This window comes from Dermochelys coriacea, chromosome 13 (assembly GCF_009764565.3).
Source record: "Dermochelys coriacea isolate rDerCor1 chromosome 13, rDerCor1.pri.v4, whole genome shotgun sequence".
Classification (NCBI taxonomy): Eukaryota; Metazoa; Chordata; order Testudines; family Dermochelyidae; genus Dermochelys; species Dermochelys coriacea.
In genome coordinates this window covers 10,819,138-10,891,226 of record NC_050080.1, presented here as the reverse complement: position 1 = coordinate 10,891,226, position 72,089 = coordinate 10,819,138, and the positions used below count along the sequence as shown (strand labels likewise).

The window sequence follows — 72,089 nt, the reverse complement described above, 5'->3', positions numbered from 1 at the left end:
CTTATGTCCTTAGAAAATCTAAGCAATTAATGGTAGCTGTAGTCCTGTTAAATTGTTCTAGGAAAAAAGGTTTAAGTTCTTGCTGAACACAAAAGAGAAGGATTTTTCAGGGTTAGTGCTGCCATAGGCTGAATTCATCTACTACGCAAACCAATGCACAACTTACAACCAGTGCTATTTTTCAATGCTAATAGACAAAGTTTAAGTATTAAAGATCGGAATGACTTTAAGTTATAAGAAAAAACATTAAACTCTCAGTCAAACTGGATAGATTTTTCCTTTCAACTCATAAAGTGACTTGATTCTTTTGCAAGAGTTCTCAGCCTAGTGATTTCTGGTATAACATTCATCCCCTGACCATGATAGGATGTCAAAGATCCTTGTTCAAATTTTGGCTACGTAGTGCATAGGATGCACATGCGCACATACAACAACTCAGATGGGGGACACGCAGTCACCACTAACCACATGCTTAACAGATGATGACTGTGTGCAACTTCATAGAATTCCATCCTCCCTCAGAATATCCCATTGGTACGCAGTGGGATGCCTGGCAATGGGTGACCTGTTAATACATCTGACCAGAATAAAAATATGCTACTTTGGAAGCTTTCTGGTTCAAGTTGACCTTCTACAATTAAGACCAAATGTACTGAGCTTGACATGCTCAGTAAGTAATAAAGGATATTTCATGAGCCATTTCCCTTGTACCCAGTTGGTAAAGTTGTGATAGCTTTCTATTTTCATGTCATGTTTCAGTTCTTCCTTCTCCTAAACTATGACTAGATGTGGCTATCACCACAATATTGTATGTTTCAAGAAAAAAAGGTAAAGATCCATTTGCCTATTGTGACAAAGCTCTGTCCTTGCCTCCGTGGGTCCCGCGTATCCTGGCGGATTTCGCTAGCCTCAGAGGCTCACTGTGACCCTCCATGTAACCCTTCTTTCTCTAGAGACAAGGGTCACAGTCTACTGAGCCATTTTCATCATAAGCCAGCAAGGGAGGTGAGGAGAAGTTATCCTTCCTTGCACAGTCTCTGTTGTCTCCCAGTCTCAGTGATAATCAGGGGGCAAAGGTGGGGGGGGAGCCCGGGCCCACCTTCTACTCCGGGCTCCAGCCCAGGGACCCTAATAGTATCAGCTATGGTAGCCGACCTTTTAGAAACATGACATGTACAATTCCCCGGGCTACTTCCCACACAGCAGCCCTCACTTCCGTAAGCTCCATTTCACCCTTACCTCAGGGCCTCCATCCTTGTGCTTCATATGGTGTGTACTACTCAGCCTCTCCAACCGCGCAACTTCTTCCCACAGCTCCTGACATGCACTCCCACCCCACTAACTGGGAGGCTTTTAACTAGTTTCAGCCAGCCCCTGATTGGCTTCAGGTGTCCCAATCAACCTAGCCTTCTCCCTGCCTTCTGGAAAGTTCTTAACTGGCCCCAGGTGTCTTAATTGACCTGGAGCAGCTGCCATTTCACTTATCCTGGTACCAGGGATTTGTTTAGCCTGGAGCTAATATATCTATCTCCCACTACTCTTCCATAGCCATCTGGCCTTGCCCTGTCACACTATTAATATTACTAACCCATTTTGTCGAGCAGTGGAACATACATATTTGCTAAGTTACTGTATCTGGAGACTCAACTCAAACTGGCTATTTACAACTAATATACAGTCAAAGCTGATGGATTCTTATTCATAAATCCTTATGCAATACATGCCAGCTGTGTAACTTCATTCATTATTATATTCCAGCTTGTATGTGTTCTTGCAAACCATTATGACCTCCCCAGATGTGGAAGGAAAGAGGAATCCATTAGAGTTTTGGTTTTGCCCTGCTACACTTTGTTCTGGGGAGGGCTCTCTCTCTCTATTAGCAGTTCAGTCTAATAGCTTAAGAACAGATCTAGAGAAATGCCTGTGTGGCAAAACAAATCTATTCAATGGATAGAGGGGCTCATCTGCAAACATAAAGGGGTGTGGAGCTTTCATCTCAGATTGTGAAGATTCATAGCAATTTTCTAAACATTTCTGTGCTCCATGGCCCTATACTTCAGATGCTGCCAAATGTCCAACTATGTTTCCGTAGTGCAGTAGCTGCAGATTTTTGATCTCCAGTGGTTGTGTTTCTGGTTGTGCCCAGTGTTGGTCTTCTCCTGAATGGCTGGCATGATGTGGATTAATTTACATAAATCATTTTTGTAGGTCTTAGCGTTTACTGAAATATTTTATTACACAGGGGAGGGCCCCTTATGATTAAAGTAAATATAACATATATAGTGATATGTAATTCTAAAACCATACTTGCATACTGATGGGTTATGCTCTTCATAATGTGGAGTGGAATTATTAGCCTTTTTAGAAAGAAATCACGCTAAAAGCTTCAACATGAGTACATAATGCAATCTCCGAATGAGCACACAAAAATGACGGAAGGGCAAGTTGTCTATCAACTGGAAACATCAGCTATACTTAGTGTTGAAATCAGTAGTTTCGATTTAGTGTTGAAATCGGTAATTGATGTCCTTCAAACAAACAGTTTTCAATTATTCAAGCACACAAGCATCATTAAAGAAAACAATGGTGCAAGATGTTTTCTATAAGGTACAGGAAGATTTTACAGAAAACCATCAGGCACAATTGCAAATGCAGCAAGTATGAAGAAATGAAAAGGAAAAAACAACCCACAGCATATCAAATGCCAAAAATGCTAAACCTTTCCTATTGTTGCATAGGATCAGTAAACTTTTACTCCAAATATCAGCATCTCAAACAAAATTAGACCAGCACTCAAAGAGCTTCACTGAAATAATATCCTCAAGTTTTATATGCAAGAAGGATAAATGGTTATAGGGATAGACTTGCTGCTGCATCAGTTGGTCTTTATGTAGGCTACTACTCCTTAGAAAGGGAAGTCATCAGTACAGTATCTTAAAGGGTGAAAATGAAACAAAAAATTGAACTTGTTAGAGTGAGACATTGCCTTTGATTATGTTTATTTTACAGTTGCACTTAGAGACCAGACCAACACTAGGGCTATGTCTACTCTACAGCCGGATCGACGCTCTGGTGATCAATGCACTGGGGGAGTTGATTTAGTGGGTCTAGTGAAGACCCGCCAAATGGACCGCAGATCGCTCTCCAGTTGACCCCGGTACTCCACCCTGAATGAGAAGAGTAAGGTTAGTCGACAGGAGAGTGTTTCCCATCAACCCAGCGCGGTGTAGACACCGCAGTAAGTTGACCGAAGCTCCATTGACTCCAGCTACCTTATTCACGTAGCTGGAGTAGCGTAACTTAGGTCGACTTACTGTGGCAATGTAGATATAGCCTAGGAGGCTAATATGGTAGGCACTGCAGGTACACTTAGCAAGAAATGGTCCCAGCCTCAAAGACCTGGTATCTTAAATAGACAAGACAAAAGGAGCATTTTAGAGATGGGGAAAGACAGAGTGACTAAGTGACTTGTCCTACATTGTATAGGAAGCTGGGTGTGGTCCAACCCTGGAGCCGCAGGCTGGACCATGCCCAGTGTAGATGGAATCCTCAGAGAATTTAGCCACCATACTCTAAGAAGTCTCTACCAAGGATGTGCAAACGGAGATTTTTCAGAGGCTTATAAACTTGGCCAAATTTGGGTGGATAGTCACAGGGATGGCAGGGCCATCTTTGACCCAGGGCAACCCCCTGCCAAATTTAAGTCTCTGATCCAAAAGCATGAAGGCGCTAGAGCTTCTCAATTAGATTTTTTTTAACATGGACAAAACTATGTTTTTTCCCCCTTAATATAGTTCTCACAAAACAGCTGAACCATTCCCAAAAAATTCAGCCCAAGGCAGACACCTGGCATGGAAAATTTCAGCTTGACCAGTTAAAGTTGTAGGTAGCTGAAACCAGGGTTTTACAATGGGACACGTAAAGAAATCTTAGCTATAGGCATTGCTACCAGCTATACCTACAATACTTTCCTTTGCACTCAGTGCCTGATGGAATCATTTCTATTCTCTTATTTTTGTACATTGCAACTACAGCTGACTTTACCCCTGGTGTAAGCGTACTAATGATGTGCAGGGCAGCCCACAATAATTTGAAGCATCTCTGGCTTAGGTTCCTGATTACTCAAGAGATATGGAGGAGGACAAGGAAAAAAATGAGAAAGATGAACAGGACCTTGTAATAGGTGATATGCTTTTGTGTGTGTGAGAGAGAGAGAGAGATGAGCTACAGGTATCATCCTGAGATGAATTGTCTGTAAGGGGTGAAATGCTTCTGTGGATAACTTCATCAGGGAATTCCCAGCTGAAGTAGTAGCTGAGCTAGACATTACACTGAAGTTTAATATGCTATCTATAGTTTGTATGGAGCAGATGCGCCTCTTCAAATAAAATGGAGATCAGTAGTTTTACAGAGAGGAAAGACGCTGAAATAATGGAAGAGAACACTGTATCCTCTTCAAGGACGTAATAGTTCTAATGATGTTTATTTACTTTAAAATGTTAAGATGTTTTTGCACAAATGAGAGGTTCTTTTTTGTCGAAATGTTTCTGCACTGAAGTTATCTTCTCCGATATTCTGTTCATTTGGGCCTCTTGCCTAGATTCTGTGTGCACGCTATAGAGTAGGTATATAATTTTAATGGGCCTCTAGTAAGAGCTTAAGCTGCTACCAGTTTCATTCCCCAGGGAACATAGTGTGAGACAGTCTGAGCCATATCCTGGAGAGACTGAGTTTTCTTGCCAGACCTACCTCAGTAGAGTTTAATTTTGTTTTGGGCTTGTTATGCTCTGGTATGCTGGTGGTATTGATCTTGGAAAGTTTTGCATGTGTTGTATCACAAAACTGCGGAGAGTTATTTATTGTACTCGATGCCAAACTAATGAGCTTTATAGTATATTTTCGTCTCGTCTGCTCTCATTTTTATTTAAGATTTTTTACTAATCTTGCATAAATCATCTCATCTCTGTATTCCAAGTTCCCACCTGTAAAATGGGGATAATACTTCCTTTTCCCCACCCTCTGCTTATTTTGTCTATTTAGAATGCAAGCATTCTGGGGCAGACAGAGATTTTTACTGTGTGTATGTACAGAACCTAGATGTTTACGTTCCGATTTTGGTTTTGGCCTCTAGGCATTACCATAAATACATATGAAAAAAAAGGCGCATATTTTTAGTAGGGCCCTTCAAGTATACCACACATACAACTTTATCCCAACACACTTTGTTTGTATGGAGGACAGTGCCTTTAAGGGCTGAGTAAAGTTTCCCAGACAGAGAGCCTGGGTGGGGTGCTGGGAAGCTCCATATACAACCAGTCAGAACCAGATGCAGAAGAAAGGAGATGTTGCTAACAGCTTAACATGCATCTATGAGCATCACATGGTATTAGGAGTATCAAGGAACTAAAGGCTTGTCTATGTGGGGAAGCCAGTGTGCAGTGAGCTAAGATGTGAATTTACAGCACTCTAGCTACTCTGCACTAACCCGCATGTGGGCACTCTTACTGGATACTAAAAGTGCTTTTTGTGCGCGTTCACTTAATCCACTTCAAACTTAATAAACATTAAAGTATATTAAGTGAACATGCACAAAGGTACTGTGTGTTTAGTAATAGTGTCCACATGGGGAGTTGGTATGAGGTAGCTAGTGTCCTGTAAAGTCACACTCTAGCTTGCTGTATACTAACATCCCTGCATAGACATGCCCTACAAGAATGATGCAGTTAAAAGCCCCATCAGGGTTAAAACTCTCTAAGTGTGGAGAACTGGAGGTTTAAACAGTGCTTCCATATGTATCTTCAAGTAACGGGGCCAACAAAAAGGAAGACAGTCAGAAGGCAGCTTTATGTCTGCCAATAACTGGCTCTGAAGCACTTGATGGGTTTCAAAATTTTCAGTTAACTCAGGCAGAGCAGGCAAACTATGAAACTGTTTTACAGAAATTGGAGATTCTCTGCACTCCACACAAAACTGTAGAAGGATTTGTGAGTGATCTAAGGTTGAAGAGTTGATTCTGGGTGGTTAACTGAGTCCCTGATAAGAAACCCCAGATAGTGACTGGATCTGTAACAAGAACTCAGAGAGACTACTGGAAAACCCAGAATTAACCCTTGACAAAGCAATTAGAATTTGCAAAGGAAAGCACATCACCCAATCCTGAATGAAGCTTACGGAGGGGTGGACAGTGTTCTGACACTGTACGCATGAGAGAGAAAACAAAATACCACAAGAAAGAGACCCAAGGTAAAAAGACCTGTGTAGCCAAAAGTTGAAGTCCAGCAAAAACAGCACACGGAGCTGCACATGCTGTAGCAATCAACATGAGCCAAGACAATGGGAAAAGATGCAAGTAAGTAATGGATTATTTCACTTTGCAACAGATTGCAAGTACCAGCAGAGTGTGCACAGCATGGACAAAGAAGACAATGACAGCACCACTTGCTCAGTTGAATTCCTCATAGGAGCAATGGACAACGCTGTAGCAGAAGATGAATGGCTTATCAGCCTGAAAGCTAGTGGGGACGTTTATTAATTTTCAGTTGTCACTGGTGCATAAGCCAAGGTGTCGCCAGAAACAGCACTGTTAGCACTAAAAGAAAAGCTACAGGTATTGGCAGAGAAACAGGAAACCCTTGGCTCACAGTGGTGAACTTATCCCCACTAAAGGTATATGTGACAAAGATGCATGAGTAAATAAATTAGAAAAAAGATACAAATTGTAATAGCACCAGGGAAACGAGCATCCATTATTGGGTTAAGTGTGTGTCAAGCCCTAGGAAAAGTGCCCTTCGCCCTCAGGTAGAGGCTGAACAAGGAATTAGATAAGCTCATTGCTCTGAGAATCTTACGGCAAGCAGAAAAACCAAATGATTGGGCCTATTGGTCATTATGGGGGGGGCAGGGCAGACCCCTTAGCCTGGTGTTCCGCTCTAAAAGAATTAAATAATGATGTAAGATGGGAACATTTTCCATTACCTTTACAAGGGAAGAAAATCTTTTGGGAGATGGCTAATGCCAGATATTTTTCTATGCTTAATGCATTGGTAGGTGTCCTTAGACAAACAGAGCACATCTGTCTACATTTGGAAGGCATGGTTGTACAGACTGCCATTTGGGTTGTGTTGGGCACCTAAGGTGTTTCACCAGAAAAATACAACAATTCATTGATGGTTTGGAGGGCACTAAGGTATACTTAGATGATGTTTTGTTCTAGGGAAAACAGTAGAAGACCATGAACATAGGCTCTGAACAGTTTTAGAAAGAACCAGAGATGCCAGGCTAAAGCTAAACAACAAAAATATGATTTACCTGAAACAACACACCCGGGACAGAAGTTAACACAGTGAGATCACAGTAAGGTTGAGACCATCATCAATATCCCTGCCCCAAAAGACAAGAAAGGGGGTGCAAAGATTCCTTGGAATAGAATTACGTAGGGAAATTGGCACCTAATCTAGCTGTCTGAACCAGCAACCTGAGAGCACTAGATATGCAAAGATATCCAATGGACATAGGATGCAAATCCTAATTAAGAATTTTAGAAACTGAAGGAATTAAAGAATTCTATTCCTGAAGTACTGTTATAGTAAGCACAAAACTAAGTTGTCCACAGATGTGTCCAAAGGGAGTATGGACACAGACCTCTTACAAAACCATGGCCAAAACTGATTGGTGTCTTATGCATTATCGGTGCTAACAAAAACTGAATGTCAATGTGCTTACATGGAGAAGAAAGCTTTGACCTTTGTTCACATGTATAATAAGTTTCAAGTCTTTTATTTGCAGGAGGCCTAAGTTAGCTGAAGTGGACCATAACCCACTTACAGTCATTGTCAAAGAGGCCTGGCAAACGCCATCCCTAGAATATAGAGGTTATTTTTTTTCAGTTACAAATGTATGATTTTCAAATTGAATACAAACCTGAGAGAGATTTGGTGGTTGCAGACTCTCTCTTGAGTGTTTGACAAAAGTGAAGTGGAACAAAGTCCAAAGCTAGATTTTGTACAAGTCAATATGATAAAAAACCCTGCACAGTTTCAGGTGAAATGTGCCCTTTGATTGCCAGAGCTACTGCTCAGGATAAGACCTTGCAGAACTTAATTAAGGTTATTACAGAGTGACCAGGACAGCATATTCCCAGCCTTTATAATCATTTTAAGGGAGAGCTCTCAGTACCAGGTTGGATTTTGTTTAAAGGCATCAGGATGGTGATTCCTAAGGTGTTAGAGAAAAATGTTAAAGAGGATACATGAAAGTTATTTAAGGATTGAAGAAAAAAAAAATCGAAGAGAAGGGCCAGAGCCATTTTATATTGGCCTCAGATTGAGGACGTGTTAAAGCTTGTTGCATATGACAAAAATGCAGGCCAAATCGAACAAAAGAGCCTATTTTGATGAAAAGGAAAAATTGGCCCTCTGGAGCAAAGTAGTCACAGATTTGTTTACACTGGCTAGAACAAACTATGCACTTGTCCTAGACTGTTAGTCTCACTTCCCTGACATAGCCTTACCATCAGAAACTACGTAGCTCACGAAAGCTTATGCTCTAATAAATTTGTTAGTCTCTAAGGTGCCACAAGTACTGCTTTTCTTTTTACAGCTAAATAGGTGATAATGCATGACAAATCTATTTTTGCTAGACAGGGTATACATGGCATAGCAATGATATATTTGACAATGGGCCAGAGTTTAGGGGGCACATGTGGTAAGCAGTTTGAAGTGAAGTACTAGTTTAGACGCAATTGTTACTCCCCATTATCCCCAATCCAATGGGCTGGTGGAAGCCAGTATCAGAATAAAAAAGCACCTACTGAAAAAAGATGCCGAGTCAGACTCTGATTCACATTTAAACACTGTTAACCTATGCTTCTTTGGTGCTGTTCTGCAAGTGGTTACCTGCTGACATTTCATTCAGCAGAAAACTGACAAAAAGAATGTCTGCACTGTTACAGCTTCATGTCAGAGTCACTGTGGACTTGCAGATATATAAAGAGAGATAAAGCAATAGGATTTGGAATCATGGGAATGGCCACCACTTTAGGAAAATGATACGGTGCATCTTTATGATGGGAAACAGTGGTTGCAAAGAACAGTGCTGTCACAAGAGGATGCCCGTGGTCATATGAGGCTGTCACTGCAGATGGGGACATACTTCAGAGGAATAAGCAAATCCCAGTAGGAGGGGAGATAGGAGGCACTGAGTTGGACATATTGCCTGAGAGTTCTCAGGCAGGCAATAATCACAACAAGCTGAGATAACAGAGCTCTACACCATGGAACAACCAGAACTAGTGGACTTGCCGCCTCTTGACAGCAGTAGTATTGATCGTCCAGGGAAGCTGCACAGATCCAAGAGACAGCACAGAGCACCTCAGAGACCAACTGAACATTGTTACTTTGGTTATATCCAACCTAATAAGTATTTGCAATTGTGTGTTATGTTAATGTGGGGCACGGGGGAGAAAGGATTAAGTGTAACTGTTATTAAATTTTGGCATGGCAGGGAAGATGTAGATATTGGGGACTGTGCCTTTGTGGGCTGAGCTCCCCAGACAAAGAATCTTGGCAGGGCACTGTGAAGCTCTTGGTTTTTATGCATAGCCATTTAGAATGGGACACAGTATAAAGGAAGTCTCTTGCAAGCACTTTAAGCACTGAGCACTAATTTAAGAAGCTGTTGACAATGGAATGGGGGAAAAAAGCCCAATTTTATTCCATTGCATTGCATATAATGGTTATCCGGGAGGAGTAGGGGTGTGGGGGGAGGAAATGCTGTTTTGTTTGTATTATGCTTCTCTACTTTGAAAAGACTGAAAAGTGTCTCTTACGGGGGGGAAAAATGTTTGTCAAGTGGACAAAGAGTTACCAACCTGATCTAAACTTAAATTACAAACAATGGATTTACAGATGTATTACGACATTTTTGCTACACTGGAAACAGCTGAAGACAACATAAATCCTGCTGGATTTCTGCCAAAATGTTCTAACTTAATAGATGCAACAACATATAGTTGAATTGGAGTAAGGAAATAGAGATTTATTTTGCATGCAGTGGCATTTCCCCAGGGTGTTTACTTCTTTGAAGAAGAGTATTGGAAAAATAAGTATGATTTTAAATATGTATTTAGCTTGTGACCCAAAACACTTTATGAATAGCTATCTTGATAGGTTCCCAGACATTCAGATATCACAAGAATTGTTTATGGAAAATCCAGCCAGAATGCCAAGTCAGCATTTGTTAAATGCTGGGAAAATGCACCCAAAATGTAACCTAATGGAGTGATACACTGGTCTGGATATCTGGATGGAGTCAGCTATCACCTAATATGATAAATTGAGGATTAAAAATAAAAACAAAAAATGGTCTTACTTTCTTGACAGCTTTGATTAACAGTCACGGGGATTTGCCCTGGGCTTGATCCTGCAAAACCCTCTCTCACATGAGGAGTCCATTGAATTCAATAGCACTATTCAGATCATTCCAATAAGGACCACAGAATCTTCCCCATGGTTTATTTGCAGTCCCTGTTAGTGTATAGGTATGCGTGTACACAAACGGGCACAGTAGGTGCACAGAAACCACAAATATACTATGTATATTAGTTTTTTTGCCTCTTCTATTGTGACACTCTATGTATTAGGTTACTTGTATTATTGCTTCATAACTTTTCTCCTTCCCTGTCTCCACTTTCTCTTCTGAAAGCAATAAAAAGATTACTCAGAAAAAATAGAAAGCAAAAGAATTGCTGCTGAAAAGAGGGGAAACATACTTGAATCTTCCATAGCATGGCCATGCCTGTCTGATCTGAACAGTTTATAGCAGAAGCTAATAAATCAGAAGTGTTAGCAATATTTTATCTGGGCCAGATTTTCAGACATGATCAGTGCCCAGCAGTTCCCATTGTTTTCAGTGACTGAAGCTTACAAACTTCAGGTGTTGTTTGTGCTCAGTTTAGTGACACTTGTGGACTTTTGGGCATCTTTAGCTCTACAATGTGGGGGGACACACTGATATGAACAGCTGTTCAAATTATAGTGCAGTACAAAGCATGCATCAGTGCTTGTCTGCAGAAGGAAGGGACCCAGGTGAGTAAAGATCAGAATTGTTAATACTTTGCTGGGACCTTCCATTTTAAATCTCTCAACTCACTTCACAAACATGAATGAATTAGGCCTAACATAAGTCCTCTGAGGCCAGTAAATATTTACTCCTGGGGGAATTCTGTGCCACTGCGCATGTGCAGCATTCATATCCTATGCAGATTTCTTTGCTTCTCTGCAGAAAAGTGACTTTCTAACACAGAAGCAAAGAGAAGCTGCAAAAGCAGTCACGCACCCCTCCCTAGCTGTGCAGGTACACCTTTCAGGCACCTGGAGCAGCTGGTGAAAAGGTAAATCACTGCAGGGCTGCGGACACCCCAGCCAATGGCTCCCACCCTGAGCTAGGATCTGCTGCTAGTCCTGGCTGGGCTGGAGCAGGGTAGGATGGGATTTTCCTCTTCCCTTGTAAGGAGTGGCTGGGGCTGTATCAGACCCACCCCCAGAAACCTCCCCCAGCTGCCAGAATCTCAGTATTCTCCCCTGCTTCCTACCCGCATCACTCCTCAGTTGCGGGGAGGGGGAGGGGGAGGGGGAGGGGAGCTGGTTCCCCCAACTGCCCATCCCCCATGCATCTGGAGCTCCCATACCCAGACACCCCCACCAAGTCTCACCCCGTACACCAAGAACCCCCCCTAGCTCTCCATACCCAAACTCCACCCCACTGAACCTCAACCCCTGTATCTGGAGCCCCCTGCACCCACTGAGCTCTCTGCACTCAAACCCCCACCCTGATGAGCCCCCACATCCAGACCCCCATACCACTGACCCCCAACTAGCTGCACTTGGACCCTCACCCCACCAAGCCCCCTCCCCCAGCTCCCAGACCCCACTGCTGTGATCCCCACATCCAGAACCCTCCGCTGAGCCCCAACCACTTTCACCTGCAGAGTCCCATTGCCCCTGCACCTAGAACCCTCTCAACAACCAGATCTCCCCACACCTAGATCCCCCCACTGAGCTGCCTGTACCCAGATTATTCCACACAGAATCCTCTCACCCCACATCTGGATCTCCCCACACTGAGCCCCTCCACACTTGGATTCTGCCTGGTTGAGCCTGCCTGCCCCACACCTGGCACAGAAGGGCAGGACTTCAGGGTGTTTCTGGGATAGGCCCAGGCCTTGTGCCGTGTCAGGGTCGGGTGCAGCCTCACCACTGAGTCTGTGTCTTGGGGTGGGGAAGCTGCAGGGTGATCTCCCACCTTCGTATAACCTGTGGCCTGTGTTCCCCACTGCCAGGCTGGAGCCTTTGCATTTATTTAAATAAAGAAAACCTGCATAATTTTAAAATATTGTGCACAAATTTTTTAATTTTTTGGTGCAGAATACCCTCCGGAGTGAATATGAGAGATGGTTATTTTTATTATTCAGACACTGCGACTACTCATCAATGACCTTACCGAAAAATAAGTGTGTGTGATATTAGAATGGCTCTATTGCAAGCTGAATACTTATCAGATCACTTATTTCAATGAATAATGGCCATACCCATTGAATACTTTTATTCAATGGAATATTTTATTCGGCTCTTTAACCAGCTCCACCAATAATCGCCACTCATTTCACATCTGGGAGAATCTTGCAGGGACTTCTGTGAACTCTTGGTCTAGTCATGTTAAGTTTAGGGCAGAGTTCAGTATAGGGACAAGGATTTTAGAACTGCATGGGCAAAAAGTGAACGATGGAAGAAAGCACCGTGTCCTCCTGTGCTATGTACAGTTACTGAAGGTTAAATGCACTTTTATCTGCAGATACAGTTACTGTGAGGATGCATGTGCACAGGCAGCCATGGTAACTACAGGTTCTTTTTTTGCCTGCAAAATGTTGTACACCAGGTTCTAAAAATCCGACTCCCTGCTCCCCGCTGTAACATTTAGATTATGCTTCCTCCAGACGAAATTTTTTTTTAAAAAAGCCACATACCAAACAAGAGAACACAACAAATTTAGGAGACATGAACAGTAAATCCCAATATGCCCTTTTTCTAATATGTGAAACAAATGATCTCATTTAAAACCCAAGAGGCATAGAAGCAATTAAACTGAACAGAGGGAGCACAATCACAGCTCTTGTTTTTCCTAGAAGAAAGAAAATTTCTTTGGAAACAAATATGCTCATGCACCTGTGATCCAGGGCTGCTTTTGGGACACATTCTCTCTGGTCAGTCACCCTGGATTCAGAGAAACAATCTGCTAGATGGGGTGAGGTGTGACTCGGGGTCATCACCAGGCTTTTGAAAATGAAACAGAACAATGATTCCATCCTGCTGAGATCAGGAAAATCTCTCCTTCCCCACCACTACGCAAGTTAAATTATGTGCAGAAGGGTGCGTTTTAGAAGCAACATGTAGAATGTCTCATTCAAGGCCTTGTTCCACATGGGTTATTTTGTTCAGTGGATACAGAAAGTTTTATTGGTTACAGTACAGGCTGAGGGCCAGCCAGCTGGCACGAATCACAGCAACTTCTTCTTCCCATCTTAGAGTCCCTTGGAGAACAAACAGTTTTCAAAACTTGTCCTTTGTCCCAGGTTGATCTCAATATTCTTTTAATTGCCTGCCATTGTGGTGTGGCAATTTAAAAGAAAAAAAATGTATGGCTAACAGGAACGTTATCCAGCAACAATCTCAGATTCCCCCAACAACATTCTTCAGTCCCATAGCCTGGAAATATTTGTAGCTGAGAGATTTCTGCCAGGGAAATAGTAGAACACCCCAAAAGCCCTAAATAAAAGCTCACCAAGATGGCCTGGTATCTTCTTATTGACTATTTGTATTGTTTGGGCTCCAGCTGGAGCGTGGGCTCTGAGACCTGGGGAGGAGGGAAGGTCTCAGATCCCAGGCTCCAGCCTGAGTGGGAAGTCTACACTGCTGTTTTTAGCCCCATAGTGCAAGCCCAAGTCAACTGACCCAAGCTCTGAGACTTGCTGCCATGTTTTTGATTTTGCGGTGTTGATGACCCACAGACGCTTGACTCGGCCTTGTCTTTGTCTTCCGACAGTAATGTGACTTCATCCAGTTTTCCCAAATATTGGGCTGCAGGGAATTAAGAGAGCTATAATAGCAAGTCAATAGACAATATAATATATTCACAAATACAGAATTCAGGGCAGAAGGCTCCTCTCCTTAACTATCAGCAGATGAACTAGCTCTCAGAGGGCTTAGGTGTGAACGGCACTTGCAGTTTGTCATGTCAACCTGCTTGTGTCATAGAGGTTCATTTGTCATTTTATTTTCCGTTTGACTAGTTCATGCCAGCAGACACTTGTTTATTTCTCTCTGGAAGTCTTTCCTTGGTGGAGAGATAAATTACATGGAGTTAGAAGGAAAGGTCACATATTCAAACACAGTGTCAGATTTGTTGCTAGATTGATGGGACTCGGCTGTGGCTCCCCCAGAAGAGCCATAGCCAGAGGTTTGCACTTGTATTACGAAGTAATTCCCTGCAGAGACCCCCTGGCAAGACACCAACTTTACCAGACAGATAGTGACTTTGTAATCAATTTTTGTGCTTATGTACCAAATTCAGTACAATGCAGGAACATGAACTTCTAACTCTAGCATTTCTGTATTGCTTACTAGGGCTGGATTTGAGCAGCACATCTGCAAAGGAATGTATGGCACAGATTGGAAGAAGGAAGAAGATAGGATCATTTAGTTTGTTTTTCCATGAGTAACTTCCACTTTAGCGCCTATCACATGGACAGTACAGAATGAATAATAACTTTGTTCAGCTGCTAATAGTATAACATATAGGGATGGATTGTATTAAAGTTTCATACACACGATGCCAAGTTCTGTTCCAGAGTAGAATGCGCTCTTCTCATTGCAGAAAGGCTGACTGTTGGAAGATATATATTTCAATATAATTTTTCAGAAATGTGTTTTCTACAGCAGAAGTTTTCCATGCGCAACATTGGTTATAGCCTAATACTGTTTATTCAGTTACTGGCAGAGGCAAGAGATCACATCAGTATTCTTCACAGCTGGACACAGATGAGGATGGGCAGGCTGTGACTACCAGAAAGAGGACCAGGAAGAATTCCACACAGTTAGAAGTTTCCAATAGACACTAGCTCCTCAACATGGAAACTGTGGAAGATGCCTTCCAAGATCCAGCTGGTCTATGGGAATGGAGAGATGTACAGGACACACTTATGGCAGCTCGGCCCAACCTGTAAGAAAAGCAAGCTTGCCCATAAAGAGTTCTCCAGCTGTCCAAGGAGGACAGTCAGTCCTTGTTGGGGATTCAATACTCTGAAAAATCAAAAGAACATTCTGCAAGGGACAAACAGACAATAGGTGTGCTGTCTTCTTGGAGCCAAGACATGAGACATCACTTTAAGATTGGATAGGCCTCTGAAGTCAGCAGGCAAGGATCCACTGGTGATGGTCCATATCAATACTAATGACACCTAATGAAGACAGAAAATTCTGAAAGTGAACCACTGGGTAGGTATGTGGTATAGAATAGACAGTTTGGGTTTTCTGAAATATTGGTCCACCTTCTGTGGGGAAAGGGAGCTATATAGTTTGAATGGCCTCCACTTCAGTAGAAGCAGAACCAGCCTCCTAGGGAACAAGCTGGCTAGAGTAGTCAGGAAGACGTTAAACTAATAACTAAAAGGTAGGGTAAAAAGAAGGAACATATGAGCACTCATTTAGCACAGAATCAAGATGCTGAAAACAAAATTAATCAAGAAACAAAAGGACACAAAAAGAAGTAATTCTTTGAAATTGCCTATACACTAATACTAGGAGCTTGGATAACCAACAACTGGAGTTGAAATTGCTCATTTACAAACATAAATTTGATCTAACTGATATTTACTGAAACCTGATGGAATGATTTGCATGATTAGAATGTTAAAGGGTACCTAGGAAGGATCAAGTGGGCAAAAGGGGAGGAGGAGTGGCACTCTATGTCAAAAATAGAATTATCTGTTTCCAAGTCACTGATAACGTGAAAAAAACTGTCTTGAATGTTCATGGATCAACAAATTAACAGATAACACCCAAGATGGAGTATTAGTTTGTGTCTGCTACAGACTGCCAAATCACACTAGGGAACAGGATGGCTGGCTTCTTAAGCAATTATCTGTAATGTCTAGGCAAAAAAAAAAAAAAGCTGCATTCAGAGTATTCAGTTTGAGTAGCACATCCTGGAGGTTTCATGCTGCCAATACTAAAACATCCTTGGAATTTCTAAATATTATAGATGATAATTCCTAACTCAAAAATGTTGCAACAAACATGGAGGAATTCCATATTAGACTTTGTCTTAATAGATAAGGATGAACTGATCACAGAACTAAAAATTAACAGTAGCTGAGGTATAAGTAATTGTGCCATAATCATATTTATAATGCATAAATAGAATAAAATCCACACCAATAATATATATACTCAATGCTTTAAAAGGGCTAATTTCACAAAGCTGAAAACAATTATGAGCCAAATCAGCTGGGAGGAAGAATTTAATCAGAAAAAAAAAGTGAATTGAGAATTGTTTGTAGCTTTTTGGCCATCTAGTGAAGTATTCTTAAAATCCCACAATTAAGGAAGAAAACCATGATTAAAAACATTTGAACTGGTTTACAGGGCAAGTTATATACATATATTGTATACAATAGATTTGTATATAATTTATTATTTGTGTACACACAGTGTTCAGTTCTGGTGTCCACAATTCAAGAAGGATGTCGAAATATTGGAGAGGGTTCAGAGAAGAGCAACGAGAACGATTAAAGGATTAGAAAACCTGCCTGATAGTGATAAACTCAAGAAGTTCAACCTATTTAGCTTAAAGAGAAGGTTAAGGGGTGACTTGATTATATTCAACAAATACCTACATGCGGAACAAATATTTAATAATGGGCTCTTCAATCTAGCAGAGAATGATATAACACAGTTCAATACCTGGAAGCTGAAGCTAGACAAATTCAGATTGGAAATAAGGTGTAATTGTTTTTTTTAAAGCAGTAAGTAATTAACCATTGGAACAATTTACTAAGGATTGTGGCGGATTCTCCAACACTGATAATTTTTAAATCAAAATTGACTGATTTTCTAAAAGATTTGCTCTAGGAATTATTTTGGAGAAGTTCTATGGCCTGTGTTACATAGGAGGTCAGACCAAATGGTCTTTTCTGGCCTTTAAATCTACTAATCCCTTCACAAGAGCCACATTGTGTCATTTCCACAGCACATGATCTCAGATTTGCCAAATCCTGCTCACCCAGGCAAGCAGGAATCTTCCCCAGGCAACAATGCCACTCATTGCTGCACCATGTAAACTTTTATTAAAAAAATAAAAAGTTTCAAGCTATTATGATTGAGAAGAAAGGCATGACCTTAGTGCCATGGTTTTATAAGTTCTTGAGCTGAGCCCCTCCCTCCTTTGAGTTACAATTTTTTGGTGGCGCCACCCTCCCAATATCTGCCCTCCCCCCTCAGGTTTTCAGGCTGGGGGAAGACGCATGTGGTGGTTTCTGCGGGTGAAGCCAATGCTGGGCAGGGAGGCATTAATAATGACTCACAGACTGGGTGGCCTGCTGAGGTGAGTCAGGGGGGTGGAGGTGACACTCCCTCCCTAAGCAGGCCTGAGCCCCCCGGAATATTCCTCTGTGCCCTCCTAGGGGGACACACCCCACACTTGGTAAACCTCTGCCTTAATGTAACCTTCATGGCAGCACCTGGGCAGCATGAGAGCAGCTGCTGCTGTTAAACTGTCTGACTCTGGACTATAGATGGTGCTCCGCTCACTGACTCAGTTCAGCAGCAGTTAGTACAGGAGCAGAAGTAATGGTCCCTCCTGCTATATGTTCTAGGGTCTCCGCCCTTGGGCTCCAGAGGATGGGAGGCGCACAGTGACTGAGAATTCAGGCTTACCTCTCTAATGTCCCCATGCACAGCTCTGATGAGTTTCCCACTGGAGAGAGTCTTTCCTGAGCTGGGCCATTGATTTAAAGTGTGTTGTTGCTTTGGCCCTCCAGCCAAACCAAAAGTCCTTTTCTTCTAAGGCAAACCAGAAGAGTCTAAGCAGAAAACAAGCAGGCCCTGTATTAGTGCTTTCCAGGGGGGAACGGAGGGGTTTCTGCACCACCTCTGAAGGTAGCACCATAATGGCTGGAGGCATGAACCTCACATGGGGCCCCAGGACAGAAATCTGCCCAATGCTGAAGCCTATTCCCCAGGGCCAGTTGCAACAGTGCCTGTCTTTGCTCAGGCCTCCTCCCCTCACTCCCCCATGCACAAACATTTATACAGGGGCCTTCTGTAACTCACCTCTAGGCCTCCTCCCTGGACCTTTGCTAGCTTCTCCCTGCTTTCTTCACCAGCTTCCTTTCAGCAAGGAGTGACTACCAGCCTTTTCCTCTGTTTCCAGAGCATCTTCTAGGACAGTGCTGCCCCTGCCAGTCCTTTCACCTAATAAGAAGCAGTGGGCCCTGAGATTTCCCAGCAGGCCCTGTACCCCCTCAGCTAGGCAAGGGAAGAAAGGAGAAATCCATCCCCCGGTCAAAGCTGGAAACTGAACCCCTTAAAGGTACAGGTCATCCTTTCACCTACCTTGTCTCCTAGAGACCTGTCCAACTCCAGGGCAGGTTCCATCCATTTCCAGAGCCTCATTTTTTCCATCTGCCCTGGATGATTTGCCTTGCCCTATGCAGTTCCTCCAGCCAGTGTACCTCAAAGAATAAGCAGTCTGTCCCATCAAATAACCCCTTCCTTTCTTCCTTATATATTTCAAGTTCTTCCCACAAGGCAGCCATCTCAGCTCCCACCCTCCAATTTATCTTTTTTTGCTGGTTGCCCTCAATCCCTATTTTATGCAAACAGCATAAAGTATCCACATTAATTGACTACCCATATTTTATCCTGGAATTTTCTTCTGTCAATGCTGCCCCCACACCTGAACGAATTTCAAGTGAATAGATTGTCTCATCTAACAGTGCTTACTATTGTAAATATTATTCTTAATTCCTTTTATTAACTGCTCCAAAGTTTGAGGTTGTTTGGATCCAGGGATTTAGGTCAGGGTTCAGATCTGGGGGAGGGTGGACAGTATTAATAACAGTAGTACTTAGCATTTAGGTAGCACTTTTTATCCAGAGATATGAGCTTTACCTGCAATAAATTATAACAGCAAGGAGTATTATTTTATGCAAAACTTCTTTCTAGATTTCACAACAGCTGAAAGAGGAAGGAATATTTATATTTATGTGCTGTTGCCCTGATGCTAAGAGGGCTGAGAAGGAAGAAAAGAAAGGAAAGAATTCCAGGGCTCTATCCAGACTATAAACTCCTCAGAATATGGATCTTGTCCTCCTATTTGTTTTATTAAACATCTAGCTCACTTTTGATGCTATATAAATAATAATAAAAGAAGGGAAGAAAGAAAGAGACAGGCAGAGGGAAAGATTCCTTTAGACGGGGTGACCAAATTGTGACCTGTATGCTCCTAAAATACGTGGTCATCGTCTTTCTAAATTGGGTTTAAAGGCCCCTGAAGTAAATGTGATTCTTTCCATTCACTTCAAAGGACTTTGAATCAGGCTGTCTGGCAACTAAAGTGGCCGGGGAAACATGATCAGCTTTGGGATTTTATTGCTGTGCAGCTCAAGCAACAAGTAACTTAATAAATAATAATCACAACACTGTGTTTCTGGAGAGCTTATTGATTTCACTGCATTGTACTCACAATCATTATCTATTAATTTCTGTTTATCATTTGAGGAAGGTACGTGTGCCATTAAAAACGCAATGTTTGCAGTTCTACAGCATCTTCTATTCCAAGAATAGAATAATATTGTGATTAATGCTGGAATTGCGGGTGGAGAAGGAGATTTTAATGGTGCCTGCTAAACAAGTACAATAAAAAACAATGGGTGAGTACATTTATTTTTTTAAATATGCGTCCTATGGGAATTAGGTTCTGTTCCTGCGCTGCTAGGTAGTTGTAAGAACAGACATCTGTGGCACATCTGTGTGTACTACTTCTCAAACCTTTATAATCCAGTTCTAATACAATGTTTATTAGTAGGGGAGTATATCCTGGAAGTCTTTTTTTTTTAAATGTTCCCCCTTAGTGGTCTCCCTTGTTTAAACAGCTGTAAAGCTTTTAGTAACTCATAACTATTTTGTGTAGCACTTGTTTGGAGACTAAATGCTATGGGATTATTGGTAGAAAGTATCTGGTTGAGTAATCAATCCCCTCCACAGAAGTATTTATAAGATGGGGAGACAAGGACCAGACAAATATATTAAAAACAAACTGTTTATTAAAGAAACCCAAAGGTGCCTAATTACACTAACAATCTCAAATTTTCAAATATAGAATCTGTTAGCTCACTTTTCTTGGGAATTCCTGCTGTCAGTCTGATTTGGAAACTCTAACGCCATCTCTTCAGCTGCTCCACATTCCAAAACTCCTTAAATCTCAGCCCTGTCTCTGTTCTAGACATATCTCGCCTTTCAGTCAATTATAAGTAAGTTCTTCTCAAATATTTACACTCAAAAATGAGACAGATTCTCTGCTCTTCTTCACTCCCTTTGAGCTGCTCATGTGGCCCAATGGGAAGGGAGATTGGCTGCATTTCCCTAGCTGGGGATTGCCCTGATGTGGGGAAGTACTCTATGGGTGTAGAGCCAGCATAGCTGACTCCTGGCACCACTCCCTCTGCAACCCACCAACACAGAGGGCAGAAAGGTGGGGAGAAGTGGGGAAGAGGATAGAGAGTATTAATGGTAATGATACTTAGCTTCTATGCAGCACATTGATCTGAAGATTTGGAAATTGAGGTATAGCAAGGAAAGTGACTTATCAAAGTCACCCAACAAGTCAAAGGTAAAGCTGTAAAAGAGCGTGTAAATCAGGTCTCTTAGCTTCCCATCTGCTGAACCATGCTGTCTCATATACACTTCCTGCTGGGTATGTCTTAAAAAATTCACCTAAATAAAAATAAAAATTAATTATAATAATAAATAAAAATTCACCTAATAAACCTAAAAGGTTTTTTGACAAAGGACTATGTAATATTGCTAGTGCACTTTTTAGAATGCTTTGCTCTCAAATGGTCTCACAAAGCCACCTTTATTGTATGTCAAAAAATGAGTAAAGTTCAATGTCTAAACGTCATTCAAAATCACCATAGTAAAAGATTAGCACCATCATTCCTTTTTGGGTCTAATTACTAATTAGACATTCTTCCATTACAGTAAATATGAAATTAATAGTTATGCTTATCGATATGCTCTCCTGGAACTTGGAACACTAGATTAGAAATACCTACGTTGGGCCTCGTTTAGAAACAATGACTGAGAAAGCAGACATTTTGGCACCATATTGGATTACAGGTGTTTGCATCTGTACAGCTACAAAATGATCTGTAAAACAATATTTCCCATGCAGGTCTAAAATTAAAGGTTAAATATCTAATTTAGAAATAAATATGGAATATTCATGCAACATTCATTCAACATTTCTGAACCTAGCACCTAACCTAATTGAAATTGCTTACTGAGTAAGAAAAAGCATAATCTTTGTGCTAATTATTGTTGTTACATTCAATGTGTGTTTTCAGACAACTTCTGATTTATGACTTATTAGCCTACATATTTACCTAACATGAAGGCCTAATAATAATGCATGACAAAGATTTGTTTCTGTTCCTAGTTACTTGGGTGGAAATCAGAAATAATTCCTTTGAAGTGAATCTAGCTGAGAGCAAGATCAGGCCACACAGAATCCAGAAATAATAATCTTTTTGCTAAGGGTCTCTCTGTTTTTACGGTGGAAGTTACATCTAATCTTTTATTTCTTTTACAGCTCATTTGGTCAAAACCTTGCCCTTGGGTTCTTAATTTCTAAACCTTCATTAAGAATTCTAGGATATATTTTATTACTTTTTTGTTTACACTGCACTCGAGTTGCTGACACAGCATTCCTTGTCTTTTCAGAGTGAAAACAGCACATATAAGAAAGAGCAGAGCACATTCAAGCTGCTATTTAAAGAAATGGTAGGATTTTAAAAGCAGAATACTGCCTTTCAGTAGCATTTGAGATTGGGACACCACTGTTTCTAACATTGTCTTTGGTGGCTGTTGTATTGCTAATCGGTCCACAAGTATGATAAAATGATGATACTGCTACGTTGTTCCTTTCTTTCACTGTTTCTCTTATTACTGTGAGAATACTTCACTATTAGGGAGAAGGAAAATTCTTATATTGCAACAAAAGAAAACTCAGGTGATAAAACTAGAATTTAGAATCATATCATTTGGAAATTATCACACTCTCGATTTATAAACAGTGATTCCCATTGACTGAGAAATAATGGCACAATATGCCTCTATAATTTTTCTCCTGCAGACAGGTGAAAATGCAATGTCAAGCATTATGTAGTATAGCTGAAGTTGTGTCAGTTCCAGGATATTACAGAGACAAGGTGGGTGAGGTAATATGTTTAACTGGAGCAACTTCTATTGGTGTCAGAGGCAAGGTTTCGAACCATACAGTGCTTCTCTTGACAAGGTACTCCCAGCATTAAGCAAAATGCAAAGTGGAATAGATTGTTTAGCATAAGTAGTTAGCACATATTGCGTGGGACCATTCAACACACTGCATTACAACAAATCCCCTCTTTTAGTCCTATGACTGCAGAGATGTTAACAGGCCACTCTACCTTGAATGGTCCAGGTGCCAAGCAAGTGATCTAACCACTGGGCTAAAAGTTATAAGGTATATGCTTAACTTTAAGCAGGGGAGAGTATTGAAATCTATGGGAATACTCTCATCTTTACAGGTAAGCACATGCTTTGCTGGATCAGGGCCAAACTTCAGTGTAGCGCTAGTGACATGAGTTTATCCCCAAATAAATTTGTTAGTCTTTAAGGTGCTCCTCATTCTATGAGCTTTTTTGAGGCTCACTGTTACTAGAAACTCTGATTTAACTAATGATTCTTAGAATTCGCAGTGATCCTGTCTTTTCAGCCTGGCTTTGGACTTAGTACCTTTCACTCTCCTGCTTCTGATATTTTATAGCTACATGTCATAAAGTGTGGTCACTTTCAGAGACATTATGTCTCTTTGTATTATTAGACAGGAACATAGTATTTACACTCTCTGCCTCAGTTTTTACATCTTTGAAAACAGGCAACAAGACTGAGTTTCTTAATTAATGGAACATGATATTGAAGTGAGCTTTTATATAAAGTGTGGCTACTGAATAACACACACGAGAGGTTGGTATTTTTGGGGGGTGGAGGGAGGTAGGGGAGGAGAATGATGTAGTTTTCCTGGGGAAGAAGAAAAGTGCACTTATGAAATATCAGAAATTGAGCATAATTGTCTGTAGGGTTCCCCCCCCCACCATGAAAGAGGGCTTAGGGAATGCACTGATGGCTGGAATCAGGTGGCTAGGTGTTTCTTACAGGAATGAGTTAGACACCTGCCTTGCTCCATACCAAAAGTGATCGCAGAGGAGGTGTTCACCTTATACCCTTTAGCCCAGTGGTTAGAGCACTCACCAGGGATGTGGGAGACCTTTCCCAGAGCTAAAAGTTATAAGGGAGGCAAGCACCACCTCCTCTTCCTCCAGCTGGATTTTGGCTGGTACCCAGTGAGTCAGAAAGCCCACGCCTACCAGACTGGGGCTGCATGCAGTTTAGACAGATGAATGCCTGTCTTCTTGCATTTCATGAATCATTGTGGCACAAGTTGAGGAGATAGGCTTCTGGATGCCTAGAGTGAGGCAGCAGTTCTTATGCTGAGGCAGAAAAATAGACACCCAGGGAATTTTTACCCTGAAAATTTAGCCACTGAGTGAGTTGAGGTGCCTGCAGAACTCAGTGGGAGTTTTGTGGATCATATTGGACTGGATTTAGCTGTTTAAATCCAAGATTTAGGTGCCTAAGTGCTTGGTGGATCTGGGGCCTAAATGACTTGCCCAAGGTCACACAGGAAGTCAGTGGCAGAAACAAAGAAACTGAGCACAAATCTGAGTCACAATCTAGTGTTCTGACCATAAAAACCAGCCGACCTCTCTGAGCCGATACCAAACCAACAGGGCCAGCTCTTGTGAGAGCGATGGATTAAGAATCACATAGCAAGTTAAGAACATCCGGGAGGGTGTTCAGTCAGCAGCTTGTGCCTCCTCCCTCTCTCTACCTGTGCAAGGCTGCAAGCCATGGGAAACCACGAGGGGGTAAGTGATCGCAACCCTCACCATCCATATACACTGAGCAGTCAGCTGTCAGCTTGTGGGAGGCAACTGCAGTTTTAAAGCAGTTTTAAAGCAGCTCCGCTTTCTAATCGGATTGGGGGGGGGGGAAAGCGCAGCAATGGATCTTTTCTTCTTTTGACAACACTCTCCCCTTCAGGACTAATTCTGCACGGGGGGAAAAGAAAACCCCCCAACAAGCCAGAAGCACCGATCACACCTCCGTGTGGGAACTAATTGCTGGGAGCAGCGTTTGCTGCGAGACCTAGGATTTCCCCTGCCTCCAACCTGAAGCGGTTTCTCCTGGAACAAAGTCACCCCCCCACACACACACACGCCACCTTTGCCGGCCGTTGACACGTTTGGCTATTCGGATTGAATGGAGCTGGGATTCTGGTTACTCGTTGGATTTACAGTGACCTCGAGCGCAGGTAAAAGGGGGTTTCTTGGGGGGGGTCGCCCGCTCTGGCACACAAAGTTGCGGGGGGGGGGGGCTGCAGCGCCTGGTCAGTAAGTAGGAACCCACATCAGTAGTTTTAAGCTGGAGTTTAAAGGAGACAATATAAACGAACAGCTGCATGAACGGGGCCCTCCGCGCCCTAACTCTCGCCTGAAAATCGAACCGAACCCGCAGCAGGCGCTGGGGTCCCCGCTCCCAGCCTGGGCCCCTGGCACGCTGCGCCCTGCTCCCGCAGAGCTCCCTGTGCTCCCGGGGGCACCCCCGAAGCAGGCAGAGAGCCCGGGGGCTGCCTCCGGACCTGCCGCCCGCCAGGATTCAAACTCAGCCCCTCGCCACCCCGCAAAAGAAATCCAGTTGCGGGGGGGGGGGGGCGCTAGTGGACAGGGCAAGCCCCTCGCGGGCGGGAGGGAGGGGGGCTTTCAGAGCCGAGGGAAGCCCCCCTCCCCCCCCCGCGGCTCAGCCTTTCTTCTCTCCCCACCCTGCAGGGTTCTCGCTGCCCGTGCCTCGCCCGCGGCCCCTCTCCGAGAGCGGCCGGGGCCCGCGGTCTCCCGCGCCCCGAGAGCGGGTCAGTGCGGAGAGCCCGGGCCGGGCCGCCGCAGGGGGGCTGCTGGCCGGCGGCGAGGCCGGTACCGGCCGTGGAGGGAAGGCGGATGGCCCGGGAGCGCCACGCCGCAGAGCCAAGCGCTGCACTTGCTACACCTACAAGGACAAGGAGTGCGTGTACTACTGCCACCTGGACATCATCTGGATCAACACCCCCGAGTGAGTGCGGCGGGCGGCACCCCCCCGGGAGACCCCGGGAGAGGGGGGCAGAGCAGCACCCCAGAGAGCTGGAAGGAGAGATCCCAGGGCGGGGAAGATTCCAGGGATGGGGCGGGAGAGACACCCGGGGATAAGGGGGAGCAGCTCCAAGGGAGAGCTGGGGGGAGAGATCCCGGGGACAGGGGGAGCAGCTCCAAGGGAGAGCTGGGGGGAGAGATCCCGGGGACAGGGGGACCAGCACCCCATGGAGAGCTGGGGAGAGAGATCCCGGGGACAGGGGGACCAGCACCCCATGGAGAGCTGGGGGGAGAGATCCCGGGGACAGGGGGACCAGCACCCCATGGAGAGCTGGGGGGAGAGATCCCGGGGACAGGGGGGAGCAGCACCCCAGGGAGAGCTGGGGAGAGAGATCCCGGGGACAGGGGGGAGCAGCACTCCAGGGAGAGCTGGGGAGAGAGATCCCGGGGACAGGGGGGAGCAGCACCCCAGGGAGAGCTGGGGAGAGAGATCCCGGGGACAGGGGGGAGCAGCACCCAGGGAGAGCTGGGGAGAGAGATCCCGGGGACAGGGGGAGCAGCACCCCAGGGACAGCTGGGGTGAGAGACCCCGGGGGGATGGGAGTAGCACCTGGACTTCTGGCAATCCCAGGGGAGCTGGAGCTGGGCTGGAGTAAGCAAATGGGGACTGGCTCTCCAAAGTGAGTGAGCCAGAGACCAGGTGGGTGGGACGGGCCATGGCGGGGGAGCAGCCCCCTGACATGGGTCCCTGCTCTATCCCCAAGCCCTGAAGGATGAGAAAAGGAAGGGGATGAGGAGTGGAGACCCTAGTGGGGATAGGGGGTCAGCCACTGGGAGTGAGCCTGCCTGGAAAGGGGGTATTGGCCTCAGCCCCCTAGAGTAAGCGAGGCCCCTTCAGGGAGGGAAAAGATGCTGTGTCCCGGAGGAGTAAGGAGATTCCTCTCCTGGGGGAGCTGGGAATCAGTACACCGGTGTGAGTAAGGGGCTGAGGGTGCTCTCCCCTTTCCTCCTGGGAATGGTACAGGAGGGCTGGAGGATGATTCTTGCAGACCGCCGCTGAAGGGGTTCCCCTCAGGGATGGGGTGCTGTGGGGGCCGGGGCTCCCTGCCCAGAAGAGGGGAGAGGCTACAGAGAGCCATGCACCAAGCTCTTGCTGCCATCCCTCCCCTGCATGACTTCTCCAGCTGCTAGTTGGCCATCTTACCAGTTACGAGGCCCCTGAATGAGAGAGTGTGAATGTGTGCCAAACTTAGAGCAGCTCTTGTCCAGGGAGCTAATATATCGGTGCAGGGAAGGCACGACAGAAGCAGCCATATTTTTAGATTGCACGCTCTTTCGGATTGCCCTCCGAAAGTGCCTAGTGTTCTGTAGGTACTACCATAGTCAGATTCTACATAATAATAATAATTAATAAATGGAAAGGGTTGTTTGTAGCCAGTGAACTATCCTATCGTGTCCTTTGTACAGAGAGAAAAACTTTTAAAGTTCTGCTCTGAAAAGTGACTCTCTAGAGGTTCCATGTTTCTGGTCTCTCAGTGACCCCAGGGCAAATCTGTTGCATTAACCAGTAAAAAGATGGCTTTTCTCAGTGCCAGCCCTGTCAATTCAATCTGGAGTCTTGGCTCATGCTTCTTCATAAGTTAGTTGGGATCCTTCTTTTGGAACTTGGTGCTGGATTTAATGACCCCCTCCGATGCGGAGAACTTATAGGAGTCATCCCATCAAAGGGACTATCATATGAGGAAGGGCAATCAAGGGTGGAATCAAGTCCTTAGTTAACAATTCTGTCGATGCATGAACTAGAATAGAACCCTCAACTCAACTGCACTAGCTTTGCAAAGCTAACAGAAGTATACGTGTAATAAAATCTCACTTGTCACTAAATAAGCAGAGAAAACTTAAGATACACTCAGGGAGAAGATTTGTTGATATACGAATTTTTTTACTTTCTTTTCCGTCCATAGCTGCACATTATCCATTTCACTGACATACACACATCCTGAAGTTCCGGCATAATTTGAATCTCTACTAATCTTCTCCATACTGTGCCTCAACAGTTTTTCCTCTGACAGTATCTCTCATCACTTTGTTGAGGTGCTGACAAACATATCAACAAAGTGGTGGTGAACATCTTACAACATACATTGTCCATTAGGATTACGCCTGCTGATAAATTAAACAGAGTATCAGACACTTGTCTGAAGTTGCTGTTAACTACACGCAGCACTTAATTCCCTGTTAAGTACAGTGCCTTTTTTGTTTTGGTTCGTGTTTGCAGTGTGAGGTCTCACGTGCTAGAACTCAGGCTGGGTGGAGCTTGCATATTGAACAGCAGGATCCGTATCTAGATGGATTAACAGAAAGACCTAGTCCAGGACAGAGTAACACTGAGCCTACAGCCTCAATTTCTGAGCCTTGGCTCCTGTATCTAGACTGGGGGTGCTCCAATCTCCTGCCTGAAACAATATATCTTAAATATATTCTAAGGCCACGACTACACTATGAACTAGGAGTGTGATTCCCTTGCTCACAAGTACAGACTCGCACTATCTCAGGTATAAACAGCAGTGTAGCCGTGGTAGCATGGGTAGCAGCAGAGATGTGGCTTAGCTGTGCTGGGTACATACCCACGAGTTTCAGGCAGGTTTGAACTCAGCACAGCTAAACCCTGCCTCCATGGCTATTTATATTTGCACTAGCTCAGTGAGAACCAGTGTGAGTATCTGTATGTGAGTAGGGGAATCACAAGCCTAGCTCATAGAGTAGATGTTGCCTAAGGGGAATGTTTCATGGGCTGTCTCCTACTGGTAATCAGATAACATCCCTGGGGTAGTCACAGCAATTGTACCTTGAAAAAGTAATTAGGAAAGAACTTAATGTATTTTTTAGCTTCATTTAACGAACTTTAGAAGCTGGAAACAAGGCAGAGGAGTCAGCCCCATATGACCATCCAGCTTTCCATTGACCATCAGCAATGTGTCCACTTACCACAGTTTGGGAACTTTTGCAATAAGATAAACATGTCCTTTTAATTAACTACAGGGACTTTAATTGGTTCAGAATAACACTGAGAAAAATCAAGTAACAGTAAAAATTAATGAAGCTAGTGGGTCCTGACTTACAGGCTATATCCAGCACCACTTCCTTTGTGACTGCACCAACCAATTCCAGCTGGAAGCACTGTCAATTGACAAGTCTTTTGAACTCCATAAATGTGCAGTAACCAGACAGTCACCCTGGTCCTTGAAGCTCCATACTTCACCACCGCTGGGCTTAGTTAGGAGTAATGTAAGCTAAATATTTATCACTCGTATTTAAACCAAGGCTTGACTGGTGAAACTTTTAATAACCAATAACTTCATTGTAAATGTTTTCCCCATGAGTTTCAAAACTGATTTGAACTGTTTGGGGTTAGATTCTGCACCCCTTTATGTCAGTGACAAAAGTCCCTTTTTACTCCAGTAGGAATAGGATTGAGCCTTTGTCTCTGAATATAGCAGCCTTCTTATGGATGCAGGGTGCTTGCCAAGCCGATTTGTGGCCTTTATCAGTCGCATGCAGAGGCCTCAGCCCACCATCACATCTGGTCAGAGGGCAGTCGTCAGTGATGCATGACGTTGTCTGTCTTTGGCCACAACTGTATGAATCCTGGCTGCATGTTGACCCTGGCCCATTTGAAATCAGTTCAGAAGGACCCATGAGTGGCGTGGCAAGGCAAATCAAAACCAAGTACAGTACATCCATATTTGGGTCAGTTCTAAGAGACAGTCGTGTAACATTGATAGTATGGGAGAGTGAAGTAGAATTCTATTTTTTTTTTTCACTTGAGGTTTTTTTTTCCCTGGGAAGAAAGCAAGAAATGGAGGAAAGGTTTAGGATAGAAGTTTGTATTTTTAAAAATCAAAGGAATTTGATTAATGATTGTAGGAAGTGTATGATTTCAATGTAAACACCCATATTATGCTTCATTTGCATTGATTTACTAGTCCTTCAGGGTAGGTTTTTTTAAATTTACCCTTTTCAGCCTACATTTCTTAAACTTCTTGTCTGGATGATATATTATTTTCAACTGAATAAATTAAAAATATCCACTAATCTGAAGTCCTCATTGTGAACTCAGTGCATGTGTGAGTTTTGGCTTGATCATGAGGAATATTTAAACCCAGAGTGCTTATTTTTAATCAGTATTTGAGTCTTTGCCTCTATTGACACTTTAAAACAAGTGTAAATGTTTAAATGCTTCAATTAAAAAAATAACCTAGTCAAATAGTTTGAACAGAACCTGATCACAGTCATTACTCATGCATGTAATGCCATTGAGCTAAATGGGACTATTCATGGTCGGTTTTCAGGGTCAAGCCCGTATTTTCAAAAGACTGGATTTCACCAGTAAATCAATCATATGGTTTTAATTTCAGAGTAGAGAAGGACAACTTACAGTAATGAGACAGGATTCAAACAGACCAATCTTTTGATAAGATGACTTTTGCAGTGACAATAACATAAGCACTTCCACTGCATAATTGTCCAGAAATTAAACATTCAGGAACTGACTCTCCATTGTGTTACTCTGGTGTAAAAACTAGTGAATTTCCACTCAAGCCCAACGAGTTCCACCGATATAAATTGGTATAATGGAGTGGGAAAATCAGGCTCTCACTGCTTGTATTAAAAAATGTCCAGGAAGTCCCACTACACTTGGGTACAGATCTAGCACTTGTGGCTTTCAGTATGAGGGGTGATATCCAACCTTAGCAGAGCTGTCACGTTTTATGCAGCTGGATGTGAAGTTTTATGCAAATGAATGAGTTATGAACATTTTCAAATATTTGCATCTAAGCATAAACTTTAATTTATGGTCACCACACTGCGTCCCACATACAATGGCAGGGGTAGGCTACAAAGCTGCATAAAACTTAGCAGCTGGCATGCGTGGGAGCTAGGGTTGTGTGGGTGCTAGAAGAGGTGTGAGTTAGTGGGAGCTGGGGTTGCTGGAATCAGGGGGTGCACGGTACAGGTTGGGGGAATGCTAGTTGGATACCCACAAGGGTTGGTTGGGCGGCTGGAGTCTCCCAGGGAGTGGAGGGTAAAAGAGACGGGTGGCTGTACTCTGGCGGGAGAGCTTGGTGCCTGTATTGAACCCACTCACCTTCTGTCCCAGCTACCAGCCCTCCTTTTGTTTGAGCCTTTCCTGCCTTCCTCCAGCAAGGGGAACGCCTAAATGGGAGACAGAGAGGCAGTTGCCTGTAGAGGAGGTGCCGCTGCAGACCTTGGTGTACAGAAGGAATAACTACAGCCTTTGTACTCGGCCCAACTAGATGCTTGAGGCTCCTGCTAGGCTGCAGGAATGTGAGGATATCATGAGAGATATAGAGAGAGACAAAAGGTGGGTGGGGTAATATATGTTATTGGACCAATTTCTGGTGGTGAAAGAGACAAGCTTTTGGGCTTACACTGAGCTGTGGTTTTATCTGTAAGCCTGAAAGCTTGTGTCTCCCACCAACAGAAACTGGTCCAATAACAGATATTACCTCACCCACTATGTCTCTCTAAGATCCTGGGACTGACACAGCTACAACACTGCATACATCAGAGATGTATGACACTTGGCAGCACTGGCTTGGCTCACCCAGGGAGCTTCCACAGAGGCAGGCATGTATATCTGAGAGCAGATGGAAGGGCTGTGCATGGAGACACTGACCCTTCTTGAAAATACACACATCCAGTGCAACAAGAGCACGACTGGGGTTTAGTGTCAGACATCTAGGCCCTACTGCTGTGCTGACTGTTCACCCTGAGCAGTCAGGCCCCCTGAAATTCGTTGGATTGATCAGGAATGTGACTGAGAGGAATGTGGCCTGCACTGAGTAGTTTAATATCCCCTAGCGTTCAGCCTACTCTTTCTGAATAGGAGTAGCCACAATGTCCATAGGAACTTTATGTATGTAGTGTTTCTAAGTGGCCCTGTTTTGTCTCCATTGCTGAGTGCATGCAGCTGAGACAGTATCTGACAGTGAAATAGTTGGCTGTCAAAGAAAGCTGATCAGAAGTAGGTTTGGCACCCCTAGAAAGAGCGTCATTTACTCTTAGGAAATAAAAGAAACAGGAGGCCAGAAGGTTTTCTGAAACTTCTCCTGTTTATTCACCTCTTTTCCTTTCTTATCTCTGACTTTCTCACCACTCATTTCCCATCTATGCTCAGCATCATCTTTCACTAGGGTGACCAGACAGTAAGTGTGAAAAATCGGGACAGGCGGTGGGGAGTAATAGGAGCCTATATAAGAAAAAGCCCCAAATATCGGGACTGTCCCTATAAAATCGGGACATCTGGTCATCCTGTCGTTCACTATCTCCCCATTTTCTTTCCTTCCCATAACATCATTATCCCCTTTGAATTACCTCCTTCCTCCCTCACTTCTTATCCCCCCCAATAGCCCTTAGTTCCTGTTTTACCCTTCCTTATTATATACCAGGGGTCGGCAGCCTTTCAGAAGTGGTGTGCCGAGTCTTCATTTGTTCACTCTAATTTAAGGTTTTGCGTGCCAGTAATACATTTTAACGTTTTTAGAAGGTCTCTTTCTATAAGTCTTTAATATATAACTAAACTATTGTTGTATGGAAAGTAAATAAGGTTTTTAAAATGTTTAAGAAGCTTCATTTAAAATTAAATTAAAATGCAGAGCCCCCTGGACCGGTGGCCAGGTCCCAGGCAGTGTGAGTGCCACTAAAAATCAGCTCACTTGCTGCCTTGGCACACGTGCCATAGGTTGCCTACCCCTGTTATATACCATGCTTCCAAATTCCCCTCCTTTCCCAACCTCATTTCTTTGCCTACCTCTTGCAACAGAAGATACTTTTAAACACTGTAGTAACATATTCAAAACAGACCCTGGTTTTGAGAAGCGGGTTAGGTCAGCAAGTAGGGAGGTATTGGAAGGCAGAAAATTACAGCGTTTCTAGGCTCCGACCCTGGAGACCCCCAGTGTTAAGAGAGTGAGAGCATGTGTCTGTCTGTCTGGACTTGTCAGTGAACTACTGGGGTCACTTCAGCCCTCAGAGCAAGCTGGTGTCATTTTGATACTGTTGTAGTTTTGTTTGCTGGAAATGGTGAGCGAATGAGAGAGAAAGAAGGGAGAAAAATCGGGACAGGCGGACAGGGGAGTAATAGGAGCCTATATAAGAAAATGTGAAAGTCACAGCAGGATGCAGCAATTAATTATCCTTGTGGACAAAAGGTTACATTGCAAAACCATTATGAAAAGCTAGTATATGCTGCATGCCGAGGCAATCTGTTACTCGGTAATGATGATAGAATTGCTTTATGATTCTGTGTTCTCTGTCAAATGATGAATTTTATCTTGCTCCGATCTGTAATTAAAGATACTGAAAATCTCTCAACAGAAAGAACTACTACTTTTTGACAATACCCACTGACTTACAGGCTCAATTATAAAATTTACCCCTGAAATAACTTAGAGAAGAAACCAAAGTCTTTTCTAGGTTACATCTTTAAAACGTTGAATGGCCCCTTATCTTTTGATGGGAGCATATGCATTCAAAAGCAATGTGTGGTCCAATAAATAGATTGTATAGTGTTGCTGATAGTTATTTAGGTAATTGGGGATATGCTGACTGGGTTAAATTTGCCTGGGCCACTGTAGTGATGTCAGTAAAAGAATAAGAGGTGACTTGATTACAGTGGAGAAGCACCTTCATGCAGAAAAAAGACAAGGTACTGAAAGGATCATTATTGTAGAATCCGATGAAGTGAGCTGTAGCTCACGAAAGCTTATGCTCTAATAAATTTGTTAGTCTCTAAGGTGCCACAAGTACTCCTTTTCTTATTGTAGCAGAGAAATACATAACAAGAACCAATGGCTGGAAGTTAAAACCAGACAAATTCAGATTAGAAATAAGAGATTTTTAACAGTGATGATTAATCACTCGAACAAACTCCCAAGATAAGTTGTGGATTTTTCATCACTTGAAGTGTTCAGATCCAGATAGGATGCCTTCAGGAAGATTATGCATTAGTCAAACACAATTTACTGGCTCAGTACAGGAGTAACTGGATGAAATTCTCTGGCTTGTGTTATACAGGAAGTCGGACTAGATTATCTAATGATCCCTTCATGCTTTAAATATGAAATTATGAATTGGTAGGATTGGATGGGTATAGTTAAAGGCAGAATTTGACCTAATATTTCTGTGCTGGCTGCCCAGTTCTGAACCTCTGTACTTATCCAGATATATCCTGCAGAGCTGGAAGAGTACAAACATAGCCCAGTGGTCTTCCCTTTTAGTGTTCAGGATGGGGTTGGCAGAGGATGAGGCCATCAGCATCTCATAAACATGCTGAAACATTCTTGTCACCGAATAATGGACACACATACTGATTCCTACAATATTAGTGATTCAGATATTCCAGATTTTGACTGCCATTTAAGAGTATGATCTGTGCTTGGAAGACAGCTCCAGCCTGTTTTCCTATTAAATTATGCGCTTCTGATTTGGCAGGATGGGACCCACTTCTAGGGATGAGAAAGGGTAATTGCTTTCCAGGCACATTCAGGCTTTGGTCTTTTTGCTGAAACTGGCATCGGCTTGTTGTGGAGTGAGAATTATACACTAGGTGTCAGACTGACAACAACAACTGATTCCACCTACAGTAGGCCACTAATAACCATCAGAAGTTAATCACCTTCATGCACAACTGACTTAGGTCAGCTTCAAAATGCCAGTCTAGAAATTGAATGGGTTCATATCCTGTTATCAGTCTATATTTATGCATTCTGTTCCCTGTTAATCAAAATTTTGTTCCACAGAAAGAGGAAAGGATCTCTTGGGATACTGTTGTGAAAGAGTTTCAGAGTAGCAGCTGTGCTAGTCTGTATCCGCAAAAAGAAAATGAGTACTTGTGGCACCTTAGAGACTAACAAATTTATTTGAGCATAAGCTTTCGTGAGCTACAGCTCAGTTCATGAAAGCTTATGCTCAAATAAATTTGTTAGTCTCTAAAGTGCCACAAGTACTCCTTTTCTTGTTGTGAAAGAGAAAACTCCTGTGCAGTTTGTCTCAAACTGCTGCTGTAACAGGATGTCACACTGACTATCTAAATGATAATTTCCCACATACCATCCTCTTGTTGTATTCCACCTCACAGGTTGCTGGAGGTTGTTTGTGGTTGAAACTAAACCCCATACATAGTGTAGTCTGTAAACCTTATGGATATGGAGTTATAAATGTAAACTGCTATTAGCATTACAGTGTTTAAAGGGAATTCTTTTATTATTATTAGTTAAGCACACTGTGCTCAGCAGACAGATCCAGCCTGTTTTCCTATTAAATTAGAAAACACAAAATGCAGCTATGAAACCCCAGTTCAGGAAATTGCTTATGCATGTTTAATTTTAAGTACGAATAGTTCCAGTGAAGCCAAGTAAAGTTAAACATACACTTAGATTCTTTGCTGAATCAGGAGGATTGAATTTACTAATCCAAAAACCTAACAATCTAAACACACGGTTTCAATCCTAGAGGGTATGACTGCAGGGTCTTACATATGGTGTCTCTAGCCTCTGTTTGCCAGAGGCTGGGAATGAGCAACAGGGGATGGACCACTTGATGATTACCCATTCTGTTCATTCCCTCTAGGGCCCCTGGCATTGGCCACTGTCAGAAGACAGGTTACTGGGCTAGATGGACCTTTGGTCTGACCCAGTATGGCCGTTCTTATGTATATCCACAGCCACAAAAAAATACGCACCAGTTCTTTTGGATTGTGCAAACACACATTCATACACACATTTATTGTTCAAATGACTATACAAGCAAGGGATGGCTGCATGCTGATCCTAGAGAGACGTACCCGTTATCTTCCCCAAGCCAGCTTCAGTTCATGCATTTGAATTATTGTCATTTACTTACATATATCAGGGCACATTATGGTTATTTAACTTAATTTAAGCAACTTTAAGCATTTTTTTGGGTTCCTTATTCTTTTTGTGGGATGACCACTTTAATAACAGCCCTGTGATGTACACTATGAATGGTAGAATATCAAGTTAACATCAATTATGACAGCGCTAATCCTCCTGAGAGAGACAGACCTAACTATATCATGTATTAAAGATGGACCTGAACTAAATCCCTGGTATGCCCAACGCTTGAATTAGAAGGTTGGATACTGATTCAGAGTCACACTTTCAGTGTTTTGGGCCCCTTTCCACATAATATTTAATTACTGACAAACATATGTGGTTTTTTTAAATAATCGAGCTAGGTAATCTGGTAGAATTACCATAGTTATCAGTGCCATCATATTACTGAAGTTCAGTATTCCACAGACAGATACAATTTGCTTCCGTATTCTCGCATGATCCGCAGCCCTTTTATATGGAAGACTCCCATCCATTTAGTAGGAATGCTGCATGTGGAACAAGTGCAGACTCAGGCCCACTTAATTTTATCTTAAATTAGAGGATCTGGACTTCACACAGCTCTTGAGAATTCATCCCATAGTTTCCCATCCAGTATATTTCCATATAACATTGTTCACACAGAGTATCCTAATGCTTTATAGTGAGCTGTCAGATGCTTTAGTTGGTGTCTGGTAATGTTTTTAAAAGTGACATAGGAGTCTCATTTCCCCTGATTTTAATAAGTCTTACGCTCCTAACTGCCTACATCCCTTTGGAAAAGGGACTAAGGCTCCTAAATTAGTTAGTCTCCTTTGAAAATTTTGCTGTCATCTTGCAGCATGAAGTGGAACAAACTATTTTCAAATAGACAAAAGTATTTATCTGTGTCAGAAGGAATACTTGGGAATTTTGGCTTGTCCTCCTCTGTGATTGGTGGAGTGTCCTTGGGTCCTTCCCTGGGAGTGAAGGAAAGTTTCAGAACTCTATAATAGAAACAGATGAAAAGAAAGGATAAATGTCATCACTGGCTTTGTGGGGGGAAAAAAAGTTTTTCTGATACAGCACTGTTGGCACTTTACAGATAGCTAAGGCCTGGTGTCCCTACCGTAGGAAATTAGTAAGTCTTAATTTTTTTAAAAGCTTTTGAAAACAAAATAATGGGTCTGATTCTCATGTCTATACAGCCCCTTTAGGCTGCTAGAATGGTGTAAAGGTGCCTTGGAGTAAACATGAGTTTGGCCTTATTATTATTTATTATTCTTCTACTGTGTCTCTGTACTTCTTACTTGGTAGAAACTGAGAAAGATTAAAGGAAAATAAACCTTACAAGCTATTAAAAGTAAATAATGAAGAGATCATGGACTCTGTGGTCATACCCATTGGTAAAACTGCAGGCAAAATGGAAAGCAGGTAAGCCTTTCTGGAATCCACTAGTTCCTTTTGACTGATTGGAGACGGTCCTTTTTTGTTTTTCTTTTCTTTTTGTTATTTTCAGTTAGAAATTGTTGAGAACAACAAGCTAAAATATAAGTTTAACAGTTCTTTTTGTAAATTCCTAACCACAAAAATTTTGAACAACATTTTGAATGCATGGATTCTGAACAAATGTTCCCATGCAAAACACGCATGTTTCAAATTAAGACAGATTTATTGAATATAATAACTGGATTCTGTCATTGCTATCTTTTATGTTGCACATGTTGCCTAGATTTTTAGGGCCCGGTTTTTATCCAGGTCAGGTGAGCAATTGTGCATGATCAAGGTGTGCCTAATTTGCATATCCAATTATTGTAGTGGTATGCAAAATTGAGCCTGATTTTACTGCAATAAACATTGCTGTTAGTTGTGAGGGTTTTTTCTCTTTTGAAGAATAAGGAATTCCCCCCCCCCCCGCATTGCATATTTAAACTAAGCTGGGTTGCTTTTGTTTGTTGATTTAAAAAAGATCTGTACTTGTTCAAATCCGTTACTTAAAATTAGTATTTACTGTAACTTTTTTCTCCTTCCCATTGCTGGAAGCTGTTTGAGCTGCATCTGTTTGCAACTTTGCAGAAACATGATTATGAGACCCTGCGAGACAGGAATTAATTTCTCATGCCTTGATTTTGACCTGTGTCATTGTAGGGGGGTGGGAGACATAACATTTGGCTGATCCCTCTTATATTGGTGCATTGATGTTGTAATAGTTATAGGAAAACAAATGTATCTGAGATATGTTTATATTTAGGACTTTTGTAATCACTGCTCGAGAAACTAAGATTTCCAAAGTGGTTTTTGGTCTCTGGATTCAGGCTCAGCTTTATCCAGTTTACACTTTTATCATCTTCAGTCATGGCATGAGAGCCTCTTCTTTAGCAAACTCTGTTTAGAGTAAATAATCTCACAGCGACCCTTAATGCAAAGCTTCTAAAGCTTTATGGGTCCCTCTAAATTGTAGGTTTCAGAGTAGCAACCGTGTTAGTCTGTATTCGCAAAAAGAAAAGGAGTACTTGTGGCACCTTAGAGCCGGATGCATCCAATGAAGTGAGCTGTAGCTCACGAAAGCTTATGCTCAAATAAATTTGTTAGTCTCTAAGGTGCCACAAGTACTCCTTTTCTTTTTTCTAAATTGTAGGTATCACATTCAATCAGGGTCGGTGCAAGGATGTTTCACTGCCTAGGCGAAACTTCCACCGTGTGCCCGCCCCTCCGGGAGCCCTGCAGCAGCTCTCCGCCCTGAGGCGCCCCCCCGCCTTGGCCCGGGGAGCCGTGCGCGGCAGCTCCCCGCCCCTCCCTCCCCGGGGAGCCATGCGGCAGCTCTCCGCCCCAGCTCACCTCTGCTCCGCCTCCTCCCCAAGCATGCCACCGCCGTTCTGCTTCTCCCGCCTCCCAGGCTTGTGGCGCCAATCAGCTGTTTGGCCCCCACCCCACGTTACTTGCTGAGGCGGCCCTCCCCGCGCCCCCCTGCCCCAGCTCACCTCCGCTCCACCGCCTCCCCGGAGCGCACTTTTGGCCACCCCCGACCACCTGGCACCCTAGGCAGCCGCCTGGTTTGCCTAGTGGTTGCACCGCCCTGCGTTCAGTGATTTTCCTTGTAAAGCCGGACAACGTAATTGAATGGTTAGGGTGCTGGTGTGCAGAAACCACTGCCGATCATGCTCACCAATACTGTCTCATTGTTTCCTTCCACTCCCTCATCTGTTTATATCCATCTGTTGACTCTTGTCTTATATTCAGACTGTAACCACAGTTGCTGGAACTAGAGATGCTGCTGCACCCCCTGGCTTGAAGTGATTTCCATTATATACAAGGTTTACAGTTTTGTTCAATGGTTCTCAGCACCCCCACTATAAAAATTGTTCCAGCACCCCTACCTGTAACAGGGACCATCTTTTTGTTCTGTGTTTGTACAGTCCCTTGTCTCTTTCTCCCAGTTTCTGCATATAATTTTTCACATCTCCCCTTAAGCTTGGAGCAGCCTCCCACATCCTGTGTTACTGGGCTTACCCCCTCTGTTCTTTAAAGCCCTGTTCTTGATTGAAACTTTCCTACACTGATCCTCACCAAGTGTGGACACACGGCCTTATGTTTTCTGACTGTGTATCCTCCCTCCCCCTTTGATCTAGTTAGACCAGTTCCCAGCCAATGGGAGCTGTGGAGCTGGCCTTAAGGCAGGGGCAGCCTGCGGAGCCTCCCTGACCGCCCATGCATCTAGGGTCTGCAGGGACCTGGCTTCCAGGAGCCACACGGAGCTAGAGCAGGCAGGGATCCTGCCTCAGCCCCAGGCCCCCACTGCGCCACCGACTGGACTTTTAATGGCTTGTTGGGTCCCTTTTCGACTGGGCGTTCTGGTCGAAAACCGGATGCCTGGCAACCCTAGCCATATATGGCCTGTGGGCTGCTGGTTGAGAACCACTGAGCTAGATTACAATCTCAGGGTTTTTGTGTTTTGCTGTAAAGCGCTGAATACCCTTCTAGTGCTCTCGACATTAATATCATAATCGATAACTACCTCAGAAAGGTCTGGCATTGACTTGACCTAGGAGGCTGAACTCCCTTCCAGACTTCGGGCTGGCCTTTCGGGGCAGGGGGACCGGGAGGGGACTGAGGCACTCTGATAGGGCAGTGTATGGAAGTGTCACTAGTGCTGCACATGCTGTTCTAATTCGGAGAATAAACAGAGGATTTCAGTCTCCAGGGCTGTCAAGCTAACACCTCTCACAAGCATGAAATTAACATCTCACACTTATTCCACCCTCCCCCTCAGCTTTTTTGCAAACAGTCAGTTTTGAATTCCACATGTGGTGGAGTGGAGTGAAGATCTGACGGGGACAACTTGTTTTAATTCATTTCACATACACACCGACATGGCGGGTTCAAAATGTGGCTGCAGAACGCTTTGATTCCTGTTCTGGGCCAAATACTCTTTGGCTGCCTATTTCCACCCTATCCCCTTCATTCCCTAGCTGCTCCTTCTTTTCAGGAGCTCATCCACTCCTCTTTACACCGGGCCCAGCCCACAGATTGGTTAGGAGCAGTGGGAGATCCTGAGGGATGAGGGAAATGCTATTTTCAAAGAGGCAGATTTCTCTGCTTGTGAAGCTATGGGGATGTTATTTCATTAGGTAGTGGCCTGTGTGTGTGTGCGTGAGAGAGAGAGTTTGGGGTATATTTTTGAAACTGAAGGTTGTGGCCTTTAGGAAAAAATGCACCTGTATTCTGCTGGAATACATCATCCTAAACACTGCCATAGTGCAATTACTGTGCTATCTCATAGGTTTTTGTTAGGGGGATTCCATTCCCTATGACACATGCGTTAGTTGATATCTGTGGCATATTGGCCAGGGATAATTCTACCCCCAGTCACAGTGAACACCCCCCTGAAGTCAGTCAGCTGGCCCACCACCAGATTCCCAGAGAATGAAAAATGAGGAGGGTGGGGATGGGAGGAAGTATTTATTTTCCCCGGGAGTGTTTGCCCTTTTGAATGCTAGTTCTGATACTTATGTTCCCATCCTCCTGTTATACTTGTATATTGCATTCCTATTTCACAATCTTGCTCTGTCTTGTCTGTTTGGATCTTACACTCTTCAAGGCAGGAACTGTCTTACTAAGTGTTTGTACTGGGTTTAGTGCAATGCATGACTCCTATTCTAGATTACCATTAGGTGCTATTATACGTGATTAGCATACCCATGGGATCTCAGTGGAGTCAATTAGGCTTCATGGGTACAAATGAAAGCCCAGTGTGGGTAAATATTTTCTTGATGCAGAGGTAAATTAATTAGTGTGGTTTGGGATGCCTAGCTAGTCAGATTTGTTGTTGCCTTCTAAGGATATAACATATAATTCCTGAGTCTGCTATGTTTTTAGATGCTAACCGAAATGAACATACTTTAGCATTCCTTTGGGAAGCCCCAGTGACTATTCTCATGATGTCTGATTTAGGAAACATTGAATACATTTTTGCAGCAATGATTTTTTTAAAACACCTTGATAGACTAGTCCACCCCTGTATTGGGTTATGGAATCATGCCCTTCTCCTGATGTATTTCTAGGGTTGCCAATCGTGCAAACCCAAAGACCCTTGCCACGCCCGCCACCCCCCTTTCCCGAGGCCATGTCCCTATCCCGTCCCTTCTGAGGCCTGCCCCCTCTCACTCCATCTCTCCTCCCTCCATCGCTCGTTGTCCCCCACCCTCATTCACTTTCACCAAGCTGGGGCAGGGGGTTGGGGTGCAGGCTCTGGGAGGGAGTTTGTGTGCAGGCTCTAGACTCGGGCAGGGAGTTGGTGTGCGGGGGAGGGGGGAGGCTCTGGGAGGGAGGGGGTGCAGGCTCTAGGCTGGGGAAGGAGATTGGGGTGCAGGAGAGGATCAGGGGGTCGGTGCTTACTTTGGGCAGATCCCGAAAGCGACTGACAAATCCTTTTGGCAGCGGCTCTTAGATTGGGGGGGGCCAGGGGTCTCCGTGCTCCAATGGGAGCTGCGGAGTTGGTGCTCGGGGTGGGGGCAGTGCACGGAGACCCCCTCCCCTCCCCAGGGGCTGCAGGGATAGTGCTAGTCGCTTCCGGGAGCAGCGTGGAGCAAGGCAGGTAAGGGAGCCTGCCTTAGCCCCACTGCCACGCCGGACTGTTTGTGCCCAAAATCTCCCAGTTTGGCTGAACTAAACTCTGGGCGCTAGAGCCTGATTCCAGGAGACTCCTGGCAAAAGTGGAAGGGTTGGCAACCCTGGGTATTTCTGGGGGATGGGGGAGGAGGGGAAAGCTCTGTGTTTGAGAACATTCTCGGAATGCTAGTGGGAGGGGGATGCTGGTGGAGAAATTGTTATTACAATTTGTGTACTGAGTGACTTTTATTAAAAAAAGTAAATAATTTGACTTTGCCACTCATTTATGGGCTAGCTGACACAGAGGTTTATTTTAGGGCTTGTCTGCACTACAAAGTTAAGTTGATGTAAGGCGGCTTATGTCGAGCGAACTCTGGAGGTGTACATGCTGCAGTGCTCCTCCCACTACTTTAACTCTCCTGCTATGCCGACCTAATAAAACCACCTTGATGAGAGGCATAGAGCTTAGGGTGACATATTTAGAGCAATGCAGTGTCAGTGTAGACACTACGGTGCTTACGGTGTCCTAAGGGGCCTCCAAGAGGTGTTCCACAATGCCCACCATGCCCACTTTTGTCACTGTTTTGAACTCCACTGCTCTGCAGCCAGATACACAAGAATATGCCTCTCCTCTTTTAAAGCCCCAGGAAGTTTTGCAATTGCTCTTCCTGTATGCAGCAAATGGGCTCCTGCCTAGAGTACACAGAAGGTGCTGGATCCCCTGGGTCTGTGGGAAGAGGTAGCTGTACAGCATAGCTCCATTCCAGCCACAGGAACTTATCTGGGGCATGGAGGAGAAGGGCTAGCAGAAGGCAAGGGAGGCAAATAGTTGCTCTGGTGTGAAGCTGCAGACATGCCGTTTCTACAAGGAGGGGCCTGGGGTTAGGGTGGTGGTATATGGGTGTGGGGCTGGTCAGGAGAGCAGTGAGGTTAGGGGCTGTGGGGGAACATGGGGGTTGAGGTCAGGGGGCTGGTAAATAGATGGGGGGCTGAGGGGAGCAGTCAGGGATGGGAGGGTCAGGGTGCTTACCTTTAGGCTGTGGGAAAAGAGGGCATGATTTTAAGGAAGAATGAAAAGAAACAGAATCAAAACTTTCCCTGGACAAGTGAAAACAGATATCACTGGCATTCACTTTTTAATGTAGATGTAAACTGCACAGGTTAAATTACTGATGGAGGTTGGTGCAATTTTTGTACATCTACTATAGATTACTCATTAAAGAAAAGAGGTTTACTTCTCTTGAGGAAGGTTTTTGTGTTAAAACAAAACCCAGTTTTCAAGACATCTTTACTTTAGTAAACATGGACAGAAACAGATTTGCATTACATTGCACATATTCAGAATTGGAATGAACTTTTGTTATCTGGACAGTATGACTTGGGAGACCACAGATGCACAGTAGCATCCTTTGAACTCTCACCTCTGTCAAAGGAAGGAGCAAGGTGTCTCAAAATCAGTTTCAGAAAAAACTGGGCCAGTGCCTCCAATTTCAAGAATCTCTGTCCCTCCATTGCACCTGTCGTTATTTTTGCTCTGATATGCTCTTTTGAATCTGTTGCCTCAATTCTGTATTGCAAATGTATTTACAACAGAATTCATAAGAGCTAGTAACTGCAAAAAAACATAAGCAAAGGAGATCAAATCCTTTCCTCTTTGCATCGGTGCACAAGTCCTGATATAAAGAGAAATCATTGTAAGGAGACACAAGGGGAGAATCACAAGGGAGTTCTCTGTACACCTCATTCTGCAGTGTGCTGCATGTGAGATACAACACTCTATAACAAATCATTAGATAATAATCTGTATCTGAAACAAATTCATATGTATGAGGTTTGTTTTAACCCTGGGTGAAATCTCCAACCATAGAAAGTATAATGAGAAAAGAAACGACATTCCAGGACCTCCCTACACTCCCCCACCCCCATTCCAAGTCATTGATAAAAATATTAAACAACATAGGGCCAAGAACACAATCCCTGCAGGACTCCACTAGAAACACTAACCTGCGGAAGTCTATGTATATTACATCAAAACTATTATTACCTTTATGAACCAATCTCACCAAAAATATCAAATTAATTTGACAAAAACTTACTTTCTATAAACCTATCTTGGTTGGCATTAATTTTATTATCCTCCTTTAATTTTTTTTTTATTAACGGAGTCCTGTATCAACTACTTTGATACTTCACTACTTTATTATGTTGCCTGGAACTGATGTCAGGCTGTCAGGCCTACAGGTATCCAGGTCATCCCATTTATCCTTTTTAAATTTTGACACAACATTAGCTTACTCTCAGTCCTCTGAAACTTCCCCAAAAACAACAAGGAATCCGGTGGCATCTTAAAGACTAACAGATTTATTTGAGCATAAGCTTTCGTGGGTAAAAACCCCACTTCTTCAGATGCATGGAGTGAAAATTACAGATACAGACATAAATATACGGACACATGAAGAGAAGGGATTTATCTCACAAGTGGAGAACCAGTGTTGACAGGGCCAATTTGATCAGGGTGGATGTAGTCCACTCCCAACAATAGATGAGGAGGTGTCAATTCCAGGACTTATTGAAAATCAACATTAATGGTTCAGAGAGCTCCTCAGCTCTTTTAAAACTCTTTGATGCAGGTTATATAGACCTGCTGATTTAAAAATGTTTAACTTTAGTAGCTGCTATTTAACATCATCCTTAGTTACTGTTGAAGTGGAAAGTATTTAATCATAATCTTATGACATGTATATACCATCTCTTATTTTTCCAAATACAAAATAGAAATATTTATTGATCACTTCTGCCTTTTCTGCATTATTATTGACAATTCTACCGTGTCCATCTAGTAATGGACCAATACCAGTGTTAGGATTCCTTTTGTTCTCAATATACTTAAATTTCTTTTTATTGTCTTTAAAGAGTTCTCATTGCGTTCTTTTGCTTCCCTTATCAATTTTCCATACTTCCTAGCTTCTAATTTATATTCATTGATATCAGCTTCTCCTTGTCTTCCTTTCGTATATTTATTTTGTATAGCTGCTTTCACTTACCTTCTAAGCCAACGTGGTGGACATTGTATTTATACAATCCACTCCCAGCACATTGTCTAACGAGAGTAACTATGAACTCTTATCAATTAACACTCTTAAGTCTGCAGAGCCAAAAATGAATGGAACATTTCTGTCAGGTTGCAAAACGTCATTGGTAGTCAGGGATCTGCTTTCTAGCTGGACGGGAGAGATTCCCCCACGCCTCTCCTGAAAACAATGTTTACAACATTTCAACCAAAAGGCTTTTATTACGTTAATAGAATTGAAGTTCTTGCTGTACAGAACAATAACTGCTTGTCACCTCTGACCTCACCATCCAGCAATACAACGTTCCATTTTGGTCTCAAAATTAAATAAGTGTAAACATCCCCAAAACCAAAACCAGCACTAAGGTTCCCCCCAGCCTTTCCCTCTTGCCTGGATTTTGGTTTAAAACAACCTGATTTTCTGATGGTGTACTCAGCACTTTTTTGCCCCCCCAAAAAAGCCAATTGGTTGAAATGAAAACTGTTCAAAACAGAGTTGGGTTTGATGAATTTCCCAACTAAAAAAAAAAAAGCCAAGGAAAATTTTTTGAAATTAACAAACAAAATGGACACTTTCAAAACAAAAAAACCCAAGTTTTTGGTTCAAAATGACATTTCATTTTGAAAAAAGTTTTCAAGGGTCAAATTGAAACTAGATATTTAGAAATCATTGGTTTCAGAGTAGCAGCCGTGTTAGTCTGTATTCGCAAAAAGAAAGGAGTACTTGTGACACCTTAGAGACTAACAAATTTATTTGAGCATAAGCTTTCATGAGCTACAGCTCACAAAATGCATCCGATGAAGTGAGCTGTAGCTCACGAAAGCTTATGCTCAAATAAATTTGTTAGTCTCTAAGGTGCCACAAGTACTCCTGTTTTTTTTTGTTTTTTTTTAAGAAATTATTGAAACACTTTGATTAACACAATCAAAAATTTTCAGTTTTTTGATTTGCAAATATTTCTGAGATTTCAACTTTTTGTTCTCACTGAAAAACATTTCAAACTTTCAAATATTCACGGGACCTTTTCCTACCCAGCTCTAGTATGAAGCTGGGCTCTCAAAAACAGAGGCAGCCAAAAATCACTTATTTTTAGAAAGCTTGGCCTAGTATATTAGCTGATGCATTCTTTGCCAGGGGAGCTATGTTCTCATACCACAGGGAATAACTTGGATGTAGCATTTATACATTATCCTGTCAAATGTGGCACAAATCCTGGCACTTCTTCCTCATTTGTCAGCAAAACGTAATAGCAGACATAGTGTATGAGGAGGTTAAGTTATCTCAGGAATGAGAGAAGGCAAAAACAACATAGAACTGGAAACCTACTGACCACTATACTTACCTGCATGCCTCCAGCTTTCATCCAGACCACAACACATGATCCATTGACTATAGCCAAGCTCTAAGATACAACCACATTTGCTCCAACCCCTCAGACAGAGAGAAACACCTACAAGATCTCTATCAAGCGTTCTGACAACTACAGTACCCACCTGCTGAAGTGAAGAAACAGATTGACAAGAGCCAAAAGAGTACCCAGAAGCCACCTACTGCAGGACAGAAAGTAACAGAACCTCACTAGCCGTCACCTTTAGCCCCCAACTAAAACCTCTCCAGTGCATCATCAAGGATCTACAACCTATCCTGAAGGATGATCCCTCACTCTGACAGATCTTGGGAGACAGGCCAGTCCTTGCTTACAGACAGCCCCCCAACCTGAAGCAAATACTCACCAGCAACCACACACCACACAACAGAACCACTAACCCAGGAACCTATCCTTGCAACAAAGCCCATTACCAACTCTGTCCACATATCTATTCAGGGGAAACCATCATAGGACCTAATCACATCAGCCACACTATCAGAGGCTCGTTCACCTGCACATCTACCAATGTGATATATGCCATCATGTGCCAGCAATGCCCCTCTGCCATGTACATTGGCCAAACCGGACAGTCTCTACGTAAAAGAATAAATGGACACAAATCAAACATCAAGAATTATGACATTCAAAAACCAGTTGGAGAACACTTCTATCTCCCTGGTCACTCAATTACAAACCTAAAAGTCTCAATGCTACAACAAAAAAACTTCAAAAACAGACTCCAATGAGAGACTGCAGAATTGGAATTAATTTGCAAACTGGACACCATTAAATTAGGCTTGAATAAAGACTGGGAGTGGATGGGTCATTACACAAAGTAAAACTATTTCCCCATGCTTATTTTTCCCCCTACTGTTACTCACACCTTCTTGTCAACTGTTGGAAATGGGCCATCCTGATTATCACAACAAAAGGTTTTTTTTCTCCTGCTGATAATAGCTCACCTTAACTGATGACTCTCGTTATAATGGGTATGGCAACACCCATTGTTTCATGTTCTCTGTGTGTATATATCTTCCTACTGTATTTTCCAATGCATGCATCCGATGAAGTGGGTTTTAGCCCACGAAAGCTTATGCTCAAATAAATTTGTTAGTCTCTAAGGTGCCACAAGTACTCCTCGTTCTTTTTACAGAAATAAAATAGTTCCTACCTGAAATAGAGGAAGGAGCAGCAGTTAGTCATTTGAATTGGTCATTTTAGGGCTGTCCAGATATAAAGGGCTAGAGAAGAGCATGCTGGGAAAGGCCATTTTAAAAAGAGTGAATCCAAATAGGAAACTCCAGAGATAAGCAGGATGCTTAAGGTGCAGCAGTTCCAGCTAATGGGCCTGGAAGGAGTTAAATTCCAAGATCTCATGATTTTCCACCGAATGCATCCGATGAAGTGAGCTGTAGCTCACGAAAGCTTTTGCTCAAATAAATTTGTTAGTCTCTAAGGTGCCACAAGTACTCTTTTTCTTTTTGCGAATACAGACTAACACGGCTGCTACTCTGAAACCTTGCATATGTTAGCTACTCAAACATTGTCCATCACTAAAGGCAAGCTATTCTTGTCAGACAAAGTGACCATAGCACATTTTGTAGTGCAGCAGCCTCAATATTTAAATTTTATTTTACTGTGCTAATGCAATTATCAAAAATGGGATTCCTAGTGCATCCTCTGAATGAGCAAGATTCCAGCCATGGGAACTTTTCCTCTTAGCTGTCTATAGAAGCCTCAGGTTTAATTATTTCCATCAAAGCCTGACATCAGCAAAGAAATGTGCTGCCCATTGTGATGGATGTGACCATTCAGCTTGCCTGAGGTATAAATCACACCAAAAGTGTTTCACTTGCACCAAGGAACAAGTAAAGCTGGAAAAGAAAGGTTAGAGTGCTTATGTTTCTAGGAAAAAATGCACCTCTCCCACTCTAGGGCATTCTCAGATACACAGCAATTCCAACAAATGCACTTAGTAAACTGAGCTCTGTGTCAAACCTCTCATTCCCTGGAGGTTTGTGCTGAATTCTGATCTCAGCTACACAGAGGTCAGTGGAATTACTTGAATTTACTTACCTGGATTTACTTAGGTGTAACTGGAATCTAACTTATTGCATTAATTGTGGTTTGGACTCACTGGGATTTAGAAACAAAGATGTATAAACTCTATTGCTTCCAAGGGAAGAAAACATTTATTTCATGACATTTTGGCGGGATGGTGTGTATGTCAGTTGTGAACAATATAGGCCAAATCCTAGTCATTGTGCCCAGCCCAAATAAATGGTCCTGGACTGGGAAACTGTAGGCTGGGCAGGCAGGCTGCAAATAGGGTAGTGAGGCTGCTCTGAATCCTCTGTGATTGTGGTGCCATGTCCCTTTGTGAGTCAGGTGGGAGGATCATGGTAAGACTGTACACCTATCGCAGATCCACTAGTCCCTAGTGCCTCCCTCTGCCCCGGGCATGTGGAGCTCCACAAAAATACAAGTTCCAAGACACAGACTTCATTCAAGGCCTTCCATGCCTGTGGGTGTTGAAGGGTGATTTGCCTGGTTGTGAACTGCTTGTCTCTTTTTCACTGTTTACCTTCTGCTGACAATGCGTAGCCAAACATCCAGAGCCAACAGCTCTTTGACCTGACTCTGCTTTGTTACAGCCATGCTGATGTGAATGTGGTTAGGTGGTCAAATGGGTGTCACTACAATGCTTGGCCTGTTACCTAAATTAGTTACAAGTGTTTGGATCAGTTTTAATATGAGAGCAAATTTGGTTCTGGAGTTTTTATAGGGAATCAAAAAAATCCACCAGGATCTTTTTGCCAGTTTTTGCCCCTCATCCTACACCTATAGGGCCCTTTGCTTCATTGAAAGGTGTTTGAGAATTATTTTTGCATCCTTCCTATTCTGCATTCTCCTTGACACTGCAGGTTTCAAGATTACACTCAAAAGTTTTGGAAACCTCCCCGCCCCCTTTTGTAGTCTGACTGGCCTGGACTTTTGCCAGAAAATATTGCCTAATGCTGAATTTGTGGTATCTTTAAATGAACGCTGAAGGGTTCCTCCCCCCGCCCACCCCCCATTTATTTATTTTTGGCCGAAACTCAGAACTTCTCTCAGGCTTCTGTTGTATTTCAGTGGCTGGGAAAGTGGAAAATGGTAGCTGCTTCTGAATTAATTATAGCATGACAGGCATAGTCATGTTATAAAAAGGAAAAGTAAACTTGTTGGATTCTGGCTGTCTAGATACAGAACATTCACTATAATATAACTGGCCAGGAGCTATGAAAGTAGCCAGATCATTCATTCATTCACTTGGAGATTGGCAACTTTTGGCACACGGCCCGTCAGGGAAATCCTCTGGTGGGCTGAGATGGTTTGTTTACTTGCAGCATCCGCAGGTTCGGATGATCATAGCTCCGACTGGCCGCAGTTCGTCATTCCAGGCCAATGGGGGCTGTGGGAAGCAACGGCCAGCACATCCCTCGGCCTCCATCGCTTCCTGCAGCCCCCATTGGCCTGGAGCGGCGATCTGCAGCCAGTGGGAGCTGCGATCGGCCGAACCTGCGGACGCTGCAGGTAAACAAACCGTCCTGGCCTGCCAGCAGATTTCCCTGACGGGCCGGGTGCCAGAGGTTGCCGATCCCTGCACTAACTAGTCCTGCAAATGCTGTATGCCATGTTCTGTTAGTGGGCATGATCCTGCAGTCTTTGCTTGGGCAAAATTCTCATTGATGTCATCAGTTCAAAATTGCTGTTTCATTGTTCCTAAGCACACATGATGTTCTTCAAACATGTCATTATTAATTTCAGGAGGGGAGGGGAAAGTGTTTTTAGAGCCTGACTTTTACATGATGACCTCTTCTTGTTGTACCTGTGATTTGTGGACACACAAGTACAGAAACCATCTAGGCATTTAGGCATCTAAGGACCTGAATTGCAGGTACAGTCTTTCACTGGCAGAATCCCCCGGCTGCCGGCATAGGACAATCCATCGAAACATTTCCGATCCATTCCAGTTAGCACAACAGCTTGCTTGTTCCCACCTCGAAGAGATGTAAAAGATTTACATCAAAAGTGGTACTTACAGCCTCTGATCCAGCAATGAACTTATGCACATGCACATGCACAGACTGAAGTGGGACTGCTCACATGCTTAAGTGCTTTGCTGGATTGGGGCCAATAATGTGGAAAAATCTGCCTTTCCATTTGAAGGCATTGAGCGCAATGAAACTTATGCAAAGAGGGTTACGATGCCAGAAGCCTCGGCATCCTTTGTGAGCTGCTGGAGCTGCTTTTGTGTTGCCTTGGACAGATCTTCAGCATGGGGCAGTGAGTGGATGACTACGCAGATCCACCTGCCATTCCCCCACTTAGAGGTGGCAAATGTAGTGATTATACAGGTTACGGTAAGTCTGTTACCGCTACACTGCCTGGTAGGAGGATTCCAAGTCCCACACACCAGTCCAGTTACTCAGGCTCTGGGCTTAGAAGAGAAACCATCCCTAAATATGTAAGCAATATTTATTAGCCTAGGTTTTGAAAATCCGAGCATCAGTGCCTTTGAAACTACTTCCACTTTGTCAGTTACAGATAGGAGAAACCTAGTTTGTGCAGTAGGTCTCCATTTGCAGAATACACTGCAGTTACTGGAAGATGGATTCTCCTTCAGCGAAACACTGTATCTATCACCAGTGTCCCCAGTGCTGTACAATGTCCTCTCCTTGATAAAATTCAATACAGCTTTTTAAATTATCTTAAAATCCTTGGCTGTTTATGGCTACAAAAGATGGCTACAAAGGTGATTAAGATGCAGGGTTGTTATACTCAGTAGATCTAATTGATCTAAGTAGATGCAACTGAAAGTTTTGGCCCAGATACCAAATGAGTGCATAGCTCCCATCGGACGTTATCCCTGTTGCCTGTGGAACGTGATCCCTTTGAAGTTTATGAACTAAACTCATCATAAAATAGCTACAGTCAGACAATACACACAAATCAATGGGGTTTGGGCCTGTCTATGGAGCACAGGATCGTGCCCAAACAAATTGCTGAGCTCGGTAGAAATCAAGGCCTGAACTCTGAGGGGTCTTGCAAAATGCTCTGCACCAGGCTGATGCAACACCCCTTCCCCTCAGTAATATCAGTTGTGATACCAGACCACAGTTTTAGATTACAGAATGGGTGCGTGAACCCAGAATAAAGAGGAAATGGCAGGAGAAGAATAGGAGTAGTGAGGAGGAGACAGAGAGGTTAACAGAGAGGCATTGAATATAGCACATAAGCCTGACTTTTTCCAAAATGTCAATTGCCTGAGGTAACAGGGCATGGGGAAACATGTACAAGTCGCAGGCCATTGGGCCCTTTGAAACTGGGAGTGGTAGATACAAGCACATGATTAGGCACAAGCATGTGACCTACAGGAAGCCAAAAATAAAGCTTCTTGCCTCATAACCAAGGGCAGCAGATAGGAACCCCAGAGGAAAACCCTAATGTGGGTCTCACTATAGTATTCAGGAAGGGATATACTTTCCCTTCCCAGCTGGTTGAAGTGGGAAAGGCTTTGGGTTGGTATACCCAGTATTCTGAGTACCTCTGTTCCGCTTTTGAGTTGTGTTTTGTAAATAAAGGAAGATCTCAAGCCAGGGATGTGAAGAGACCTGTTGTTGGGATGTAATTTTTCTATCCCTGGCTGGCCAGTCTGCACATCGGCTTACATACAAACTTTCATTTATGTGCGTTTTAGCATTTATAGCAATTACACTTTCTTAAACTGTCACTGACTTTGGCCCTGTTTATGGGGCATTTATTGGTCCTTACGGATGAAGTGCTGTTGAATACATTCTCAAAGCTGTGAATACTTTTTCTGAGTCATGAAGCATAAGACACCAGTTTCGTAGGAAATGACTGTGCTAACTTTTGGAAAATGTTGACTTTTTCATGGCAACCAGTTTGGCCAGTGTGAGGAAAACTTTACTGTACATTTCTATTGGAATTTTTCTATGTCTGTTCAGCATGTGATGGAATCCTATCTGCAAGAACACTTTTAATAAACATTTTCCGCTAACACTGTGTGCCATAAAATAGAGTTTTCAGTTTCAAATCACACCAAAATCCATTCCATGCTTTATGCATTAATAACATGCGTATGCACATCTGGCACTATAAATGTACACTAACTTCTGTACAAATGAGCTTATCCCTTACCTCAAAGATCTTACAGTTTTGTGAGTAGGTGCCCATCAGCATGAGTAAAGAGTGCCACAATCTAGCCCTAAATAAGATGAAACTTTAAGACTAACTTTCACATGCCAGGACAGCCTCAGTTTTAAGGCCTTGACAGGATGAAAGTAGTGTATATCTGCAACAGAACTAGCCGGTCTATGTAGAAGGGGCAGAGTAGAGTCTAAGAGCTCTATTACTTTCCCTTCCCCAAGAACAAGTGAATGTCTCACTGTTGTGTTTATGCCCAATGGGCTTCCAAGACAACAGGTCACTGGGATGGGAGTGGAGCTAGGTAGAGCTGCTCTGTTGAGCACTGTCCCTTGAAAAACCTGATTGCCTGAGGAGATTCACACAGGAATTTAATGCTCCTAGTTTAAGTATCAACTTCTGCTCTGCTGTTCCTAAGGCCCTTCAGAGGAGGTAGGAAAGGAGCCAATCACAGCACAGCTCCTATGAACTCTTACTGGAAAGAGAGGGGATGTCTCTTTCCTTCCAAGCCATTTCCCTCCTCAGATGGGATTTCATGTGGGATGGGGAAGGTTTTACTCATTGCCTGCAGGGCTGGCTCCAGCTTTTTTGCTGCCTCAAGCAAAGAAGGAAAAGAAAAAAGAAAAACCCGACTGAGCTGTCGCCAAAGAGAAATAGAGGGAATGAAGGCCCTGCCGCCGAATTGCCGCCGAAGAACCGGACGTGCCGCCCCAATAACGCACAGAGTGCCGCCCCTTTCTATTGGCTGCCCCAGGCACCTGCTTCCTACTGCACACCCGTCATTAATGATGAAGTAGGCAGACTGCTGGGGATTAAGGATGACTTCTTCCTGATATGATACAGTGACTATAGTCTCTAATAGATGAGCAGTAGCGGAGCCATTTCACAGTCACTGCGCTACAGCAGCTGGGCCATGGTCGCCTCCACAATTGTTGACCACCACATCAGGGGGATTGTCCAGTTGATTCCCATATTTAGGGATTCTGGGCTAGGTCCTGAAGCCCAACACAGTGAACTGAACATACAGGTAACACTCCATGAAAATCACGCAGTAAGTATAAGTGGCAGTTGTGTCTGGGGGCCAGCTCCTCAGATGGTGTAAATCATCAAGGGTTGGCCCTGAATGTGTAATTTCACTAGGAACATTCTGCATAGTGGATTGAGACTGGCCCATGCATAAGAATAAGGACCAGTGAGAATTAAAATGAGCAACAACCTAGGATTGTATTTCTATTCAGATTTCAGGTTGTTGGTATTGAGTGATTAACAAATAGGGCTGCAGAAACCAGATTCATTGTTTTCCATGCTGATATTTGCTGCTGTCTATTAGGATTGCATTTTCACATATGACATTTTATCTGCGTTTCTCTGAATGTGCAGTTTCAACTTGGAGGAGTTGCAATCTGGTTAGGGAAGGACTTTCTGTGTGAATTTTGCGGCATGAATGAATTGTTCAGGAGCCCAGAGCAATAGACCGTTTTATTACATGGAAACAAATAAATGAACAGAAACAGATACTGAACTGTATCCAAAGTAGCTCCTAAAATTGTATAGTGTCTCTGTGTTTCTCATTACAGGAGGACTGTACCATATGGGCTGTCTAACTACCGAGGCAGTTTCAGAGGCAAAAGGTCTACAGGACAACCTTGCAAGAGCATAGAATCTTTAGATTGGGCTTTATCACGGTGCTCTTGTTTGGACATACATGACAAACAGTGCATGTTGTTTTGCACAAGAACCCAGGACAGCAGATGGTGAGGGTCTTTGATTTCTTGTTTTAAAAATAGTAAGGTGAATTCTGAACATCCCTGAACCTATATACAATTAGCTATTTAATTCAAATGAATTAGTCAAGCTGCACACAACAAATTAAACTGATCAACAAATTTGTTGATTCTAAATGAAATTCTCACAGATAGTAGTTTAATATTGCTTTCTGGATTTTTGTTTTAAATGATGTGGCATCCATGAAGTAGCAGAGCTCCTGTCCAGTTGGGAGAATGAATAGGATAATTCAGAGCATGTTTAATCCAACATTCTTTTCAGACAAAAGAAAAAAAATCCAGGGCATATGCCTGTTTTCTTCTTTCCCAAGAAAAAAGTACATCATTTGATATCGTAAAAAATAGCTCTCTATTGATGACTGAAAAATGGAAGTGGTGACACTAAAATAATCCTAAACTCATTATCTTTTCCACAGTAATCAAGGGTCAGTGAAAAAGACAGCAGAGAAAGAGCAACACAGAGAAAATGAACATGCCCTCATTCATTAGCACAGAGGGTCCAGGCAGTTTCTGAACAGAGAGGTACGTATATATATGCAAATTCTACTTTATGCTGGATAGAAACGTTAATTTGGGTTCCTGTGCATACAAAGATTTAAATCTTGCTCTTAGTTCAAATCAGTGAAGTATCATGAGCTGAAATGAGAGCAGAATTTGGCCAAGCGGTTTGTTTTGTAACTTTATTACTTTGCAGAAATATTTAAGGAGCTCTCACAGGCATGGCCTCAGTTAATGCTGATGAATCAGCCAGAACGTCTAAGGATTTTGTCTTTCAGACCTTAAAACAGATTTATTGGCACTGGTCACATGTTTGGTGTTTTTAGTGGCTGTTTACTTATATTTGATTTTGTTCAATTTGCCTTGGAGCAACTTTGGACACATCTGTTCATGTATTGTTCCAATAAAACTTAAATTGCCAAGACAGAAAGTGGAACAAGTTGGGTAGAGAAAATATTTAGAAGCAACAGTAAATCTGGTTTATTGCTGTTGCGGAGAGGTAACTTTGACCTATATTCTGATTTCTGTTAACCCTCTCCACCTCCACTCCCCAATCCACTCTTAACACTAACCTCACTTGACATCAGAATAAGGCAAAATGCTTTCAGTTCTGAGGTGGAAGGCAGCAGCCAGTAGAACTAGACATGCCAAATCTGGAACTTCATACCTGCAGTTTTCAAGGGAGGTGTTTGGATTAGAAGCTCCTGATTTGAATTCATCCTGATGATTTTGTTTGAGAATCAGATATAATTAGATTTTCAAGTGACATTCATTGCACCCACAAATAATCATGGGTACAATTTTGTTCTCACAATTTTGCTGAGGTCATGGCAAGGCTAGTCTCAAAATCAGGTCCATATAGTGCAATATAATCCAACAATTTTCATTCAAATTTATTTTTTTAAAGGTTTAGTGTTTGTTTGCCGAAGCTTAGAAGCAAGAACCTAAGCTACAAATCTCCTATGAGATGGACATATTGGAATGCTTCAGGCTGGCTGCCAATAGATAATCCAGCAATATGCAACACCTTTATTGCATTGATGACAGTTCGAGGGCACATGAACCTGTATGAAGAACTTTGCATCCTTTCATACTTCTCTGACGAGAGTCTCAAACTATGCAGTACAGGATGAGTATTTGCATATACCCTGAAGATGGTGGGGGGAGGGAAAAAGGAGTATTCAAACTTTAGCAACACAAACAGATTCAAGAATGACTTTTTTTACCTGGTTTTAAAAATAATACAATAAAAACATACTGTTCCACTTAGTGCTTGCTGCCTGTGTGAAGTACCCAGCTCCAGCTTTACACAGGCAATTATGATTGGAGAATTTGGTAAATTAGAGAATTGTCTGTATAAGAATTTGCTTTATGGATAAACAGAAACAAAATATGTCTCTTGCTAATAGATGCAAGCCTGAATCATCATATTGTAACTTCGTTGGCAGATGTTTAAATGTCAGTAACTATACAGAATAAATATGAATGGTTAATATTTATATCATTATAAAATATAGCAAGTTACCAATATACAGTAAGTATTCAATAGGTTACTTTATTAAGGCACAAATTATTTCTGTGCGGGAAAGTTCAATCCTGAAACACATCTACCATGAATATCTAGGGATACACTGTATTTGATGAATGGAATTCCAATTATCCACCAACAAGAATCTGCTGAGGATGAAACTAAAAGTGACAGATACAAAAGCATTATCTAAACTTCATACATTCAAAATATTTTACATCTCTCTCTCCTAATCCCATATGTGCTGTGCCATACATACCTACTGCATACATTCCTATTTGCTGATGTTTTAAGACATGTTTTTAACCCTTGATTCAAACCACTGAGCAGTTGAAGGATTGTGGAAATGTCAAGAAAATGGGAACAAGGACAATGTTGGTCCCTGGAAATTTATCATCAAAAGTGATTTCATCAGCAAGTATGGACTGGACTGCTTTTTGGGGGGGGAAACAAAAGAACAAGCAAGAGGATGAATAATACTTCCAAATGTTGCTCTTTGATATGATTTAAAATGTAACAGAGTAATTTCCTAACTTGTGGCATTACTGATTACTTTGTTAGACCTTCATACAAATCTTCCTAGGTGAAACTATGAGCAAATTACATTTATATTTTATCAGAAGATAGTTGGAGACCAAAGCAAAAACTGTAAATTGAATATAACTGAAATTTGAGTTCATAATACAAATGGATATATAGGTTAAACAGTGGCAATAAACATTGAAACAACAAAGGGTAAGGTCTCTTCTAAAAAATTATATATATATATTATATATATATGGATATATTTCATAAATAAATTATTAGAGTTATAAAGTGAATATATCTTTCAGTTATCACATTTGTATCACTATTTTTTACTTGCTGGCATGATTTTGTACATTTATAGAAAAGTAGATTATTTATTGTTAAAACACTTCACCTATGGCTTTTTGTTGTTTTTTTTAAAGTAATGTAACAAAGGGAATGTGTGTGTGTGCATATATATATATATATATATATATATATATATATATATATATATATTTTAAGTAACCAACCTTTAGTTATGAAGGCAATAATGTTCATTTATAACCATGAATAACTTTTTTTGGAATACATATGCACGATTAGGATTTTGAGAATTTGCCATCTTCAAAGGAGAGTGATAGTTCTCCTAATAATTTGAAAATTAAGTAAAATCAAAATCACAATAAAAAGAGCTCTTTGATATAACCATGAATTAAAAAGATATAATTTAATCTTCTGTCTCTTCCGTGGCTGAATGGATATCTTGGTATAACTCATATCTGGTCTCATTGGAGTTGTTGGACAAATGCAGAAGCACTCAATCCAGGCTAGTTATGCACTCGTACTCTCGCCTAAACTGGAAGATCCACTGACTTCAGGATCAGGCAATAAAAGAGACTCAAGGTGGCTAGTACCCTACTGACTCAATGCTGCCTCCACTGATACTGTTAGCAGGCTCTCTCTGGTAGAAGTGGTCAATATATTTTGGATTCCTATTATTTTTTCCTGGGTGGGAGCTCCAATTTAAATTTTGTATCCCTACACAGAGTCTCACCTCCCCTACGTCCCTCATGTCTTCTCTACAGTGCTTTTTTCCAAAGATGGCGTGCCAGATTCTCTGAGATTCTGTGCCATCTTGTAATGATGTAAACTTACACTTTCCTGTGCAAGTTTTGGCACTGCACTGGATTTGACCCTGGAGTGTTGGAGAGACTGCTGTGCTTTGGCATCAGGAAGAAAATTACTGGATTTTACATCTGAATGCTCCCTTAAAATGGTTTGCTTTTGGGGTGCCCCACAACAGAGGATATCGTTCTACCAACGTAATGTTGTAATCCATGTGAAAATTAGTTCATCATCAGGGCCTCAACATGAAGAAAACAAACACAGTAAGTGAAAGTTATACCAAACCCAGGAGAGGCAAAAAGCAGAGTCCTCTATGGCCCTCTTCTGCTGAATCTTAACTAATGCAGCCAATGCCTGAACACTAGGCTCACAGTGGCCCTAGAATTACCTGAGATGGAACTAGAGTTTTTCCTACTTGAGAAAAGGTTAATGGGTTTGACATTCAATAAATAATAGCCTCATGCTTTTATAGCAGGTTTCACCCTGGAAGATCCTAAGATAGTTAGGGAAAAGTTTTTGAAACTGCTTGACAGCTCTACCTGTTCTTGATTGGAGCTGCTGGATGGGGAGTCCTTTTGAAGGTGTGCTTACTTCATCTGGGAGCCTAGATGGGAGCTGAGTTCTTTTGAAAATCTGGCCTTGAGGAAATGATATGCAATTTTCATTTCACATATCATGGAAAAGCTGACATGAGTCGCTATGTAAGCTAAACAAAGCCTCAAAATCTGATGGCTAAGGGCATAAAATGATCATTTGGAGAAGTCAGAAAGGAATTTTCCTCCACATGCAGAATTAGCATGTTTGGGTAGGTGCATTATATGATTTGTGTTGTTTAGTCTTCTTCTGAAATATTGCTTGTGACAACTGATGAAAGCATATTCTGGACTTGGCAGATCTCTGTTCTGTCCTGGCATAGCAAATCCTACGTTACTAATAGGTTTAATTACAATTTAAAAATACTGGTGCATAATATAGTACAACCACAAACCATAGCCCTAGTTTAACTTAAAAGAATTCTAGCTAAAATGTCTCAGTCTCCTGTTAAAGAAGTTCAATATGGAGATGACAAAATTGATAATTATGGTTTGAATTTACAAGTTAAAGTTAGTGGGACACAATGATTATTTGTTTATTTAACTGGAAAGATCATCTCAGCTCTATAAAGCAATCCAAACAACATGAGAATACGCCCTAGGAAATGCTTTTTGTAACACACTGGAATTTATCAGATACATGGTTTATGGATGTGATAAAATTGTAGTTGAATTATTGTGTGAATGGATAGATATAATTTTAGCCAACAGAAAATTAATTCTGATGAGCTGAGGTGCTCTTCATTTGCTTTAGAAGAATGTGCTGAGTTGGAACTTTGATTTCCTGAAATTATTTATTAAATGAAGAAGAATTGACTTAATCTTCTCTCCAATGATATAATACTCCCACTTAACTGACAGGACTGACAGTAAACATACTGAGTGAAGTGCTTTCCAATGATGCTGAACAAAGGCATATTTCTAGTCAGGTCTGTCTGTGTTAATTAAGGACCAGACCCCAGACTTCTTATGCAGGCAAAAGTCCCACCAAATTTAAGATGCGTGGCAAGACTTCAGTGGGATTTTTGCCTTCCTATAGCATATACACCAGCCCCTATGAGGAGTCTGCTGTATTTGAAAAAGCTACTTTAAACAACGCAGCTGAAGAAAATGCTCTTAATAAAGAACAATGAGCACTTTAACAAGTTTCAGAGTAGCAGCCGTGTTAGTCTGTATTCGCAAAAAAGAAAAGGAGGACTTGTGGCACCTTAGAGACTAGCAAATTTATTTGAGCATAAGCTTTCGTGAGCTACAGCTCACTTCATCGGATGCATTCGGTGGAAAATACAGTGGGGAGATTTATATACACACACAGAGAACATGAAACAATGGGTTTTATCATACATTGTTTCATGTTCTCTGTGTGTGTATATAAATCTCCCCACTGTATTTTCCACCGAATGCATCCGATGAAGTGAGCTGTAGCTCACGAAAGCTTATGCTCACTTTAACAACACACTGCCATATCCCTAAACATTCCCGAGTCTTAGAAATGAATTAGCATCTTTGCACAGTTCATTTCTCTTGTTGGAGAGGAACACCGGGGGTATGTCTACACAGTGAATGGCAAGCGAGTGCCAGAGCCCGGGTCAACAGACTCAGGATTGTGCTATAGTGCTAAAAATAACGGGGTGGATATTATGGCTCGGGCTCTGAAGCTGGGGGGAAGGGGAGGGCTTCAGAGCCCAAGCCGCAACATCTCAACAGCTGTTTTTAGTGCCACAGCCTGACCCCACCAGCCCACGTCTGTTGCCTTGGGCTTGGAGACTTGTGCAGCTTGCTGTGTAGGTGTACCCCTGGTCTCACATACAAGGATGTAGTTTTAGGACTCCTCTCAGCCATGATTATAGGTAGGCACAGTGGCCCCAATTCTGGGACATGTTCTAGTAACCAGAACCTAGACTAATTACCAGCCTCCCATTCCAGGTTGTGGATTCCCTTGACACAAAGGGATTTCCATGCTGGCAAAGCCCTGTGCTGCCCTTGGTGTACAAGCACCTCAGGGAGGAGTTGTGGGCAGGAGCAGATGTTCCGCGAGCCACAATGGCTGCTGTGGGCTGCTGGATGGCTCTACAGCAAATAGTTGGAGGCACCAGAAGGCAGACTTACGCTAGGGTCCATGCAAGCCCCCCTGACCAATCCAGAATTTAGTTGCCCACAGGTGGCATAAAGCCCCACTTAACTCAGAACCGGGGCCTGTAAAAGGCGATACCTCTCTTCTAGCATCTCCTGGGGAGGGGGAGCGCTGCTCGCGTCTCAGAGTCCTGAGCACCGGCCTCTGGCTGTGCCTTGTTGCAAGGGGAGTTAAAATAGTCCAACCAAGGTGTCAAGATGCTTCTGCAACCCACAAAAAGTAGAGTCCTGGGCCTTTGGGAAGCCAAAGAGAAAGAAGAAAAGAGAGGAGTACCGGCCCTTTTCCTTTCTGAGAGGGCTCGGGAGGCCAACGCTCTCTAGCTGTTCCCCAGACAGCAACCCGTCCTTCCAGGGGCTGCAGAGCTGTGAGTTGGGAATCCTGCTCCTTCAGAATGTCACCCTGCCCTGAGCAAGGAGCCTCCTTTTCAGGACCTGCCAAGCCCTGACGAGCTGGTCTGAGGGTGATTGTGCCCAAAGGAAAAGGAGTACTTGTGGCACCTTAGAGACTAACAAATTTATTTGAGCATAAGCTTTCATGAGCTACAGCTCACTTCATCGGATGCATTTGGTGGAAAATGCATCTACAGCTCACTTCATCGGATGCATTCGGTGGAAATGCATCCGATGCATTTTCCACCGAATGCATCCGATGAAGTGAGCTGTAGCTCACGAAAGCTTATGCTCAAATAAATTTGTTAGTCTCTAAGGTGCCACAAGTACTCCTTTTCTTTTTGTGAATACAGGCTAACACGGCTGCTACTCTGAAACCTGTGCCCAAAGGAGCTTCTTTAAACTTTTCCTGACTAGGGTGGGGGGACTGCCACTTGTACAAAAGCTACCTACTCTTCATAACAGATCAACATTTTTCGTAAGTGATATCTGTTTGCTGCTGAGCACTGGGAGTTCCAGGGACTCAGCACCCTCAAAAGTATTTTTAAAATAGCACTGTAAAAATGGACATAAAATACACATACTGGCCAGAATCTGAGCTCAGTATACTAATGTAAATGTAGAATGACTAAGATCAGAATTTGGTCCATGACCTTTTCCTTGGGAAGAAAAGTCCAGGTGAAGAAAACTCGGTGAGCTTTTCATTGTAAAATATTTAGTGGTCTGGTCCTAATCATTAGTGACACATTATTTATTCCTTTTTATATTACGATAATGCCAAGAGGCCCCATTTCTAGACTCCTTTCATACAAACAAAAAGACGGTCCTTATGCCAAAGAGCTCACAGTCTTGGTCAGGGTAGTCAATTATTTTTTTGTCAAGGTCCATATTTCTTGGTCAGGGTACAATCAAGGTCCAGACTCCAGAGAAACATTTATCACATTCCAACAACAATGATGATAATAAGTAAATAAAGATTTCGGGGTCCGTTCAAAAGCATCTGGTGGTCTGGATTTGGCCTGCAGTCCATCTACTGGCTACCCCTGATCCAAGTATATGATGAGAAACAATTCATGGATACAGACGTACAAGGGAGGACACCGTAAGGGTGATGTGACAATGAGCATCATAAGTACCAGCAGTCCCAACACAGCTATTGCTTAGCCATTCAGCCCTAAACCACCATACATGGTGCAGGAGAGATGGCTAAAGACTAGAAAATATCAGGGTTGCTGCAGGTCAGGACTGATGTGCATTAACACAACTTACATGGAGAAGCTTGCAGTACTTGTACTAAGAAAAGAAAAGGAGGACTTGTGGCACCTTAGAGACTAACAAATTTATTTGAGCATAAGCTTCCGTGAGCTACAGCTCACTTCATCGGAAGCATTCAGTGGAAAATACAGTGGGGAGATTTATATACACAGAGAGCATGAAACAAGGGGTGTTAGCATACACACTGTAAGGAGAGTGATCAGGTAAGGTGAGCTATTACCACCGGGGTGGGGGGGGGGGACACCTTTTGTAGTGATGATCAAAGTGGGCCATTTCCAGCAGTTAACAAGAATGTCTGAAGAACGGGGGTGGGGAATAAACATGGGGAAATAGTTTTTACTTTGTGTAATGACCCATCCACGCCCAGTCTTTATTCAAGCCTAAGTTAATTGTATCCAGTTTGCAAATTAATTCCACATATCTATTATTAATTCCACATATCTATTCAGGGGACAGCATCATAGGGCCTAATCACATCAGCCACACTATCAGAGGCTCGTTCACCTGCACATCTACCAATATGATATGTGCCAGCAATGCCCCTCTGCCATGTACATTGGCCAAACTGGACAGTCTCTACATAAAAGAATAAATGGACATAAATCAGACATCAAGAATTATAACATTCAAAAACCAGTTGGAGAACACTTCAATCTCTGGTCACTCGATTACAGACCTAAAAGTGGCAATATTACAACAAAAAAACTTCAAAAACAGACTCCAGTGAGAGAGTGCTGAATTGGAATTAATTTGCAAACTGGACACCATTAATTTAGGCTTGAATAAAGATTGGGAGTTGATGTGTCATTACACAAAGTAAAACTATTTCTCCATGTTTATTTCCCCCCCACTGTTTCTCACAGGTTCTTGTCAACTGCTGGAAATGGCACCTTGATTATCACTACAATAGGTTTTTTTCTCTCCTGCTGGTAATACCTCACCTTACCTGATCACTCTCATTACAGTTTTCAGAGTAGCAGCCGTGTTAGTCTGTATTCGCAAAAAGAAAAGGAGTACTTGTGGCACCTTAGAGACTAACAAATTTATTAGAGCATAAGCTTTCGTGAGCTACAGCTCACTTCATCGGATGCATTTGGTGGAAAAAACAGAGGAGAGATTTATATACACACACACAGAGAACATGAAACAATGGGTTTATCATACACACTGTAAGGAGAGTGATCACTTAAGATAAGCCATCACCCACAGCGGGGGGGGGGGGAAAGGAGGAAAACCTTCCATGGTGACAAGCAGGTAGGCTAATTCCAGCAGTTAACAAGAATATCAGAGGAACAGTGGGGGGTGGGGTGGGGGGAGAAATACCATGGGGAAATAGTTTTACTTTGTGTAATGACTCATCCATTCCCAGTCTCTATTCAAGCCTAAGTTAATTGTATCCAGTTTGCAAATTAATTCCAATTCAGCAGTCTCTCGTTGGAGTCTGTTTTTGAAGCTTTTTTGTTGAAGTATAGCCACTCTTAGGTCTGTGATCGAGTGACCAGAGAGATTGAAGTGTTCTCCAACTGGTTTTTGAATGTTATAATTCTTGACGTCTGATTTGTGTCCATTCATTCTTTTACGTAGAGACTGTCCAGTTTGGCCAATGTACATGGCAGAGGGGCATTGCTGGCACATGATGGCATATATCACATTGGTAGATGCGCAGGTGAACGAGCCTCTGATAGTGTTATTAATTCCACATATCTATTCAGGGGACAGCATCATAGGGCCTAATCACATCAGCCACACTATCAGAGGCTCGTTCATCCGATGAAGTGAGCTGTAGCTCACGAAAGCTTATGCTCTAATAAATTTGTTAGTCTTTAAGGTGCCACAAGTACTCCTTTTCTTTCTCCTTACAGTGTGTATGATAAACCCATTGTTTCATGTTCTCTGTGTGTGTGTATATAAATCTCTCCTCTGTTTTTTCCACCAAATGCATCCAATGAAGTGAGCTGTAGCTCACGAAAGCTTATGCTCTAATAAATTTGTTAGTCTCTAAGGTGCCACAAGTACTCCTTTTCTTTTCTCATTACAGTGTGTTTGGTAACACCCATTGTTTCATGTTCTCTGTGTAATTAAATCTCCCCACTGTATTTTCCACTGAATGCATCCAATGAAGTGAGCTGTAGCTCGTGAAAGCTTATGCTCAAATAAATTTGTTAGTCTCTAAGGTGCCACAAGTACTCCTTTTCTTTTTGCACATACAGACTAACACGGCTGCTACTCTGAAACCAGTACTTGTACTGTGTACCTCTGGCCAGTGCTGTTCATGCCTCACTTGCACGAGCCCTAAATCTTCCACTTTATAATAGAAGTAAAACTGATTCTATTACAACATTGCACGATTCATTGCAGCAGGGTAAAAGGCTATCCATATTTAAGGCTCGACATTTTCAAAAATGACCTTGATTTTTGAGGAGCCCAGCTTTTGACACTAAGGGCTCAGCCCTGCAAGGTCCTGAACACCCTGGGTTCCCATTGGCGGCACTCAGCAGCTTTCACCCATGCTCACTTCACCATCTTTCAAGATTGTGTCTCTAGGAGCTGGTTTTCAGAGGCTCTGAGCATGAGCTACTCCAGGCGAAATGAGTGGTGCTGAAAGTGCTCAGCATGCTGGAAAATGAGGTGTCACGCAAAAGAGGAGGCCACTTGGGAAAGTCTGGTCTTGGATGATTTAAGGAGAAAAGAATGTTCCCAGATCTAAGCACGATATGTAGGTGATGGGAATAAGACAATGAAAGGGTAACAGAAGGCTATCATGAGAAAAGGAACAGATTCCAGCCATGGGAACTTTAAAACTTTAAATCCATGGGTTGGAAGCCACTGGAATAGTAGTCAAGCAAAATTTTAAACAGATGAGATTGAAAACAATGTCTGCTTTTGTGGCTATAATGTTCGGAAATTATACACTTTAACCTACTGCGGAGGGGTTTACAGAACAGAGAAACCGCACAGGATTAAGAGGCTTACAATACATCAGGCAATTTAAACAAAGACTATTGAACTGTTCTGTTTACAGTAAAATGGTATCTTGAACTTTATTTAAAAGTAATTTTTGCCCATAAAATATGGTGGTGGTGGTTTGTTGTGTTGTTTGTTTTGTTTTGGTCTCTTGGCTTCCAACCTTTTCTAAATGGCTTTGGAACTCATCAAGACAGCAGTGCCTAAATTTACATGCTGAAGGCTGTCTTTGTGCTGACTTACTCATGCTGAAGGATAGTAGCTCTCAAGAGTGGGAAAATGGATCATTAGCTAGGGGGCTAGCCTGGGCTTCGGAGACCAACATTCCATTCTCCGCTCTGCCACAGATTTCCTGTGTGACCTTATGCAAGTCACATAGGGCTAGATTTTTAAATTGGTTGGGTTCCTTAACATTTCTGAAATCCCATTATGCACTTCTCTGCACCTATAGGCTCCTAAACAGCTTTAATAATCTGTCTCAGTTTCCCGTTTGCATAACAGGGACAGTAACTTCCTTTACCTCACAGGAGTGTTGTGAGAATAACTCCATTAAAAGTAGTGAGGAGTTCAGATATTATGGTAACAGTGGGCTTTTTAAGTGGGTGGTTAGTTGGGCTTCAATATAGACTTGCCATATGCCATCTTGTCATGTTTAATAATGGACATAATGAGCCAGATAATCAGAATAAACTGGCAGAGCTCTGATGACATCAGTGGAGTTATGCCACTTTACAAGAGCTGAGGATCTGGGCTAATAGCTTTCAGATGAGCAGAAGTCTTTGCAATTTGCCATTTATCTGGAGTTCTGTGTTCTACCACTCATTTTCCCTATTATTGTATGTACTAACCACATGGAAACAGCCACTTTGGCACTTTAAAATGACAGTACATTAAATAATATTTTAATGCTGAACTATTCGGGGACCATACAGTTTTATCTGAATGGTAGAACCAGAGCATATAAAATGATTAATGCTGTGTCAGTGGACATCATATTACCATTTACTAGCTAACCACTTCTTTTAAAGCTGTGCTTTGAGAATCAGATCCAACTTCTATTCAAGTCAATGAGAGTTGGACGTGGCTCAAACAGGAGGAATTTCATCCTAATTACTTAAAAGTATGACTTCTCCTTCTATTGTGTTCAGCAACATTACTCACATTAAGCAATAATATATGGATTTTTTTCACTAGCATGTGTTTTGATTTTGTTTGCTCTTATTAGATTTGCAAACAACAATACTGGAAGATTTGATTTTACTTCTTTCCCCACAAACAATTGGCTAAACAATTTTAAAATGTCAGTTGTTTCTCAAAGAATAAAAACAAAATAAGACAGCACACAAGAGAGAAATAATGTATACAAGAAAGGATGAAAGGAAAGAAACTTAAGATGAAACCAGCATTTTAAAATTAAACTCTTAGCTCCATATGCAAAATAGAGCAAAATGCTGCCGCTACAAAATGGCATGTATCTATTTCTTAAACAATAGATAGATAACAATAGAGTGATGTTTTTCTGTGCATTTAAAAGCTGTGCAAAACACTGTTGCAATATAGAGTTGCTAGGTTGGATGAAGTCAACAGCCCATCAGGCCTTTGCAGTGCTGTAGACCAGTGGTTCTCAACCAGAGGAACATGTCCCCTGGGGGTACGCAGATGTCTTCTGGGGGTACTTCAATGGGAATATAACATGGAAAGTGGCTATACTATGGTAGGCTGGGGTATTTGATGTACCTGGGCGGGAGCAGGGAGAGGGGCTAGGCACACATGACCAGATTAACAAAGGGATTTAGGTGCCTAAGCTGCAGATGGATGCCTAGATGGATTTTCAAAAGCACCTAAGTAAGTAAGGCACTGAACTCCCATTGAAATTAATAGGATTTTGGCACCTAACCCAATTTAGATGCTTTTGAAAATCCCATTAGGTGCCTATCTGGATCTTTAGGTTCATAAATACCTTTGAAAATCTGGCCCTCAGTTGCCATTCGGTGGGAGTTAGGGCCCACATAAGCCAAATGCACCCCTTTAGTTGCACATAAACCCTCAAAATAAGGCTTATATGGCACTTGGGAGAAGTTCAGTCTTCAGGGCTTACAGCTTCTCTACGTTGCAAGCAGTAAAAGCAGACAAGATCACCAGCACTTGATCAGGTGTGCTGATGACATCCCATCCAGAAGATGGCAGTATTGGGGAAGAGAGACAAACCATATTATTATGTAAGCAATCACAAATAAAAGCAGAGGGACTATGCATAAATGGTTATGCCTAGTGTCCCTAGAGGGCTTTAAAGTCATCTTCCATGTGATGACATGTTCACACTAGCTTACATTAGTTAGAGGCAATCATTGCCTTATCATTTGCAAGAGCTCGAGTTCCTGCTCCTGAAGTACCTATCTGTGAGAAAGGGAACACCAATGAGCGGTATTGTGAGTCAAACCAGAAGTTGCTACTGAACTGGGACGTCTCATGATGTAGTTCCTAGTTACTCGACTCACTTGCTTCAATTAGGGTGACCACCCATCCCTAATTGGGCAGGAGAGTCCCGAAATGTAGATTTCAAGTCCTGGTCCCAGACTGAATGACTCTGGGACAACATTTGTCCTGGATTCCCCTTGACACAATTCAAATTTACTGCTTAGCAACGGTCAAACCATAGCAACTACAGTGCAATGCAAAGCCTCGCTACTACTGCATCATTCACAGTGCTTACACAGCCACAGAATGATTGACACATGGTGTAGCCAATCTAAGACATAACTTATTGTCCCATTATCACGTGATTTGTTACACTTCTCACATGTTCCCCAATGGCTAAAACTAATGTGCTTTGGTGATGCAGTCCAGTGAAGAACAAGACACATTGATAAGTTGATATTTAATTTTTAATGACCATTATTAGCATCTTGGACGGGACTGTACTTGGGGCAACTAGCCTCTCCTTCCACCATGGCAACAGTATTTTTTAGCATGCTAACTCAATCAGCACTAGTGCAAGTGTGTCTCCTTGAGTAGGGAGTCATACCCTGAGACTGAAGTGTAGACATACCCTCGGGCAGGCAGACACTACTGCTGCTATTTTGTTTCATAGGATCCAGATTTTCAGAATTGCAGAAGAGCAACTGGAAGTGTAAAACAATGTGCACATGCAGTTACCAGAGTTATAAATGCAGTCATCACAAGGAGCATGCATATGGACTGCTAGATGTCTGATTAAGAATGTGCACAGACCTGGTAAAGGCATGTGCAGACTAGACATGCCTTTTTTGAGGGCACCATGCTGAAAACCTGGATCTTGGGTGCTTTTGATGGAGAGTATCCTAGAAAAAAAATGGATCAGAAGAAGTATCTAATGTGGTAGTGGTAAGTGCTGACCTGCATCTGGCTGAGGAAACCAGAGATGCCTGTGGAAATGGGACCCTGTGTAGTTGCTGTTGGTAACTCTGGCTGTCAGCGTAAAGCAGAGCTGTGTTACTAAGTAAATAGCCCATGGCCACAGCAGGCCTGGGAGTTGACACACCGCCTCGCCATGAAAAATGCCAGAAGAAAATGCGTGAAGAATGTTAATGGTCATGGTGTTCAGGTAGCATTATCCCAATTGTGTGCTAGTTATCCTACAGTGAGATGACATCTGTATCCAGCATGTCGAGGCAGAACTATGTCGCTGTCCAGGCAGAGTTGGTTTTCCCAGTGCAAATCAGAGCGGCATGCAAGAAAGCCCAGCACAGCCCATTTATTAACCCACTGCCCCAGCAAGCTCAATTTTAGAATTAAAGCGTAAATTGAATCAAAGGGTTTTATTTGCAGCATTTGTTTATAGAAAATTGATAACAGTCTGCAACAAAGGATTATCTCAGATACACAAACTCCCCATTTGTTCTAAATTACAATAATAAAATGGAAGCAAATAACAAAAAAACAAACCCCAACCCAAACAACAACAAACCCCTGTTTCCTTAGGACATATTTAATTCATTTCTTTCCCTCTCATTTATCAAATGGTTTAACGTTTGTTTCTTTCGGACGTTTCAGTTACCAGACTCTTCATGGTCTAATGTGAAACAGCCCCAGGTATAAATGATATGCCTTTGTTTTTGAACCATGAAACTGAGCTAGCTGCTCATCTGATCTTAATTGTTCTTGTTGACTTTCTTGTGTGAAGGAGATTGAAATAAATGGAAATAACCTAAGGTTACAGTTCTCCTGCCTTTCCAGTTGCATGGCTTGCTGGTGTACCAAAGAGAGGAGAAGAATTGATTCTCTGGCTCAACGAGTTTATAGTCTAAGGGATTAACCTTGCAAGTGCTGGGCACTCTGAGGTGAGTAGCCCCTTGGCTTTAGTGAGAATGCTCAGCTCTTTGCAGCTACACAGACAGCAATTCATGCACCATAGACAACCAGGGTCTGGTCCTATCCTGGATTTCAGTGAATCTTTATATTTCTTATATCACCCTTTCTAGCTAAAGTGGACTAAAAAGGTGAGGTTGGGTAGGCAACCCACTGTGTGTGTGTGTGTGTGTGGAGGGGGAGGATTACGGGAGGAGTGGGCCTAATCAGCCAACTTCAACGTAGAGCTGGAGTGGGGGAAAGGGTCAGGCAACTACTTACTGAAGAGCACCAAGAAGATTCAGGGCCAAGCTAGGGAGTAGACTTCAGTTTCCTGAATATGTTGCCCAGAAGGCAACAAAAAATAGTAAAGGGGCCAGGTCTCTACTGAGCAGAGTGAAGCTGTGGAGAAGACGATGACTCAATCCTGAGCCCTGGTTTGCTGAAAGGGTTGTGAACTTGGAACTTTTCGCTGACTCAGAGCAGTGCCAGGTGGGGGTTGAAAAATCAAAGCCAGTTGCGATTCAACTCCAAAAGCCTCCTGGAACCATGCACGCCTGTGATGCACAGCTCCTGAACATGATAAAAGCATTAACAGGCTTTTTTATCAGTATTTTATTTCCACTGGGTCCCTTCCGCAGAAGGGAAGTGTGTTAATTCCACAGGAATGAAGCCAGAATTCAACACGTTCTGGTGTCAATTTATCAAGTCATGGGTCAACTGCAGGTCAAGCTGTGCACTATTTTAAAGGTGCTGCAAATTACATGCCAAATTAAACTGAGGAGTTTCCATTCTTACATATAAAAATCTTTCCTTATGCAAGTCTGATCACAAGCTAAAAACCATTCAATGCTAAAAGCCCTGGACCAGATTCTAAGGTCCTTCATCAGTTTATATTCGGTCCTTAGGCAAAGTTCCTATGGGACTTGAGGATTTGGCTCTATATTTAGGCAGTGGGGAATGGGAGATAAGAGACTTAGAAGAGGCCATGGATCCGACGCTAAGTCAGGCTTGCAGGGATTTAAAGGTACTTTCAGAAAGCAGCATAGGATTCCCCAGTAGAAAGGAATCCTTAGCTGGTCTGGCCCAGTTAGATCATAGGAGAACACCCATGACTGGGGGACGATATCTCCAGAGTTATAATCCTGATTCTTCCACTGACTCACTGTGGGGGCTTGAGGAAGTCATTTAGTCTCTCTGAGCACGAGTTTCCCCACCTGTTAAATGGTATAAACTGTATATTCCTCTTTCCCCCATATCCATCAATCAACCATCACTTTGTGTTTTCAGGCAGGCTGGGGTCTTTCTCGAGGTGAAAGCCCTAAGCCCTCACCCTGCTAAGAACTCTATGGAGAAAATCCTCCCAACACCACTATAAAAGACCTAAGATGGGGTGGCAGCAGGGAGAAGGACACTCATAGCCCTGCACTGGAGTGGCATTGGTGGAGTGCCCAAAGCAGCTGGTTTCATATATGGGATATATGGAGCAGTTCACACCTCTTGGAGGTATTGTTTCAAGCTCTCTGCACACTCAAGCAGTGGTTACACTTGGATCACATTCTGAAGCTTTTCTTTACAATAATGAAGGCTAGAAACTTGTTATAATATGAAACCTGAGATTTCGGTCTCATCATGCGAATTCAGGAACAGGGGCCCTAGGCACTGGCTGAAAGAGACGTACAGAAGAAGATTGTGGCAGGGCATAATTAGTTACCATAGAGTACTCTGCAGATATAAAGAACTATTTAATTATTATTTCAAAGGAAACTCTGCTGAATCTTGACTGCTGTTTCACCTCTACTGCCCCATTGCAAACCTGGACATAACTTGAGATCTTGGACCAACGTAGAATCAAACATTGTTGAAAAACACCTGAAAGCTAGCTAAGACAGACATCTGTGCTCTTTTTTTAGGGGTGCCAAGTCCCTGTCAGCCACTCAAGTCAATGTGCTGGAGCAATGCAAGCCTTAAAAAACAATTTGAATCACCATGATCTGGAGAGGTTAAAACAAGAGACTATAAAATATTACCTAATTAAATAGACTAATATTTACGACCTTGCAAGTGGAAGGACAAGGTAAGTATTTTGGGGCATCTAGATATTGTAGGAAAGAAAGAACAATGGGTGATAGTTTTGTGGGAAATGGCAGCTCACTCTAAATTACAGGAGGAAGTTAACGGTCAAATTACCGTGTCAAAACCCAAGAGTATCAAAGCACTTCTGCCTCTTGTAAAGGACTGGAGAAGGACCATGCCACTTTCACCAGCCGACCACCCACTCTGGTTGCTTTAGAGCAACCTAACAGTGAATTAATTAAAAAACAACAAAGAATGGCTAAAAGGTCCAATTTACAGGGTGGTCATCAAGTCTTCAGCTGAATTTAATTTATATGAAGGTCAAAATCTCTACAGCACTTAATGCCACACAAATCAACAAGTCTAACACTGATCAGCAGGCAGAAAACAGCCAGACTCTAGGGACAGTTACTTAGATTTACAATTAATACATAACAAAAATGCACCTCTCTTAGTCGCTAGGCATCTTTGCCAAAAATGAAAGATATTATCCAACACAAAAATAAACCTAACATCTGCTGCTCACCCTCATGCCAAAATCCAACCCCCAATCACAATAAACTGTAGCTCTTGTGAAAGATGCTACAGATTGTTTACAGAAGCCCTCTGTGCTCGGAACACCTAGATTATAAACATTGCAAGATTCCCAATATTCTGTCATCAAAGTGTGCCACTCTCCCA

General features: G+C 42.7%; 1 protein-coding gene across 1 annotated transcript; it reads left to right on the top strand.

Annotated features, from left to right (window-relative positions):
* Positions 1-23,833: 23,833 nt before the first annotated feature.
* Positions 23,834-56,941, top strand: EDN3 (endothelin 3). Its single transcript, XM_038369976.2, has 6 exons — positions 23,834-24,301; positions 24,477-24,747; positions 25,262-25,538; positions 53,784-53,960; positions 54,407-54,512; positions 55,396-56,941. The coding sequence occupies exons 2-5, from the start codon at positions 24,696-24,698 to the stop codon at positions 54,477-54,479; spliced, it is 579 nt and encodes a 192-aa protein (XP_038225904.1). The 5' UTR covers positions 23,834-24,301; positions 24,477-24,695; the 3' UTR covers positions 54,480-54,512; positions 55,396-56,941.
* The last annotated feature ends 15,148 nt before the right edge of the window (positions 56,942-72,089 follow it).

What these genes read in the sequence shown, in the direction of transcription:
- EDN3 (XM_038369976.2), top strand. Translation starts at nt 24,696, where the DNA reads ATGGAGCTGGGATTCTGGTTACTCGTTGGATTTACAGTGACCTCGAGC. An exon ending in ATCTGGATCAACACCCCCGA is followed by an intron (nt 25,539 to 53,783) that starts GTGAGTGCGGCG and finishes TTCTCATTACAG; the next exon opens with GAGGACTGTACCATATGGGC. An exon ending in AGAACCCAGGACAGCAGATG is followed by an intron (nt 53,961 to 54,406) that starts GTGAGGGTCTTT and finishes TCTTTTCCACAG; the next exon opens with TAATCAAGGGTCAGTGAAAA.